This window comes from Diceros bicornis, chromosome X, assembly GCF_020826845.1.
Source record: "Diceros bicornis minor isolate mBicDic1 chromosome X, mDicBic1.mat.cur, whole genome shotgun sequence".
NCBI lineage: Eukaryota > Metazoa > Chordata > Mammalia > Perissodactyla > Rhinocerotidae > Diceros > Diceros bicornis.
In genome coordinates this window covers 110,987,056-111,059,144 of record NC_080781.1, presented here as the reverse complement: position 1 = coordinate 111,059,144, position 72,089 = coordinate 110,987,056, and the positions used below count along the sequence as shown (strand labels likewise).

The 72,089-nt window shown below is 37.1% G+C and overlaps 2 protein-coding genes across 2 annotated transcripts; one reads left to right on the top strand and one right to left on the bottom strand.

The window, feature by feature from the left end:
* The first annotated feature begins 12,904 nt into the window (after positions 1-12,904).
* CUL4B (cullin 4B) lies at positions 12,905-44,337 on the top strand. Its single transcript, XM_058536631.1, has 21 exons — positions 12,905-12,947; positions 13,702-14,226; positions 16,324-16,439; positions 24,967-25,070; positions 25,584-25,653; positions 26,467-26,540; positions 27,340-27,502; positions 27,644-27,733; positions 28,032-28,114; positions 28,749-28,816; positions 29,767-29,885; positions 30,504-30,696; positions 31,710-31,814; positions 32,308-32,418; positions 32,879-32,964; positions 34,085-34,192; positions 35,597-35,710; positions 36,429-36,534; positions 37,878-38,050; positions 39,587-39,739; positions 41,894-44,337. The coding sequence occupies exons 1-21, from the start codon at positions 12,920-12,922 to the stop codon at positions 41,987-41,989; spliced, it is 2,685 nt and encodes an 894-aa protein (XP_058392614.1). The 5' UTR covers positions 12,905-12,919; the 3' UTR covers positions 41,990-44,337.
* A 15,500-nt stretch (positions 44,338-59,837) lies between these two features.
* Positions 59,838-60,743, bottom strand: LOC131401393 (ferritin light chain-like). The gene has a single exon (XM_058536629.1). It carries the CDS (start codon positions 60,535-60,537, stop codon positions 60,010-60,012), a length of 528 nt encoding a protein of 175 aa, XP_058392612.1. The 5' UTR covers positions 60,538-60,743; the 3' UTR covers positions 59,838-60,009.
* Between the last annotated feature and the right edge of the window lie 11,346 nt (positions 60,744-72,089).

The window sequence follows — 72,089 nt, the reverse complement described above, 5'->3', positions numbered from 1 at the left end:
TCTTCCCTGCTTCTGGTAATAGCACTCTCCTTCCTTTGGAGATCTGCTCCTTCTTCACTGTCCTTTCAATATAGTCCTGGTAGGACAGGCCATGACAGTACCTTGCCCCATTCCCCCTCCACACACACTGCTGGGCACTTAAACTAGGATGGTGAATTATAATATCAAACCCTGCTGGACACAGTGGCAGCTCCAAGGGGTAGGCATGTGACCCAGGCCAGAGATATAACACCTTCCTTGGCATATTCCAAATCAGAGGTAAGGAAGTAGCTTTCTCTTTTCTCTGGATCTTGGACTGTAAGGATGTGATCCCAGAGTAGTTGGTAGCCATGTCACGACCATGTGAAAGAGTCTTAGAGAATGAGGCAATACAGAGAAGTGAGAAGCTGAGAACAGAGATGAAGAGACGAGTGAAAGCCTAGATACATTTGAGTCTCTGGATCCAGGTGTGTCTGTGATCTGCCTCATCCTTCCCAGTTATATAAACCAATAAACTCCATTTTCCTCTTAAGCTTATTCAAGTTGGGTTTCTGCCACTTGCAAACAAGAGCCCTAACTAATACAAGCTGGATATCAGATAAATGTACAGAATCCCATAGCTTTCACTTTTCCTTTTTTTTGAAGTATTATAAAGTTGCTCCCTTTTGTTTTATTTTTCAACATTTATTATAAAAATTTTGATAACTACCATATGATTTCACTCATATGTGGAAGATAAACACATAGATAAGGAGAATAGATTGGTGTTTGCCAGAGGGGAAAGGGATAGGAGGAGGTGGGCAAAAGTGGTAAAGGGATACGTGATGGATGGAAACTAGAGTATTGGTGGTGAGCACCATGCAGTCTATACAGAAACTGAAATATAACAATGTACACCTGAAATGTACACAATGTTATAAGCCAATATGACCTCAACAAAGTAATTAAATTTTTTTTTCAAAGATAGAAAAGTTAAAAGAATTCACAGTGAACATCAATATACCCACCACATAGATTTTACAATTAACATTGTATTATTCTATTCCAATAGCTTTCTTTTATTCTAGCAATAATAGAAATAGAAACAGGAAAAAAAAAGTATTCCATTCACAATAGTGGAAAAAGATACGTGTGAAACACCAACCAGCACAGACAAATAAAGCCCCCACAAAATTCTGCTCTATCTAGACGAAGGACCAGGAAAGGAGCGACCTGGCAAGACAGAAAATTATAGATAACTGATTTACTCTAGCCAAACACCACAAAAAAACTGCGGCGCCACTCTCACCCACGCCAGGAATGGTGGAGTGGGGCGCCTAGACTTCTGCCCTTGGCGGGCTACAAGGAGGCTCCCATTCCCACCCCTATCTCCTGGTACCCCACTCCTCCCCCTCAGTGGAGACCACGTGGGGAGCCTGACGCACCCCCCCCCAGTGGTGTCAGCGTAGGAACTGTGCCAGTCTTGGTATAGAACAACCTTGGCCGACCTGCCGATGTCCCATAGGTGGTATTATTAAAGACAGAATAACCCAGACTTTGGGAAATGTATCGATATCAGATCGTTTTGAGTTTTCGGTTTTTTTTTTTTCGCTTTTGGCGCCAACCAGGCCCCTGTTAGTCGAGTGGGGTTTCCCCTGAAGGGATTGGTCAGATCCACTCTCAATCATCCTTGAAAGCTATTAAATGCACAGGGACTCCGGCTTCCGTGAGCCGGCGCTAGCTTGAAGAAAGGGCGCACGTTGCTAGCGTGTTAACGAAAGGTCGTCTTCTGAGCCCTCGGGTCTCGAGATCAAACTAGATAGAACAGCAACAACAACAAATCCTGTTGGTCCTCCTGAGACAGTGAGTTAAACTCCTTCCAGATTGTGAAATGTGGAGGGTATCCTTTAGGATCTTACTGAACGTGCGCCTGCTTTCGGGCCAAGAGATCCTAAGAGCAAAACCGCATCTTCAGGCAATTTTAAGGTATTCTCCACGTTGTACTTCCTTTCGTAATTCCCAAATGTTTAGAAGAGGTATGTTAGAAGTTACTGCCTTTACTCTTACCTATGGTGTGGAGAATTTAGGGAAAAGCGTGTTAGAGCTGTAGTTACCTGTTGAGAAAACTCTGCTCAGCAAAGTGGTGATCACAGGAGGACCCTGAACAACCAAATCCCTGTAGCTGATGAAAAAGCCAAAATAGAAGGTAGAGACCTGGTTCAGATCACATGTGAGATCATACTTTGGCGAACCCTCCGAAATAGCTGTAGGACACTTTGAGGGGAGTCTGTTTCTTGGCATTCAAGCCAACGGAGGCTCAAGCCATAGTAATTTAAAAGAGGATTTAAAAGGGCATGTCAGACTTCCAGTTTAAAATATTAGTCTGAACAAATGTGTTTTTCTCCCCAAATTAGCTTTAATTGAAAGAAGAAAAATAAATTAAAAAACAGAGCCATAACCACACAGGATAACAGGGAAGGGTATGATTAGCAGGCCAAAATTGTGAGGATTTTCTTGAAGATCTGAAAGAAATAGGGCAAAATTGGTTGGGAGACCAGAGTCAACGAATCTGTAACACTATACAGATATGGGAGAGGCTGCTGTAAAAGTGAATTCCCTATTTTCTAACATAGCCCCCAAAAGATAGCCCATGTCACAGTCATCGGGATCAGGGGATGGGAGTGATGATGAGGCCATCTCAGAAGACAATGGTGAGTAAGTGAACTTGGAAAACTTAGATTTAAGTCCAAATAATTGTTAGGAATGTGTCTAGGGGCCTGCCTGGTGGCGCAAGCCGTTAAGTGCGTGCGCTCCGCTGTGGCGGCCCGGGGTTCACAGATTCGGATCCCGGACGCACACTGACACACCGCTTGACAAGCCATGTTGTGGCAGGCGTCCCATATAAAGTGGAGGAAGATGGGCACGGATGTTAGCCCAGGGCCAATCTTCCTCAGCAAAAAGAGGAGGATTGGCAGATGTTAGCTCAGGGCCAATCCTCCTGACAAAACAAAAAAAAAAACAAGAAAAAAAAAGAATGTGTCTAGGAAGCTTGAGTAAATTATTAAGAAATTATTCCTAAAAAGATTAAGCATAATGAAACCATTAATAAAAAATTAATAGCAAGATGGAAATAAATTTCTGGAGGGAGGATTGGTATTAGGGGATGGTGGTAAAGACAGCACTTCTGCTTTTGCTTTGTTGTGGTTGTTTTACAGTGAGAATGAATTAATGTGATATTTTGGCAAAAACTTTAAAGTTTGATAATATCTAGTGTTGCTAATGGTGCGGGCGTTCAGCGGTCATTCTGAAGGTGGGAGTGTATGCACAATATTTATGAGGAGAAATATAGCAATCTATCACAATTTTAAATATACCTTCTCCTTGACCCAATTCTACTTCTTCAAATATACCCTCAGAAATACTTTGACACATGCACAAAGATTTATGTTACAGGATGTTCATTGCTGCATGTCTGTAGTATCAAAAAACTGGAAATAACCAAATATCCAAAAATAGAGGAGTGGTTAAATAAAATGTGATATGTCTTTACTATGAAATCGTATGTAGCCCTTAAAAAGAATATGTACTGTCATGGAAAGATCTCCAAAGTATATTAAGTTTAAAAAGCAAATTGTAGAGCTCTATGTACAGTAATGATACCATTAAAAAAATACCAAAGCTTCCTATTTGTATATAAACAAATATATATGTACATAAATGTTGAGGAAGGATATGCACCAAACTTAACAGTGAAAGGGACACTTCCACTTTTTGTGCTATATTCTTCTATACTGTTTATTTTTTACAAGAAGAATGTGTTTGTATGTCATTGGTATAAGTAAACAAAACTGAAAGATAACCATTAATAGAATGTAAATAGTGTATAGAACTTCCCAACCACTAATAGTTGGAAAAAAGGAAAAAAGGAAATTCAGTAAGTCCAGCAATAGTAGGGAATGGGGAAAAAGAAACAGTAATAAAGTGTGATAATTAGAATTTTTTAAAAAGTGACAGGAATGTGTAGTACATCCATATACAGTATACTATGCTGCCCTTAAAAATGGTGAGGTAGATCTATGTATACTGAAAAGAAAAGATGTCCATGATATAATATTAAGCAAAAAAAATTAAAGTTACAGAACAATTCATATAGTATGATCCATTTATTTTAAAAGCAAAAACTGTATATTGCTAAATGTATAGAAAAAGATATTTAATTAGCAAATTGTTGACTGAAGTTACCTTTGGGAAACAGGTTTTGTTGGGGAGCAGGGAGGGGTGATGTCACCTTATTTTGTAGTCAAAGGTTTTTGAGACCTGGACATCTCTAAATGTACAGCTGATCATATTACTCCCTACCCTGCTTGAAGCCCTTCAGTGGGTACCCATGACCTACTGGATTGAATGCAAACTCTGGAGCATGGCATACAATGTTCGCCATGATCTGAACTCTGCCTGCCTCTCTGTCTTCATCTCCCACCATACCCACCGCTGGCCTGCTGAACGTCAGTCACACAGCATAGTAATACTTGCGTTTGCTTAAATGGGCCATGATTTTTCTCATGCCTCCATGTTTTTGTACACACTGTTCTCTTTTTCAAGTAACCTGTAGGTCTGCAGATCTCACCATCCTGATACTATAAATTATGTTCAGATTTGTATAATTAATAATACAAATTACAACAACTCTAAGCCCCCATCTTGTGGAACATGGAAAGTTTATTCTTCCACCAGGTTGGAAGGTGCTTCTCCCTAGCCCCCAAGTAATTTCAGGGAATCCATAAGAAAGGCTTAAATGTTCCAAAAATCAGTCCTAGTTGTCATTTGCCATCTCTGCCAGCTATTCTTTCTCCAAACTGCTATGCTCTCGTGTTCAACAGGTCACCACTTGCTGTCTTTACATTTTTAAAAACTTTTTATTGTATTATTAAAAAAAACTTTATATTTTAATACATACAAAAGAGTATGTGTGATGTAATTTATGAAGCATTATAATAAAACAAACATCCATGAATCCATCATCAGCTTAAGAACTAGAACATTACCACCAAAGCTTTTGAATCTACCTAAATTCTACCCCTTTGCTTGCCCAAGAGCAATCCCCTATCCTGGATTTTGTGTTTATTATTTCCCTTCTATATTTTAATAGTTTTACCACATTACATATCCATAAGTTTTCCTTTTTTTTTTTGGTGAGGAATATTGGCCCTGAGCTAAGATCTGTTGCCAATCTTCCTCTTTTTGCTTGAGGAAGATTGTCCCTGAGCTAACATCTGTGCCAGTCTTCCTCTATTTTGTATATGGGACACTGCCACAGCATGGCTTGATGAGCAATGTGTAAGTCAGCGCCCAGGATCTGAACCCGCGAACCCCAGGCTGCTGATGCGGAGCACATCAACTTAACCACTATGCCACCGGGCCGGCTCCAAGTTTTCCTTATTTTTGAGTTTTACATAAAAATTATCAAATAGTATGTATTCTCCTGTGATTTGCATTTCTCATGTAATATTATTTCTGCAATTCATGCACGTAAGCTGTAATTCATTTTTCAATGCTGTGTAGTATTTCGTCGTGTGAATATACCACAATTTATTTAGCTGCTCTATTGAAGAATATTCTTTTGCCATTCTAGGAAGTCTGTATCAAAGGTGATGAAGACTAGGAAGAGAAAATCTATAACATGTTTTGAATCACTTCCTCCACTGTGCTACCACTTAACATTCTCCATATCTCTATTTTTATTTATTTTCTTTCTTTTATTTTTGTGAGGAAGATCAGCCCTGAGCTAACATCCATGCCAATCTTCCTCTTTTTGCTGAGGAAGACTGGCCCTTAGCTAACATCCATTGCTAATCCTCCTTTCCCCTCCCCCCTTTTTTCTCCCCAAAGCCCCAGTAGATGGTTGTATGTCATGGTTGCACATCCTTCTAGTTTCTGTATGTGGGACGCGGCCTCAGCCTGGCCAGACAAGCAGTGCATCGGTGCACGCCCAGGATCCAAACCCCGGCCGCCAGCATCGGAGCACGTGCACTTAACCACTAAGCCACGGGGCCGGCCCCTATATCTCTATTTTTAGCACTTAGTGTAGTCAAGGGCAAGGATTAGCAATTTTTTTCCTGTAAAGGACTAGATAGGAAATATTTTAGGCTGTGTGGGCCATATGGTCTGAGGCAACTACTGAACTCTGTTGTTTTAGCACAAAAGCAGCCACAGAAAGTATGTAGATGAATGAGTATGGCAGTGTTCCAATAAAACTTTCTTTATAAAAACAGACAGCTGGCTGGGTTTGGTCCACTGGCTGTCATTTCCCAAACCCTGCTGTAGTTCATCTGAATTCCTGTAGCATTGTCCAGTATTGTGGTCATACATCCATCTATATTATCTCATTTCTTTCTTATTATCTTATTTCCCACTCCTCACCCCCCCAGACCCTCTTTGATTCAGAGTTCCTATATCTAAGGATGAGCCCAACCTATAAGTCCAATTCCTGAACCAGCGTGGCTCAAAGCAAGACTTATCCTCAGTATTACCAGCATCAATTATTATCAGCCCCAGCTCCAACAGCAAGTAGGGTATAGGAGTAAGGCCTGGTGCTGAGGGGCCTAGGAATTGCTGCACCAGATTTGAGACTGGGATGCTGCCTTGATTTCCCTCCTTAGCACTCCAGGGTTTCTGGTTAGGACTGAAACTATTCCCTGAGAACTAGCCTCCTTGCAATTTCCTGAATATGCCTTATTTTCTCTCACCTTCAGGATTTTGTGCCCCCTGCTCCCTCCCACTCCTCTTGCCTGCAATTCCCACTTACCCTCAGGGATTTATTTTATTTTTTTGTTTTTGTGAGGAAGATCAGCCCTGAGCTAACATCCATGCCAATCCTCCTCATTTTTGCTGAGGAAGATTGGCTCTGGGCTAACATCTGTGCCCATCTTCCTCTACTTTATATGGGACGCTGCCACAGCATGGCCTGACAAGCAGTGCGTCGGTGCGCGCCCGGGATCCAAACCCAGGCCACCAGCAGGGGAGCGCGAGCACTTAACCGCTATGCCACGGGGCCAGCCCACCTCCAGGGATTTAAATCGAATTACTTTCTCTGGAAGCTATTCTTAACTCACCACCCTCACCCTTTCTCCAACCCACCCCACTGGACCCTGCCTTTCTAGGCTTTGCAGGTGTCTGTCCTCTGCGTTCCAATAGCAGCCTTTATCTCTCTGTCCTATAATTGTCGGCCTCACCCACTAGGCCAATTGAGAACTGTTTGAGGGCAAGGGTTGTCTTTGTACACTCAGTGACTGGATCATAACGGGTCCTCTGGCAATGTTTGTTCAGTGTTTGCCTGGATTTGGCTAGGAGAAGGACCTGGTTTCTACTTCTGGTGAAGATCAGCCTGGCTGAGGGTCCAGCCAGGGAATGGACTAATTCTCTAGAACCAAACTGCCACTTGGATGTGCACTGCTTGCTGCTGTGTCCTGCCTGCCCGATGATCGCTTGAACTGAATCCAAGCTTGGTCTCCTTTTGGGCCCTGTGATTTGGCTCATCTCAATATTTTATTATTCCTCATTTTTTTCTCCTGGTGAGTGGGGCTCTGAACGTTTTTTCCTAACTTGTCTATTACTTGAGAATTTTATAGCATATCTCCTTACTAAACTGTAAACTATGGGAAGTACTATATTTGGAGTTAGAGCAAAAGTAGGTTTGGTTTAAGTCTGTGTGCTTTGTGACTTTGGCAAGTCATTTTAACCTCCTTGCCTGAGCCTGTTTCTCATCTGTAAAATGGGGATTCACCTGACCTATCTCACAGTCTGGTTATGAGGATAAAATAAGATAGCGTGTGAAAGTGCTTTGAGAAACTGTAAAATCAACTGCAAATGGAATTTTGTATTAGTTCTGTATTCCCTTATGACATCTAGCACCATGCCTTGCCCAGAGTAGTTGCTCAATACATTTTTGTTGAATGACCAAATGAATTGGCAAGAGAAATAATGCTATTGGTGGGAATAAAGGACATTTAATAGAATCAGGAACAACAGATCACTTGGCAATAGAAACATCCATATGGTGAGTGATAATTCAGAAGTTGGGCATTTATGGATAGCTCCAAATCTACATTCCCAATGTCTGCTCTCTGTTTTGCTTATAAAAAATATTTAAAATTCCTTTTAACATGATTTTGGCAGTAGGGATAAGCTGTCAAACTTGACTAGATCTTAAATACGTAGTCATCGCAAAGCAGGATTGGCCCCAGGCAATATTGTGAGGTCAACAAAATGTACTTTCTCCCCTTCCATTGCAATACCTACTCCTAGTTCTGTTTACCTCCAGGCACTTAGGACTTTTGTATTATCCTTTGTTCCCAGGAAGCATTCACCTTAAAGGGTCAGGAACTAAGTCTCTCTGGCTAATTTTCATGTGAAAAAAAGGATTCCTAGAGAAGGAGGCTATTTTATCGAAGGGAATGAATAAATTGTGAAATTTCAGGCATTAAAGGGAGTACAAAGGCTTATCAGCCCCATTCAAATCACAGAGGTACTTACTTCACTACAGCTGTGGTCTCAACCCTGGAGGTATGTAGAATCACCCTGTGAGATTCTTAAAAATCCTGATAATTGAGGCCTTACTCCAGAGATCTAATTCAGCTGGATGAGGTTCAGACCTGGGCAAAGAGGTTTTTTAAAAAAACTCCCCAGGCAATTCTGTCATACAGTCTGTTGTACAGTCAGAGTTGGGAACTGCTGATTTAAACCTAAGTTGGCCCTACTCTTGAGAAAAAGAAAAGCTGAATGCCATTGGAAGATCAAACCTTAAAGCAGGGTGGGGGTGGAGGGACTGTGGGGGTCATTGATAGAGTGAACAGAAGGTTAAAAATAGGCCCAGCAACTCCATAATAAGCAGGTGCTTGGCAGTACCAAAGGAAGAAGTAACCTGTGGCTGATCCGGTCCCCCATTCCCAAACCCCTAGGGAAAATGGCCTGGCCCTAACAGTTAAGGCCTTAAATCTGCTTTCCAGATGGTTCACTGGTATGACAGTAGATAAAAATCTCTGAGCTAAGGTGCTAAGTCCTCAAATGGCTGATGTACCTGAGTCAGTAAGTCTCCAGTTGATGAGATAATTTTACATAGAAGATAAACGATTTTGTTAAAAATATGAGATCTGTGTTATTTATTTACATTTTACTGAGCACCATAGGTTCAGCATTTGTTATTAAGTTCCTTTTGCTTTATAAAGCAACTCCAGGATGGGCAAAGGGTGAATTCACATAGTGTAGTGGGGTCATGTTTGCTTAAGTTTGGCCTCCCCAGTCCCCCATAGCTGCCCCCTGCTGTTGCTCGCATCACAAAGCCCTTATTATGATATAATGGTTAATATCTCACCACCGCTTGGTTTGCCCTCTCAGTGTTGCCCTGCTTCAAAGATGGTCCTTCAGAAGAGTGGATAGAGAACCATGGACCACCATTTGCTCAGCAGTTGTCTTTTCTGGACACATTCTTAAATAGTGCTTGCTGCAGAATCATCTTTGGTATTCTCCTGAGCAAGCAGTATCTCCTATTTTTAAGGAAATTCCCACACATGAATAACAAGGCTTCCAAGAGTGTCTGTCCATCAACAAGCTCCTGCTCTGAGATGTCTGGAGAAGACCCAAACACAAGCCCGCCGGGGAGTCCCCGTGATCAAAGCGAAACAGGTTATACTTTTTAGACAGAGACCTACAGAAATAGGGGAATGGACATTAGAAAAACTAGTCCTCTGTCTTTGTATTTCTTCTTTTATGTGTATATATTTACCTTTATAAATAGCTACAGATTGATTTATTTACTTGATTAAAACAAGGCCAATAATAACTATACCTCATCTGGTAGCACTGTAAAATTTAATTAATGTTTCTAAGGTATGAGTTGAACTCACAAGATGAAAGATTCTATATATGTAATATATGTTAAGTGTCCAATCTGGTTTAGTCTGATAATGGCCATAATTTATGTGCATGCCTTGATTATTGTGGTTTCAGTGAGTCTAACCTTGAAAAATGTATTTTAATGTTGAGAATGTGTTTAATGTTGGTTGGCAAATGTTTGGGTGTATAGAACATATGCTTATGTTTTAGCTAGCCCCAATTAGTTGATTCTTGATGTAAAAGATGTTTTACAAAGCAACATGGGAGGTTTTTCGTCTTTTTAAATTGGTCTGAGTGTCCAAGAAGACACTAAGTTGGTCTGTGCCACAAAATGTAAATGTTAAATGTTTAAAATTATTTATTAAAATTAATTATTAAATTATATATCCATATTAAGATGTGCTAAATATGTGACGATTCACCTGGCACAAAATAAAATGAGGTTTTAAAATGTCAAAAGGAAGATTATTAATCACTAAGAAAAAAAAAAGAAAAAATATTTTTTCCACAAAATTCACTTAAGGATATTTCATGGAAAACTTAAATAGTAGATTAGGCCCCTGGGTCATTTAAAGTGAGCTAGAGCTCAAGAGCCAAGGGTCTGTGCTTTTAGAACTAACATTTACCTGGGAAGACTGAAGGGCTTAGATAATCATGTCAGATTGGGAGCTATTATTACTAGAATGTAGTTGAATATTAACAGGACTCAGCTATCCTTTACGTTAGTATAAAAGTTTATCTTTGTATGGCAAAAGCAGTTTTCTTTTTATCTTTATGCCCATTCCCTTTCAGTTGCACTAATATTTATAATTTTTAAAATAGCTAGCACTCCATACACCTTTCTAAGGAATATAATTACATGAATTAGAACAAGGCCCACTTTTTTTTTTTGTCTTGAAAAGTCCTCAGCGGGTCCATCCATACACCCTTCTAAGGAATATAACTATATGAATTAGAACAACTTTGTTCATTAAATCCTGAAAATTAGCCAGTTAATCCTCCCTTATAAAGGCACAGCATTATTTTATTCTCATTCAATGAAATATTCAATTCAATAAGTATTTACTCTGCATTTACACAGTTGATCAGCATCGTGTGAAATGTGAGACACAATAAAGGAGGGTTTAATGTTTTAGGACACCTTCCCTGGCCTTAAGAGTTTACAGTCTCATTTCAGGCAGCAAGAACAATAGGGTACATTGAAAACAGATAGGAGTCAATCTTCTCCCTTTCAGGCCTCTATCTCCATTCTCTGTAGCCTAGGGTCCTAAGTGCCATTAGAGCCTTTCTCTCTGCCTGTTGTCATCAAACAGCACAAAGCTGATAGTGGCCCAAGGTGGTACCTTTTCTAGGAGGATCTGCATTTTAACTAGTCTAGGAGGACATTTTTAAAGTCTAGGAGGACTTTTCAAGACAAACAACAAAAAAGTGGGTCTGTGTAAACAAAGTTAGAATATTGACTTATTCTTACCGTTCTGATTTGTCTATCTCAAGCTATACAATACAAACTGCTTTTACTCCACCCACAATCTTGTCACGCCCCTGCTTTTAAAAGCCCAGCTTGCTGGCTCATCTCCATGCTGCCTACCCTAGCCTACAGGGTAGACTCCAAAATTTTTGGCTTTGTGTGCCAGGCACTCTTAAGCCTCATCTTCCTTCCTTCCAACCAGACATCCTACTTTCCAGCACTTTCCATATGTCCACAAACAGGCCAGGCACTTTCACAACTCCCTGCCTTGCCCGTGTTTCCACTTCCCAGAATGCCTTTCATGCTCTCCCCTCTTGTCTTTTTGGCAATTCCTACTTTGAGACCCAGCATAAATATAAATTCCTCTGTGAAACTCTGACTATTCCAAAATTCCCCCAAATTTCTTGTTTCACCTGTTCCCATAGCACTTTGTACATTTGTTATAGTACTGTTATGGAAATTAGTTTTGAAACTATCTTCCCCCACTGCCTTCTCAATGGCAGGCATCTAGTATAGTGTCTGGCATACAAAGTCGTTCAATACCTGCTTGTTGAATGTTTCTGCAGTTACAATGATCAACAGGTTGGCAAATTTAGTTTTATTTGACATTGTGTTCTCCCACCCCTCCCAAATGCCTTTGAATTAAATAAAAACTCCCAACAGGGAATTTACAAGGTTTATTGTTGCCAATTTACAGGTTTGTTCTCGTGAGTAATCTATTTTAAAATTTGGGCTCATGGAATACATTGGTAGAAAACATTGACTTTTGCCAATATTGTATTGCCAATATTATACACTTTGTCTCAAAGAAGTGTATAAACTGAGATTTGGTAAAAGAAGTGGCTTTGTTTAGTCTGTAAATTACTAGGTTAATGACTGATGGGGGTCGGGGTTGGGGTTGGTCCTGGGGGTTGTGTCGTGTGGGGTGGGGGTCGTGTTAGTTACCTTCCTGTTTCTTGGCCTTAAAATGCACGTTTAACTCTGGCCAGCTATCTTAGAAAATGCTCCTGGTAGGAAGGGAAAAGGATTTGCAGCTATATTACTGAGAAAGGTATCAAAATTCAGGCCCTATTCAGTATTGGGTCAGTGGTGTCCTTGACATAAAAGAGAAACAACTTATAGATCAACTGAATCAAAAACTCCCTTTCTTTCCATCTAAGCTCTTTTTCTTTTCCTATCTTAACATGACATTCCTCCTTAGTTGGAGGCATAATGGCATCATTATATTTTCTTCCATTTCGGGTTACTCCCCTCGCCTTGCAACTCCTCCTTATTCCTTTATCTCTTTCAAAGTTTCCATTCTCCGTTCCCTTACTTTTTACTCCCTCCCTTCCTCTCTCCCTCCTCCTCTTTTTTCCCAGCTAGCTCACCCCGCCCCTCACCGTCACCACCGCCCCTCCCCTTCAGCCTCCTTCCCGCTCCTTCTCCCGCCACCCCCCCTTCACCCGCCCGCCTCACGTCCAGAAAGCTCCAATCAGGAGCTCCGAGGGTGCCCGGAGGCCCGCCCCCTCCTCCCTTTCCACTTCTCTTCCCCCCCTTTTCTCCCTCCCCCACCCCCCCGCTCAAGTCCTGCGGACCTGGGGGCTTCGGGATCTGGGCGCTATGAAAAGTGTCTGCCCAGTCACTTCCGGTAAGGGCGTTGCGGCGCGAAGCTTCCCGCGGGACCGTTAAGGAGGGGTGGGAGTTACCGGCGGGCCGGGTGAGGAGAGTGCTGCCAGGGACGGGGAGCGGGTGAGGAAGGGGGAGGGAGAGCCAGAGCGAACGAAGGAGCACGAGCGTCTCGGGCGCCTTAGCCGCCCCTTGCCCATCGCCTCCCCGCGAGCCAGCTCCCCCGCCCCCCGGCGCCTGCAGTGCTTCTCTCCACCCCCCACTCCCGGGGACAGACGCCGCCCCTCCCTCGCGGCCGCGTGACCGGAAGTGGCGCCATCTTTAGCCTCTTGTGCTATTGACAATAACAAGCCCCGGTCCTCTCCCCCTTCCCCCTCCCCCCAGCCCCGGCATCTCCCCTCCCAGAGAGAGGGAGAAAAGGAGGAGGAGCTGCCGCCTCACAGACTCACTGAGTCGCTCCTGCAGAAAGGGGGGAGAGAGACCGAAAAGCAGGGGAGGGGGACGGCACGGCCGTTTACCTGTCTGCCTCCTCATTCGTTCTCCCCCCTCGTTCTGCTCACTCCTGGTGTCAGCCTATCCGCCTTCCCAAACCCTCCCATTCCCCCGGTGTAGCCCCCCCTTCACTTTCCTTCTCGTCCTCTGTGTTTCTCCTCTCTTCTTTCTTCCCTTCCCCCTCTAGCACTGCCACCTTCTCTCCTACACGCACGCAGGCATATAAACCTAGGTTTTTGATGCTCCTCTGCCTGTTGACCCCGCTATTTTCATGTTTCCAACAGGTTTTTCTTCCCCCAATCCCTCAGCTGCTGCTGCTGCTCAGGAGGTCAGATCTGCCACTGATGGTAATACCAGCACCACTCCGCCCACCTCTGCTAAGAAGAGAAAGTTAAACAGCAGTAGCAGCAGTAACAGTAGTAACGAGAGAGAAGACTTTGATTCCGCCTCTTCCTCTCCTCCTTTACAACCCAGGGATTCGGCATCCCCTTCAACCTCGTCCTTCTGCCTGGGGGTTTCAGTGGCTGCTTCCAGCCACGTACCGGTACAGAAGAAGCTGCGTTTTGACGACAACCTGGAGTTTGTAGGGTTTGATGCGAAGATGGCTGAGGAATCCTCCTCCTCCTCCTCCTCCTCTTCACCAACTGCTGCAACATCTCAGCAGCAGCAACTTAAAAATAAGAGTATATTAATCTCTTCTGTGGCTTCGGTGCATCACGCAAACGGCCTAGCCAAATCTACCACCGCCTCTAGCTTTGCTAACAGCAAGCCTGGCTCTGCTAAGAAGTTAGTGATCAAGAACTTTAAAGGTAACCAAGGCCAAAATCCATAATCACCTACTAAGGATTTGACACTTGAGTGGTCACGTGCTCTATGTTAATATATTAAACAGCATAGAGGTGGCCTAATGTTTTATGCATAATCAGTGAGGCAGAGGGAGGTCCTTTTTTGGGGGGGTGGTTTGTATCCTTGTGCTGAAGTATGCACTGGGTGTTTGTGTGTAGTATTTTGAGGTCTGTCTCAGCCTATTGTATCTAATCTGTCATTCCTGATAACATTGACCATCGGTATGATTGATCCGGATTTTACAGGTGAGAAATTTGTATTCTAAAGAGGTTTATTTATTTCAGGTGCATAGTGAGCCTTGGCACTGCTGGGATTTTTATTTTTATGCTTCAGTAGGCCACATTCTCCAGTCCCTAGAAATGCAGGTAGAAATGGTGACATTTTCATGCTCAAATAAGATTTATAGTTAGATTTATAATGTTGAATACTGTATTCTTGACACTCATTATGGAAGCAGTATTTGGAGAAAAATGTTTATGATCTCTGCATTTCTTCCCAAAGGTAGGGTTTGGCAGTGAAAAATAATGTGTATACACAGAAGTAGTAACTGTGTACCACTAGTCTAAAGATAGGATCAAGTACTGTATCTATTTTTTTATCACTAAGATGGGTTTTAAAGTACTAACCTGCAGCTTTTAGGAAAATTTGTTCCTTTTGTGTTTCAGATATGTGATTGAGAGTATTATGAAGGCATCGATACAAATATAAAATCAGCAATTTAAAAAAATGTAATTGAGCTGAATTACTTTTTATCCGTTGACTGTGTTTCTGTTTTTCTGACTAACTTTTTCAACACCCTTAACTGGCAGGTATTAGATGCTAAAATGTTTATTAAGTGGAGAAGTAAATGAATGAACTAAAGTAATATTTACCAGATAAGTGCCTTGTGGCTAGATGTTAGTATTGAGAAAATTAGATTTTCCATGCTTGTGTTTTCAACATTAGTGTGGAAATCAGGAATGTGCTCTATTTTGTCTCAAGCAGGGGGTTATAGTGTTATTTTTAACCATTTTTTTTCTATCACTCCTCTCCCATCCCCAGGATCTCAAGAGTGTTGTAATATTTCTGATTTAATAGTAGACTTTTCTGAAGTAAATATGAATTCTGATTGACTAATGTATTCACTGTTTCACTTAAAATATATCGATTTAATAGCCAAGGAGTTTTAAAGAGATGAGCTGTGATCCTAATTGCATTTGCATACTGGTTTCAGAGATTTTGTTTGTTTGGGTTTTTTCTCTCCCTCCTAAAATAAAAACACATTATTAAGGCATTTGGATGTTTTCATTTAAAAAAAGTACTCATTGCTGGTCAATGAATTTTAAACTAAAGCCTGGATTAAGATGTTCCTTTTCATTCTGAAAATGCTACATAGGTTCTGGAGTCATTTGGATGTTTTAATTTTTTAAAATTTTACTCTGCTCAGAAATGCAGTTTAAGTCAAAACCTGAGTTAAGATGTTTCTCTCCATTTCTGTAGATGCTGCATAAATGTGGGGGGTCAAACAGACCTGGATTAGAATCCCAGCTTTGCCATTGACTAGCTATGGTGACCTTGGGCAAGCCTTACTAAATGAATCTTCCAGCCTCAGTTTCCACAGTTGCAAAATAGGCGTAATAATACCTTCCTCAGGGCATTATTAGGAAGGTTCGGATATTTATAAGGTACCTTGTACATAATAGGCATTCAGTATTTTAAATCTCAGGTACAAAATTCATGTTGACTGACTTAGGTTTTACACATGATGGAATAAGATCAGGATTGTTATTTTTTATCTGTCATTCTTGAATTTTTGTTTTTTGAAGCAATACAGTCAATAGGAGATAAAAACCTCACCCTCAGTTTTAATAGGTGAGTCAAAATGACTTAAACAGTATTCTGGCATTTCAAATTTTGTTCTTTATGTGAAGCCTAAATACAGTGGTTACTTGACTATTTAGGTGTAATAAAGATCACAATTTACCCTTAAAAAGCAGTCATACTATTATTGTATTTTATGGATCCTTCCGTTACTATGTCCTACATACCATTCTGATATCAACCTTTTATATATCATCTAGATAAGCCTAAATTACCAGAAAACTACACAGATGAAACATGGCAGAAACTGAAAGAAGCAGTGGAAGCTATCCAGAATAGTACTTCGATTAAGTACAATTTAGAAGAACTCTATCAGGTATGTATTAATGTGAATAACCAGCTTTCGTTAGCATAAATTGAAGTGGATTTTATTTTCTGAAATGGGTCCTTATGTAGACTTTTGATTCCCTTCTAATTACAGTTTCTCAGTTGGTTTATGCACTGTTTTATAATCAGACCACATATTCTGACATAAACTATGGGTACAGTCATATTGGTATAAATTGGGCTTTTCTTGGAACCTTCTGATTAGGATTTATAGTTAGGAGTACCTTGGTATAATAGAGGTTTTACCTATAAAGGAATCCTATAGCCTGGATCCCAAAGATATTTCTGGTGACATGTCATTTTATTGTGATTCTTCTTGCTAAGTGGTGTTACCTATAGGAAATGCCTCAAGAAATGCAGATATTCTCCATATACTTTATTCTCCCTCCTTCCTATTAGTAGCCTTTGGCCATTTCTTTTTCTTGCTCTGTATGTTGTCTTATCTCCTGGGCTACCGGACACACCTTAGCCAAAAAATGAGCAGCGGGTTGTATTCCAGTGATGGTCAGAGGTTCAGGTTTATTTCTTTTGCTTAACAAGTGGGTCTGTACTTGAAGTCTTTAATTTAAATATACTGGTGAAGGCAATTACTGATTTAGACTTCTTGCTACCAAGATATTTTGCCCTACCTATATTTTTGATACAACCAATTCAAGAAGTTTCTTTCTTTTTTTTTTTTTTTAAAGATTTTATTTATTTATTTATTTTTCCCCCAAAGCCCCAGTAGATAGTTGTATGTCATAGCTGTACATCCTTCTAGTTGCTGTATGTGGGACGCGGCCTCAGCACGGCCGGAGAAGCAGTGCCTCGGTGCGCACCCGGGATCCGAACCCGGGCTGCCAGCAGTGGAGCGCGCGCACTTAACCGCTAAGCCACCGGGCCGGCCCAAGAAGTTTCTTTCCATTATAGCATCAGCAGTTTTGTATAAAAAAATACTTTAGACTCTAATAGCTTGGGTTTTTGTATTGATGAGTACCTTGTAAGAAATTATGTTGGGTCAGTTGATCAGAATTTGTAGTTTTTGTCTGTTCATTTTAGTTGCAGAGGTAGTATGGTGATGGACAAACCCTGGATTAGGAGTCAGAAGACAGTTTTGGGATCTAGTTTTGGCTGCTGTTATCCTTATGATCTTGGTCAAGGAACTAAACCTCTCTCAGCTTCAGTTTCCTCCTCTGTAAAATAGGGGAAAGAGTACTTGGCCTATTTACCTCAGGAGGTTGCTCAGAAGAATCAAATAAGATGTTTGTGAAATCATCTACTGTGATACAGAAATATAAGATGATATTATCACTAGTCAAACTTCTTCATAAGCCACAGTGTGGCTTTTTCACTTGTAATATGTCAATTGAGATCACCAGTTTCTGTTGCTGTGAAAGTTAAATGAGTCAGTGCATGCAAAACACTCAGAATGATGCCCAACATATAGTAATAATGCTGTGTAATATTATAAGCATTATAATGCTATGTAAGTGTCAGGTAGTAATAGTAGTACTACGCTATTACTTACAGATAAGCCCACCTCATTTGGCTATGTTGGTATATTACATACATGGCTCCTAAGTTGTACAATAATAAAAGTAGCATTATGGAGTTAGAGTTGGAAAGGCCTTAAGAAAGATCATGTGGTCCAATATCTTTTCTTCGTACACGTGACAGCCTGCAAAGCAGGTTCATCGTTTATTATCTCATTTAAGCATTTAGAAACCCTCTGTGAAGTAGATAAGGTAGTAGTTATTATCCCACTCTATTGATAAGGAAACTGAGTCTTAGGGAAGTTAAATAACATCCCCAGAGTCATATATTGGCAGGGCAGGGGACTCAAACTGAGGTGCCCAAGTTTCTTGTCTGGTGCACTTTGACTACCACGCTGCCTCACTAATACACCACAGCACTTCGAATGCCTTTGTAGTGCAGTGTTTGAAGCAAATAGTTTTACTGTAGGAAAAAAACTCTTTGTCATCAAAGAAGATAATTTTTTTCGTTCATGCACGTATATGGTGTTTATTTGGATATGCTGGTGTTCAGCATCTTTAATTTCAATAACGTTACCATATTTCATATAACCTTGATTGTGGTTGTTGATAAACCCTATTTACTTTACTTTAAATATTTTTCTGTAGCTTTTGGTTCAAAAATATTTTTCCTGATAAATTGATTCTCTTAAATCCCTTTATGTTTCAAGAGCTCATAGCTTACATTTTTTGTGTTTTTCCTTTTTTATACTTAAGAATTATTACCTGCTATTGTTCAGTTGCATTTCTTCAGCCTAAAATCAGTGTTATAACTTTTCATTATTTGCATTTTTCATAATTCTTTACTACTTCTGCTCTAAGTTCAAAAGCATTTGTTTCTAGCTCTTTTGTTGTTTTTGACCTTAATTTTACAAATGCTCCTTTCGATTGTTCTCAGAAAGATTATTTTGAGATGTTCAAGTTCAAAAAAGAGGATAAAAGAATAAAGGGAGTAAAATTATTTCATACCATCTGTATTTCAGGTGCTTGTTTGATTTTGACTGGTTGAAATGTAATTTAAAATTACTCTCCTAAAATTGAAACAATATGAAAGTATGTAGTATACCAAACAAAAGTTCTCCAAACTTTTCATTACCCCATCCCACACTCTGTCCCTGAAGTAAACACATATAAATTTGGCATATACTTATGCAGAACTTTTTTCTGTGCCTACAAAACCATTTTGCTTTAAAGCTTAAGTGTGGAAGTCCCTAGTGTGGATTGCGTGTACTGCCTCCTAAGTTTTTAATTTCTTGTCCAGAACATGCTGTTGAGTGCCTTGGCAGTAAGCAAACATTGTCTTTGAAAAGTGATTTTAAATGAGATTTGTACCTGAGTTTAAAAATTATCTTTCTTTGACAACCTTGAAATCCTGTAAGTGTGAAGCGATGGTTAATGTTGTTTTGGTTTGGTCTTTTTTGTTTGTTTGCTTGTTTTTGATTAACAACAGATAGGAGTATGGTTAAATGCACTGACTGAGTTGATCAGCCTGCCTTAGATTAGAGATCTGCCACTCATGATAACTTTGAGTGAGTTACTTCTCTAAGCCTTGGTTTTCCTCATTTGCAAAATAGGGAGACTGACACTACCTATATGGCAGGGTTGTTTAGTTGTAAATAAAATACTGCAAACAGGTACTTACTACAGTTCCTGCTATATCTGGATGTCATCAATGACGATGATGATGATAAATATTTGAGTCTTTAAAATGATATCTTTAAGATAACATTTTAGTATACAGCTCTAAAGTCACACATGTTTTTAGATTCTAAATCCACACTGGGCCAGAACAGCTGGCTGATAAATAGATTACATTCCAAATATGTGTCAGTAGACACCATTAGCCAAATTGAAAAAATAATAGAAAAAGAGAGGAACTCTCTAGGAACAGTGTCCCTCTGCACTTCTCAAGAATGTGTCTTGTTTTTACATGTGGTATCTTAATAGTTGGAATTTTGGTTTTGGCATGTGATTTTTTTACTAAGTAATATTTTAAATAATGGGATTATTTTCTTCATGTTCTCAGCCTTTGTATGAGTTGCTGTGTAGTGTTTTTAAATCAGTTACCTTTTTTGGAGCTGGCTGGTTGTTTATATGTGAAAGTATAACATTTATTCTTAATATAAATGTCTAGCTATTATTTTTGGAGGCAAGCCTAGTCCATACTTCAATTCTGATGAAAATAATTTTATCTATCATTAATAACAGGAACTCTTATTTGGTTAGCTTTTTGTGAAATACATCTTAAATAATGAACCTTTCTATTAATTATTCATTTATCAAGTAGATGACCACAACACTGGAAGCAAATAGTGCATTCGTCTCAGTATAGGTTATTATCCATTGTAAAATCTGGTTGCGTAAGCAGTCAATGGTTATAGGCGAGCAGTTAGATTCTTAGCAAAGATGACTAGTTATTGTATTCTATGTAAGTTTGTTTAACAGTTGTCACTCTGTTGATATTTTTTTGTATGATTTTTATTTATTTATTTTTCCCCCAAAGCCCCAGTAGATAGTTAGTTGTATGTCATAGCTGCACATCCTTCTAGTTGCTGTATGTGGGACGCGGCCTCAGCATGGCCAGAGAAGCGGTGGGTCGGTGCGTGCCCGGAATCCGAACCTGGGCCGCCAGCAGCAGAGAGCGTGCACTTAACCGCTAAGCCACGGGGCCGGCCCTCTGTTGATATTTTTAAACTTAGTCTGTCAGGTTATGTATCGCTCCTCTTTTTAGTGAATTGTTAATACTATCCCAGCTATTTAAAAAAATATGCAACTACAAATTCTTAGTCCTTGATAATTTCAGTTTTATTTAAGCCCTTTTGACTAGATGTAAAAAGGAAAATAATTTAGCTTTCATTGTCTGTCTTCCTTTCTGCAAATTCTTAGTTTTTGATATATTTTGAGTATCTTATTGTAGCCATTTGTACTAGATATAAAAAGAAAGATAATTTAGATTTTGTTGCTGTATCAGCTGTTGCAAAGTTTTGTGGTGTGCTCTTTCCTTTCTTTCTTTAAACATATGGTTTGAAAAATAAGACCCACTCCATTAGGTTAGTGACCAGATTTCAGCACCCTAATGGGAATTTAATATCTTTCTTAGTGTCTGTTGTTCGTTAAATCAGAAAAATTTCTAGATTTCCTCCTTTACCATGTTTAATTATTTTGCACTCTTTGTATTTTTATCCTTATTTTAATCCTCTTCATTTTTTATTCTAGTTTTCTCACCCTCGTTTCTACTCCTTCCCTTGTCCCAAATGCAAATCTTGTGCACCTTTGCTGTTTCTTAAATCCTATATTCCCCAAAGCATCAAATTTCACAAACTATAGTTTTTCATTTCATTTGCTACACGTTTATATTTTTTTTTGGAGTGTGTTTTTTCCCCCAGACAAACACGTTTTTGATGTGACATATATGGATTTTGGGGGGGAGGGGCTGGGATTTGGAGATAGAATGTTTTTATTTTATACCTGACTACCTTCAAAAAGGATTTAAGGCAGCATATTTACCAGTAATGATTGGGAGCTCAAGTAAAAAGCTAGTTCTGTTTAAGAGACTTGTAAAACTATCTAGAATCTGTTTAATACAAATAGTTGCCTGTGAAGTGAGGTTATTTTAGTAATAATTATACTAGATAAAACTTTCAGGGATTTCCAAAGTTTTTAGTGAAAGTAAAATAATACATTTCTAAAAGTGCATTTCAAAGATCTGGAATAAAATAGAGCTTATCTCAAACTCCTAAGTAGTGATTTAACCCTTTCTTATTCATGTTTCTGTCCCAGCACCTAACAGGATACAGAGTACTTAGTGAGTACTCAGTCATTGTTGAATCAGTGACTGCTTACTCTTTGCAAAGCTGGACAGACACCATGGGCATGTAGAGATCACTTAGTCCTTTCCCCCAAGGTGTTTATATTCTAGTAGGTTCATGAAATTAGTAGTTTATGACCAGCATTTTTTTAAAGAAATAAAGCAGAAAATATCAGAGTACATCACATGTAGTAATGGTTTCATGAAGATTTTGTTTCGGTTACATAAATTTATTTTATGTACAATAGATTGTGACGTAAAATGTGTTACTTACTGTGCCTTGTCAAAAATTTTTGGAAGCCACTATTTTAGGCACACATGACTGCTCCAAACAAACCTTGCTTAAAAGTGAGGAAAGCAGAGTGTTTAGATCAGAGAGTGTGTGGAAGATTATAAACAGACATGAGACTAAAATAGTTAAGACTGAGCCTTGAATGCCATGCTGCAAGTGTGGTGGTTGGGGAGATAGAAAGAGTTTTATTGGGTAAGGCAAGTATTTAAGTTTTTTGAATACTTAATATATTCATCTGGTTCAGAGCCCAAAAAGTATTACAGAGCATGTAGTGAAAAGTTTCACTTCCACCTCATCCTCCAGTCCCCCAAGCTAGTTCCCCTCTCCACAAACGTTATTAGTTTTGGGGGTATCTTTCCAGAGATGTTTTATGTATGTAAAAACACAACTGTATGTTTTTATTCATTTTCTCTTTTTTACATTAATAGTAGTAGACCATGCACCACACCACACTGTTCAATCCTTTGTATTTTTTTATACTTATTATGGGATTTCTCCAGAACAGTACATGAAGAGTTTGATGGGAGGTTGTCGAGGAAGGGAAATTACTAGATCTGGTCTATATGTTAAGAAGCAGTCAAGGCTAAATTAGAAAAGCAGAGTGTTCTCTTCCAACTTGACCTTCAAAACTCGGCTTGGATGATCCTGTCTTGCCTGCTTTTCTTGCCTCTAGTGTCCTAAACCACCCTTCAGCTAAACACAGGTGAGGCTGTGTGCGTATAAAGCCCGGCTTAATTCTCTATTTCTCACTATTCCCACTAGCTCTTTTTTTTTTTTTTGGTGAGGAAGATCAGCCCTGAGCTAACATCCATGCTAATCCTCCTCTTTTTGCTGAGGAAGACCGGTTCTGAGCTAATATCTATTGCCAATCCTCCTCCTTTTTTTCCCCGAAGCCCCAGTAGATAGTTGTATGTCATAGTTGCACATCCTTCTAGTTGCTGTATGTGGGACGCGGCCTCAGCATGGCAGGAGAAGTGGTGCATTGGTGCGCGCCCGGGATCTGAACCCGGGCCATCAGTAGCGGAGCGCGTGCACTTAACCGCTAAGCCACGCGGCCGGCCCTCTTACTAGCTCTTTATCCATTTCCCTCTGGGTCTTTGGGACTCCAGCTCTTTATCTCACTCACCTCTATGCTTATCCCAATCATAGCACCTAGCACAGGGTATTGTAATTATGTTTTCTGGCCAGTTTTTTCCTTACACTATAAGCCCCTTCTTTGTACAGGACACATTGCTAGTTGTAGATACATTGGTTTTTTGAATATTTACTATATTCACCTGGTTCAAAGCCCAACAAGTATTAAAGAACATACAGATACATGAGCACATGGTCTCTCTGTCTTTAAGGAAAGATGGGGGACAAGATGTACACATAAAAAGATGTGGTATTGACTCAGTGACAAGTCAGTGTGGTATGATTGGTGATAGTGCCAGGTGAGTCACTGGTAGCTGAGGCAGTTAAGGAAAGCTTACTGGAAGAAGTGGGACCTAGCTGAGTGGGAAGGGAATATGGTATCTTGTATGAGAAAATAAGTAGCTGCATTGAGAACTACTGTATGGGAGAAAGGAACACAGCAGAAGGGAATGGAGTAAGTACTGGAAGTGGAAAATGTGGAGAAGATGAAATACAAAAGCAGAATCTAGGCAGCGAAATGAGAAATGCTGAGAAAATGAGTCACTCAAAAGGACCACCGAGATACAATGAGAAGACTACTGAAGGAGGAAGGGGGAGAATCCATAGAGAACCAACGTGAACAGAGAGGCACATGAAATAAATATAAACACACCCTCCAGGCATTTGTGGCCTAACCCAAGGCCCCATGGAAGGTGGCCAGTGGAGACTCGGCCTTCTTATTTCTCTGAAGCTGCTGGATCTAATTGGCTTACTGTTTCCTGGTGAGGTGTGGTGCCTTACCTCTAGTGGTATAAGTGATTTTCTTTAAGCTTTCTTTTCATTTGCTTATTTATTTACTGGACATGCATACTGGGAATATGACTTGCAACTACACATTTGTAAAATTCCACTCCAACCAAGAGAACTTGGATGCTCCCTTAGAATCAGTTTTAATTGAATTTTTGCCTTCTGTTGTGGTGAGAAAGGAATCCCGATGTTATACTTAAGTCATTACTATTTGGAATAGTAGCTTGTATCAGAGTTCATCCTAAGAGTTTTACCAGGCCTGTTGTTTTAAATTTGAAAGTCTTTTGATACGCATAACAAAAACTCACTGAAATATGAAGTTTGTCCTTTTGGGATCTGAGTATAAAAGAAGACCAATTCAACTATTAGAATGAAGTAAAAATACAGTCATTTCTTTTGTAATTATTGTTTATTCAGTTGTACAAGTTTTAAAACGTGAATATTTAAATATTCTTAAACTGAAATGTTGGATAAAAATACTTAGTGTTTAATTATATCATACTCATTATAATCCTGTTACCAATAATTTCTGCACTGTTCTGTGCAGGAAAACCAAAGAAAGTATAAATACATTTTAATTTAGTGGTAATTGGACCGCCCAACCCATCTGATAAACAATTGGTGAGATTATTTTTTTAAACTCAGAATGGAATTCTGCTTATTAAAACAACATTTTTAAGAGCAAGACAGCATTTATATGTAGCAGTTTTAAATTGGATGTCTTCACAGGGGAGAACTTGGCTTGAACCCCTCCATCCTTTACCTGTACAGCCATAATAAAAATATTAATTTTTTTTGGTACAGTACATTGGTTAAGAAAAAGTTCACTACCTACATTGATATTTTGTTGTTTTACCTTGTTTTTTAAATGGATGAATAACTTATTAATAAGCTGACATGGTAGAAATATCAAAATAATAAGAATTTTATGTAAATCATTGAAACCCCCCCCTTTTTCTCCTTAAGTATGTGTTTAATCTTGCAGGCTGTAGAAAACCTCTGTTCTTACAAGATTTCTGCAAACTTGTACAAACAGCTGAGACAGATTTGTGAAGATCACATCAAAGCACAAATTCATCAGTTCAGAGAATATCCTTTTAAAAACAAAAACTCTTGTATTTTCATCTTCTCCTCCCTCCCTATCCCTCACTATTTAACCCAGCTTGAAATGGAATGCCTGTGTTTTGTAGGTTTGTTATTTTTGTTCATTTTGCTTCTAGAGAAAGAAGAAACAAATTTTTGACTTTTCAGCTTTAATTAGGGTCCAAATCTACATTGTGGTGTTAGTGTGAATAAGATGTCCTTATGTCTTTACCCTTTTTGTCCTAATGAATTTCCGTTTGAGAAAAGATAATCTTCTAAGGGAAATCATAAACTGAAGACACAATGCTCAATTATGTCTAAGACTTGTTTTTAAAGGTATTTTTTAGTGAGAGCTAAATTTTTTTTTTACGGTTTAAAACATAGCATTTTGTTCTGTGATTAAGTGCTATTTAGTTTCATTTAGTATGTAGAGTATTCCATATTTAAGGCAAACGTACTCTTACATCGCATGTATTGCTTGTACTAAGCGCTTTAAAATTTCCTTAACATATGTCTCATGGATTCATTGGATAGTGTTCTTTTTCTAAAGAAGATCGATAGATGCTGGCAAAACCATTGCAGACAAATGGTAAGCTGGAAAAAGTATTATATTTCAGCTAAATATTGTAGTTAAAAAATAAATTTCTTTAAATACAGGACTATTAGTTTTAAAAGCTTTGCAATAGGTGGACTGCCTCTATATCTGCTCTTGTTCTGAATTGGAAACTAATTTTGGTTGAGTTTTCTATTTTAAAACTGCAAGTTATGGGTAAACCAGCATTTTAGAATGACTTGCACCTTAGGATCATTTTAATTTTTGTCACACGTAACCAAAAAGTATTTATCTCATTAAAAAAGTTTCATTTTGTCTGTCTTGATGGATATGTCCCGCCCACTGTTTGATTACCTATGAAGGTGCCTGATGGTCCTGTATTTTAGCTTATTCAGATCACAAGCTTTTCCTTTTTCTGTAATCTGGTATAAAATAATACCAGATATTCTGCAAATTAAAAATCTTAAAATCCGTCCCTCCCCACCCAAAACCCCACACGTACACTTAAGGTAGCTTCACCCTGAACACTGTTACTGAGGAAGAATGGTATGCATGTCCCCTTGATTGCCTGTTTTTATTTTCAGTTACTTGTTAAGTTGCCAAGGAGTAATAGGACCTTTTTAAGTGTCCCTTTTCTGGAAACTACAGCAAGGATTAAGACAATAGTATAGGTTAGTAAACATGGTATGGGTGCGTTCTCAGGTAAATATGTTTATCTATATGTTTGATCCTAGTAGTCTAGTATGTATATGAGCAAACCCTGAAATTTTATTCTTATTTTATCAAGAACAAGTATTTCAGCTTCACAAAGTATAAAAATTGTTTAATTTATTTTTTTTTCATTGGCAGATCATGATCAGGAGCATTTTTTTGTTTCTGGATAGAACTTATGTTCTTCAGAATTCAATGCTACCATCTATATGGTAAGGATGCCAGAAAAAAAATTATGAAAAGATTTGTTAGAAATCATAGTCAAATCTTAATTACACTAATGGAAGAGAGTAAGTGATACTGTGAATATTCTTCTAAAAACTCACATTTGGCTTCTAGACTTGTATTTATAGCAATTTTACCTTCTTAATTCTGTTTTGCCTATGCTAATATTGGAGATAACTAACATTCCCTGAGCATATAATAATTTATGAAGATTTTTTGTTAGTCAGGAGGATTAAAGTTTGCTCTGGACTAGCTGAGTGTACATCATTTTGTTGCTGATCAAGAGTTCCCTCGTTATCTTTTAACATTATTACGGAAAATTCCATGTACACACAAAAATAGAATAGTATAATAAGCTCTTTCCCCACCATGTGCCTAGCATCTACCTACAGCGGTTGTCAGGGAGTTTACTGATTTTTGAGTACTGAAGCCAGGTGACAAATGACCAGTTACGCACTTCTTTACCAGTACAGTGAAGACCATTTTATATCTTTGAACTACTTTTGTCTCTTGATTTGTCCAAGGAAGAAATCCACCAAAGGAAATAATACAACAAAACTTGGAAGACAGGAATTTAACTTCAGTTCTCATTAAAGACAAAATGAGTTTCCTGTGTACTTTAATCTAATAATACCATTTAGAATTAAATGTGTGGATTTTATCCTTTAACAATTGCTGCTTCAAAGCCTGGAGCCCTAATTAGCATGTGGTGAGCAATTAAGCAAGCCTCTCCAGAAGTGGTATTGTTGTCAATTATTTTAGATTATATATTTTCTTTTATTTTAGGGACATGGGACTGGAGTTGTTTAGGGCTCATATTATAAGTGACCAGAAAGTCCAGAATAAGACAATTGATGGCATTCTTCTCTTGATTGAGAGAGAAAGGAATGGTGAAGCTATTGACAGAAGTTTACTCCGAAGCCTTTTAAGCATGCTCTCTGATTTGCAAGTAAGTTAACTACTCACTTACTACAGAGCTGCCTGCTATCCCTAGTTTGATGTTTAAAAATCATAGTGCTGTTCACATAGAGGACGTTCAGTAAATACTTAGTGAAAAAATGAACTCCTTTATTTTGTTTCCCCCTCCCAGATTTATCAGGATTCTTTTGAACAACGATTTTTGGAAGAAACTAACCGGCTCTATGCAGCCGAAGGCCAAAAATTAATGCAGGAAAGAGAGGTATTTAAAGATCATGATTAATAAATTCACTGTCTCACAATAGACCTTACTTTATAGAACATAAACTGCCCTTTACATTTATCTTCCCAGCATTGTGGTGCTTTTCTTTCACTTAGGTGCTCCTTTCTTTTCTCTCTTCTTAAAGGCCAGAATTCTGGATCATATACTCTACCTATAATTTTACATATGATTCAACCCTGTCACATTTGACAGGGCTGCTCCCAGGATCTTTTGGACTTGACATTTTCTGAATGATTTATGGGGAGAAAAACAATAATATAAAAAACTATCTTTGTAGGTTCCTGAATATCTTCATCATGTTAACAAACGTCTAGAAGAAGAAGCAGACAGACTTATTACTTACTTAGATCAGACCACCCAGTAAGTATTACATGTTCAGCCTAATAGCCTTAACCTGTGTTGTTGAATCACTTAAGGCACTTTAGGCATCCCCAAACATGTTAGTTACTATTTTCAGTTGTGACTTGAGATTTAAGAATTGTTTTCATAATGCAAACTTCAAGTTGTTATTTTCCCAAGTTAAATAGATTTAACCAAGGATTTGATTATTGGTTGTGTGTATGTGTTTAGGACATAATTAAAAAATAGTGTTAGAAGCTGATGTGATCTTTGAAATCTTCAGGCCGATTGAAATTCAGTGGGTGTTTATCAGAGAAACTGTGCTTCCCTAAGTATTACCAACCAAGGAGTTCCTGTAAGCAGCATAGATAACTTCTTTACCTTCCTAATAAAAGCAGAGAAACTTGGAAAAAGCCAACCACAGCATGACCATGGAAATACTTATTTCACGATGTAGATCAAATTCTGAAATATGCAGTGTTTTCCTTTTTCTAGGCCTAAAGTAGAGTAACTCTGAGCACCAATAAATTTATATGTAGAATAGGAATATTGAAATTAATACAAATGAGGTATTTGACTTTTCCCCCCCAGGAGAGGCTTTTTAAATTTTCAGCAAAGTCAAATGTCAGTCATTCTAAACTTTTTTTCCTTGTAGGAAGTCATTAATTGCTACTGTAGAAAAACAACTTCTAGGTGAACACTTAACAGCAATTCTTCAAAAAGGTAATTGGCAATTTATAAATAAGAAATTACTTTTAAATGGTAGCAGCAAACAAGTAGAGCGAATTTTTAAAGATTTCCCTTTTAAAAAACTTAATAGCATGTGACTGCATTTCTGAGGATGGATACGATCCCTTTTCCCTGTTTATTACAGTAAACTTTCAGGAGGTGCCGCTTTTCCTTAGCTTAAAGATACAGGCACTGAGATGAGAGGGGTCCACTAACACCAGTAAAGAAACAGTAGGAATTTGGGAATTCTTGACTTAATTTGTAAGACTACAGTAAGGAAAGGCATTCCTTTTCACACAGATGTTTTTGTTCATAGCATATGAAACCAGGTACTTCTACTAATCCTAAGTGATCTTTGGAGTATACCCTGAATTTTACTTTGACAATGCCACAAATAGGCCAGAGTCTTATCTTTCTCTCCAGCCATCTTTTCTTTTGTATGAAATGGATATATTTTAGAACTTTAATGCAGTTACACCATTATTTCATTCTAAAAATCAAATATGTTAGAACCTCATTTAAACTTGGCCTATTAATGTATGGTTTTTTTATATACCACAGGCCATATCCAATACTTTGATATATAGCTATGTACACTAATTAAAGCCAGATATAATATGGCTACTGCATATATGAGGTATTTATAATGTGTATTTGTGTAAAGCAGTTTTTGTAAATTGGTTTATACATCTGATCTACACACATGCTAAGTGGCACAAACTGTTACACAATTATTTTTATTTAGACTAAAGTTCCCTATATTTAGTTTTCACTTGGAAAGGTGATTGTCTATTTGGGTTTAATTCAAAGCAAATCTCTATATTAAACTTCACAGACTAGTCATAGTTCAGACCAGTATCACAATAATAATTTAAGTTAATTTGCATTAAAATATCTGACATTTTTGTTGACCATTTTTTAACATCAAAATGTTTGAAATTCAGGTTTAAATAACCTCCTTGATGAAAACCGAATTCAAGATTTATCTCTCCTGTATCAGCTCTTCAGTAGAGTTCGAGGTGGTGTTCAGGTTCTATTGCAACAGTGGATCGAATACATTAAGGTATTAACAATTAACCTGCCATTTAACCTGCTATTTTTTTTCTCTAATAGCTTATAGTCTATATACTCAGAGTACATATCAGCAAGCATTTCTTACTTGTTACATGCAATATTTTTTTAAGTAATGAGAGTTTTGAGGGCAACCAACCTGAGAATGATAGCTGTGTGGAAAATCAGCAATAAAACAGTTACCTTCTTGATGTCTGACATGATTTCTAGCTCCAATACTTATAGCAGTGAATGTGGAAAAAGAAGGAGGACGTTTTTGAGATCCAAAATTCCTTTCATTTCTTCAATCTTACACTGAAGCCAGATTGCCATTTAAAAAAAATTCAGAGCTGACTTCTTTAAAAGTAGGGAGAAGAGCGTAGAGACTTACAATAATACCCCATTATGATATTGTATACCCAACGGTCATTTTTTATTTTATGATTATAGATGAATGGTATCCGTCTAGATGTTTTATCACTTTACTTTTTGTTTTTCTGACTTCAGAAACAGCTTTATTTTAATTTTTTGAGATTTTAAAATAGATGTACCTACTTAAAATATGATTTTGGGATTGTTTTCATTGTAGATAATTCAGTTCTAGTAAAAAATGGTAATTTTTGTTTTTTAGGCATTTGGCAGCACTATTGTAATTAATCCTGAAAAAGATAAAACTATGGTTCAAGAATTGCTGGATTTTAAAGATAAGGTTGACCATATAATTGATATCTGTTTTCTGAAGAATGAAAAATTTATCAACGCCATGAAAGAAGCATTTGAAACCTTCATTAACAAAAGACCAAACAAACCTGCTGAACTTATAGGTATTTTTCCAGTCCTTTTTTCTGGTTATTTTATGTTCTTTTATTCAAAAAACTTCAGTTAACCTGAAGTTTTGACAGGGTTGTTTGTATATTAACACCTTATTTATTTGATGTTGCTTAGCTGATAGTTTCTAAGAACCTGGATATAAGGAAAAAGTCCTTCAAGCTAAGAACATCTCAAAGCCCACATGTCAAGAATGATATTTTCTTTGTAAGACAGTACATTGGACCCTATTTACTTTTATTTATAATAAGCTTGTTATCTGTTTTCCAAGCCTACAGCAATTTAGAGGCGGGGCAGGGGGCTATTTCCAGAGGCCCACACTTAGGGCTACAAGACATGATAGCTCGAAATTACAGTTGCCAGTGAAAAAGGAAAAACGTCCAGGACGAAAATAAACTTAATAATCTGGGCCCATTTGGTGTAAGGGTATGGTATACTGCAGTGCATCTCAGGTTTTCTCACCTAAGTACCCCTTAATGTCAGAGGAGGAAGTACCCTGAGAAGGTCTAGGGTCCTCTGCCAAAAGGATGAAATTTCGTTGGTTTATTACTTATCCTTAAAATTTTTGCAGTATTTTGCCTTCTACTCTGTAACGTATCTGGTTTGTTTTAATACAAAAGTGTTTAAGGCTACTTACCGTCCGTGTAAAAGGGACACTCCAGAAGATGTGCCATGTCTTTCAATGGCTTTGATGATCCCAGCACAGGGCTATGTACACCACCCTCTCCTGCGTACCCATACTCCATTTTAATAAGCATCAGTATAGTGGAAAGTACATTAGATCTTATGCCAGAAGACTTGGGTTTGAGTTCAGGCTCTGTTCTTTATTAGCTCTGTTACATTGAATAAGTAACTTGATCTCCTTGACTTTGGAGACTTTAAAAAATGCATGTATACCTCTGAAGCATTGAAAAACTCAGTATATCATACTCCTGTTTGGGTGTGTATAGTGCCCAGTACCTCATGAATACCCACTATCACTAAACAACAAACATTTCCCCCATTTTAGCTAAGTATGTAGATTCGAAGCTCCGCGCAGGCAACAAAGAAGCAACAGATGAAGAACTTGAAAAAATGTTAGATAAAATTATGATCATATTTAGATTTATCTATGGTAAGTGTTTATTTTTGATTTAATATTTTTCTTTTAAAACAAAGCACTCAACAGAGAAACTAGCAAATATAATCAACCTGGAGGGAGTATTTATTTGGGACTTAGAGATTTAAAATTCTATTATATTTCTTGCATTTAATTCATTGGAGTACTTGAGGAATGTTACTTAATTGCTTTGTGCTTTGACTTTTCCACTATTAAGAGCCTTGATTTTTGCTACTTGTTTTAATCTCTAGAGTATTGACGCTAAAGCTACCAGTCAACTAAAGCTTTTCTAAAGAAAAGTTAATGCAGTCTTAATTCTTTACAGCAAATAACTTTTGAAATGTCTGGCACAGAAATCTACCACTAATGTTTCTTGCATTTAACAAACTTGGATAAAATGTATAAGTTTAAATAACTTGGAGTAATGGTGTGATTTATTAGGCACTTTGAAGCAGTTCTGTCAGAACTTTTTATTGAAAAATTACGAGTTGTGTTTTATTTAACATAGGTAAGGATGTTTTTGAGGCCTTCTATAAGAAAGATTTAGCCAAGCGCCTGTTAGTTGGGAAGAGTGCATCTGTAGATGCTGAAAAATCAATGCTGTCCAAACTTAAACATGGTATGTTTGTCATTCTTTCTGTTCCTTTTCTTCTTTGATTTCTGAAGGAAAGAGTTAGCTTAATTTTTACTTTTTTCAGTTGATTGCCTCTTTCATCAATCATTGTTTGTTTGTATGATGAAAATGGAAATTAAGTAAGCTCAGGAGGTTTCCAATCTATTGTACATATCCAGAGCTGTTGCGTTTTTTTAAAAAATAAACCATTGTTCTTGTTTTAATTATTTGTATAAAAATTTCCCATTTATCTTATGCCTAAATAGTAGATAAGGTTACTACAGGATTAAAGAGTTTCATTCTGAATTAGTGGGGCATACACTTTGGGGTAAGGATTTCTTTATTCTTATGAATAGTTACAGATCATATTTCATGCTAAAGTAAGTTTTGCATTTCATGTTTTCAATTTTAAATTCTTTGTTTTTACCACTTTAAAATATTATGAATGTGTAAACATCTTTAATAGAATGTGGAGCTGCTTTCACCAGCAAACTTGAAGGAATGTTTAAAGACATGGAACTTTCTAAAGACATCATGATTCAGTTCAAACAGGTAAAAGTGAGTTAAACTCTTACTTAATTCCTCAAACTTAAATATATTTAGTTATCTCCTTGCTGTGGTTGTACTGAAGAGGATAAATAGAAACATGTATTTGATGTACATACTTCATAGCAACTTAGATGGTATTCACAGTAGAGAGAAAAATCCCCAATGAAATGTAAGTATATTTGACCTACTTCAGAATTTATTCTCAATATACACCCAAGATAACACAAAAATAGAAATAAAATGTATTGAACTGAAGTCAGGACAAGAAAAGCTGTAGCTGGATAGTGAGAACAGGGCTTTCTCCAGCATCTAATCACTGTTGGCGATTTGCATGTTCAAAGCTGGCAATGGGGAGGGAGGGGAGGTGATAGAGTGGTTGTATAAGGCCTTTGAGGACATTGGGAGTGAAAAGCTAGAACCACAGCTTTGCAGATGTTGGTAGAAGGTGATTTTGAAATATTTAAGAGCATAGGTAATAGTGATAGCAAATTAGATTTTCCTCTCCTAGGGTTTTAGTAATGACTTCTTTACCGCTGTGTTGCTACAGTGGGAAATGAGAGTGGAAGACTCAAGAGAAAGATCAGAGTCAGTAGGATCATGGGTCCTATAGTAGCTACAGAATAGAGTTTTTCTGCTTTGCCCTTTCCCCTTCTTCTTCCTTCCCCACTTCAGGTCACCCCCTGCAAACAGGCAGTGGAGCAAGTGAAAAACCGGAGACTTGGGCTGGCTGGTGGGGTGAGGAATGGGGGTTGCTGCAAGGTGTTCCAATCCACATAGGGGTCTCCAAAGGTGGGGACTGTAGGTGGTGTGGGGGAAAGAATGGAGAAGAGATCCTATAATAGCCCAGCCATATGTGAGAAATTGTTTAAGTTGATAATGCCTCTAATGAGGTCACGTGATCCTTGTATGCCATTATACCAAAATGTTAACCAATGCACTTTTCTAGTGCATTTAATATAGGCTTCATTTATAGTCCTTTTAATAGTTGCCTTTTATTTTAAAGATGGTCAGTATTTGCATGTAATTTTATCATGGGGAACTTCTTTAATGGGTCATTATTATGACATGAAATGTATGCACTTTTACTTTTAAGATCTCAGTGTGTCTTTTGATCTTATTGTAGTATATGCAGAACCAGAATGTACCTGGGAATATTGAATTAACTGTGAATATCCTGACGATGGGTTATTGGCCAACATACGTGCCTATGGAAGTCCATTTACCACCAGAGGTAAGAGTTGCTGTTTAGGACTTCGAGTTATAAGCATAGAAATGCATGACACTTCTATTTTACTTGTCATCGAAAAATAGATAGTTTTTAAAAGTTTGTGTCAATAAGCACACCAGCACCATGCCAACTGTTTTAATATTTTACTCTTCTATTTATATTACTCTCGAATTTATATCATTAGAGCGTAGCTAATGATGCCAAGTTTCTGGGTTCAGGGCCAATTTCCCTGACTCCTTCTTTCAGTTCCCCAGATTGTACCCATCACTCTGCCCAGCTCTCAAAAATTCTTGCCCATATGTCACCTGGGGGTTGGATTGCTGAGTGATGGGTGCTTGAGTAAATCCATCCTAACTCCTGGGGAAAAGTCTAACTCAGGACTGAAGCTTAGAAAACGGGTTAAGGGGGCCGGCCCGGTGGCGTAGTGGTTAAGTTTGGACACTCTGCTTCAGCGGCTCAGGGTTTGCAGGTTCGGATCCTGGGCATGGACCTATGCACCGCTTATCAAAGCCATGCTATGGCGGCGTCCCATATAAAGTAGAGGAAGATGGGCACGGATGTTAGCCCATGGCCAATCTTCCTCAGCAAAAAAAAAAGGAGGATTGGCAATAGATGTTAGCTCAAGGCTAATCTTCCTCAAAAAAAAAAAAAAAAAGAAAAGGGGTTAAGGCCTAGAGAGAGAGATATTGAGTATCCTCCATGGAGATGATCATGAAAGCCCAGGAAGTAGATCTCTCTCCTTAAGGAGAATGTAGGGGCTGGCCCGGTGGTGCAAGCCGTTAAGTGCACACGCTCTGCTGCAGCGGCCTGGGGTTCGCTGGTTCGGATCCCGGGCACACACCGACGCACCTCTTGTCAAGCCATGCTGTGGCGGCGTCCCATATAAAGTGGAGAAAGATGGGCATGGATGTTAGCCCAGGGCCAGTCTTCCTCAGCAAAAAGAGAAGGATTGGCAGATGTTAGCTCAGGGCCGGTCTTCCTCACAAAAAAAAAAAAAAGGAGAATGTAAAAATAGGAAGAAAATGGCTGAGGCAGAACTTTGGAAAAGGCTCACATTTGGCACGTGGTAGCAAGAGGAGCCTGTGAAGGAAACCAGTGAAGAAGCACCAGTGAGAATAAGGAAGCAGCATGGTGCAGAGGCACAAAAGCCACTGGAGGTGAATGTTTCAAAAGGGAGAATGATTAAATGTTGCAGAGAGATCAAAGAGTGTAAAGACTGGTAAATGCCATTAGATTTGGTAGTTGGGAGATCATTACCTTACATCAAAGTGGTCGGTGCACCTACTGGGTATAGTCTGAAAATTTCCAGAAATTATTACACATGAGGTGTAAAATAAACAAGATAAAGAGTAGTGAACGTGATATTGGATACAGAACTTAAATGAAACTTTATTTTATTTACTGTAGATGGTAAAACTTCAGGAAATTTTCAAGACATTTTACCTAGGCAAACATAGTGGCAGGAAACTTCAGTGGCAGTCGACTCTAGGACACTGTGTACTAAAGGCAGAATTTAAAGAGGTAAGTGGATATTCCCAAAACTTAGTTTTCACCTTCATCTTTGTTATTGAGGTCATCCTTCTTAACTTGAAGGTTTAGGCTACTTTATAAATTTATCTTAAATATCTGCGTAGCACAGTGATAACTTGTCACAGCTTTGTGTACATTATAAGAATGTGGTCTTTTCCACAGTTGATTGGTCCTGCTGCAAAACCAAAACCAGCAACCCTTTTCTCCTATCCTTTCCCCACCTGTGGATGCAGAATTCACACTGCTGCTTTTTGATAGGAAACTTCTTGTTGCTGGGAGCTAGAGAATGGAGTGAGCGTTAAGGGGAACAGTTCCCATACCTAATTTCAAAAATTTCCCGCAGCTTTTCATAACTAATCTGAATCAAACAAGTCAGAAATACGTTTGAAATGGCGATTTCTTGCTGCTCGTGATAAATATCTGTAATGACACATAAGGCTGAGTTATTAATTTTCATTACTTTGTTGTTCTGTTTTAATTATAAGGCTTAAAAAAAAGACCTGTAGAAAGGTCACCCAGTCCTTCCTCTTATTTTAGGTAGGAGCACACCTAAATCCTACACTGAACATACTGGCTTTTCTGGATGTTAATCCATGTTTCTAAATCCGCTAATTGAAAAATGCTTTTCCTGTAAGAGATTAGTTATTTGATTAATTTTTCATGTGTTTTAAAAAAAAATGATGGCTAAATACTGCTGTTTCTCCAACAGGGTAAAAAAGAACTCCAGGTCTCTCTCTTTCAAACACTGGTGCTGCTAATGTTTAATGAGGGAGAGGAGTTCAGTTTAGAAGAGATCAAGCAGGCTACCGGAATAGGTTGGTGTTGAATCAGTTGATTAGCAAGCATTATTCAGTGTCCACTACGTGCACTCCACTAGTTAAGAGCTCTGGGGGGATACAAAGGAATAATCCCTCTCCTCAACACACGTAATATAACCATGGGGAAAGGGGGAAATGACACTGGAAATAATTTCACAACCAATAAGTACCGATCTGTGGTGCTGACTAGGAGTGTGTTAGGAGTTCAGTGAAGCAAGAGATTACTGTGGACTGGCACAGTTGGGAAAGCCTTCATGAAGGAGGTGGGACTTGAGCTGGGCCTTCAAGTTTTAGTTAGGGAGAAGGCATATGCTGCAAAGGGAAATACTGTGAGAAAAGGCTTGGAGATAGGAATGAGCACAGTGTGGGCAGGAGTCATGAAGAGTTTAACTGCAGCATAGAGTACAGTCGTGCGTCACTTAACAATGGGGATGCGTTCTGAGAAATGTGTCCTTAGGCAATTTTGTCGTTGTGCGAATATCATAGAGTGTACTTACACAAGCCTAGATGGTATAGCCTACTACACACCCAGGCCATGTGGTACTAATCTTATGGGACCTCTGTCGTATATGCGCTCCATTGTTGACTGAAACATTGTTATGTGGCGCGGGACTGTCGTGAGATACAAAGTTAGATAGATAAAATGGGTAGAGCCTGATCATGGAAAGCCTTATGAATCTAGCAGATAAAACCTACATTATAGGGTCTCAAGTGTGTAACATAATGAAAGTGACTTATTTGGACATCTCATCTGGAATCAATAGACAATATGGCAGCTTAGAGGATGAAGAGATTCCAGTCCAGAAGCTAGTGGGGTAATTCAGGCATAAAGTGATGAGGGGCTTAGACTAGAATGAGGCCAATGAGAATGGAGAAGAGACATCTCTAAGGAAGCAACTACTAGGTATGTGGAGGATGAAGGAGAAGGAAGAGTTAAAAGATGATTCCAAGGTTTCTCACCAGATTAGGTTGGTAGCTTCACAGGTAACAATGGGAAAGAGCACAGTTTTATGGGGAAGATGATGAATAAAATTTTGGACATAACCGGAGTTGGTGATAATAAAACAGCTAGGTGGAGGTGTCCTTTAAATGTGGGACTGGAAAGAAGTGAGATGTCATTTCTGAAGATTTCGTAGTTATCCACATAGAATGATAATTGAAGCCTTTAGAGGATGACCAGGAAAAAAGCCATTGTATAGGACAAAGAGGAAGTTGTTGATGACCTTGGGGGGAAAAGGAAGCAATTTTAATAGAGGGATGGATGGAAGCTAGATTGAGGCTGAATGCAGCTGTTCATGTTGATCTAGTAACAAATAACTAAGCGAGCGTTTCTTCTTCAGAGGATGGAGAATTACGGAGAACACTGCAGTCGTTGGCCTGTGGCAAAGCTAGAGTTCTGGCGAAAAATCCAAAGGGCAAAGATATCGAAGATGGTGACAAATTCATTTGTAATGATGATTTCAAACACAAACTTTTCAGGATAAAGATCAATCAAATTCAGATGAAAGAAACGGTATTTCTTTTGCATTCTCCTCATCCTAATGCACTGGAATTATGTGTGTTCATAATAGAAAATTTTATGCTTATAATACTAACATTAACATTTTTTGTACCCATATGTAGCTGAGTATATTTCATTATTTGATTTTTAAGTTTTTTTGGAGGGAGGTACACACAGTTGGGCCTGATACTCAACATAGTTTTATATCCTGCTTTTTCTGTTTAACATTAAATCTTTAGAATTTTTCCGTGGCATTAAATTTTTTCATAAAATGACAGGTGGCCACACAATATTCTTTTTCATGACTATTATAATTTATTCAACCAACATCCACCATTGGGCAATTAAATTCATAACTTTTTAGTATTGTAAATAAAACTGCAAGAAACATCTTTGTACCTAAATCTTAATCTCTTTTGAGCTTTCCTTTATGATGTTTTCATGGAAGTAGATTTTTTGGGTAAAAGAATGTGAACATTTTAAGAGTCTTAATATGTAATGCCATATTGTGTTCCAGAAAGGCTGCACCGATTTACACTGTCTAGCAGCATGAGTGCCTCTCTTAATGATGCCCTCGCTAGCGCTAAAGATGATATATTTTTTAAATCTTTGCCAACTTGCTTGGTGAAAAATCTGAATAATTTAGTATTTCTTTGATTAAAAGTGAATATTTTGTTTGTTTTTGCCATTTGAATTTGTAAGAGACTTTTACTAAGAGAACCATCAACTGCAGCATTTGAAACCAGTTGGTTTCCATTCAGTAAGGTTTAATGCAGTACTTGAGGAAATGTTTTAATGTGGGGCAGAGGTCAGTATCTCAAACAAGTTCCTGTCTTATTCACCTTCACATCAAAGATGTGATAATCCCTTAGAAGATTATTGTGTCCTTTTAAAACATTCATGCTGTATCAGAAACTGACTACAGAAAGCCCAAACTGTAGTTTTAATTAGGTGCTAAAGATGAACATCTTTTCTTTAGCATTAAAATTGTTAAACTGACTCCTAAACACCTAAATTGCTGTTAGTCTTGAATGAATATAAGCACTACTTGTGCGTTTCTGATTTGCATATTATAAAATAAAAATTAATTTTTAAAAAATGTTGGACTCTACTTAGCTTAGCTAGTTATCAGTACCATGCTTTGAGTCACGGGTCAGAGTCAGTCACTGTCACAGATAAGCTAATGTCATATGGAAATCTTGTCAGTCACCCCTTGTGACACATTTAGAAGATTTTGAGGACAGAGTAAAAGAAAATGATAAATTCTGCATTAGCCACATCTACTTCTAGAAAAGCAACTGAAAGATGGTATTTTTCTCTTAACTAATATTGGCATTACTTCATTGGTGCAGGGCAATATAATTAGGACAGAAAGGAGTTATGTGTGTAGGGTTTTTTTCTGTCATTGTCGGTATTTATAAGATTCCTTTGGATAATTCAGTATATTTAAAGCATTAACAGTGTGTCATATACACAAAATGTACAGTTTGTGTAAGTAATCAAGTTTCACTTCAGGTACAATTCCTAAGTTTAAAACTTTTTTGTTAGGTTGAGGAACAAGCAAGCACTACAGAAAGAGTATTTCAAGACAGACAGTATCAAATTGATGCTGCAATTGTTCGAATTATGAAGATGAGAAAGACACTTAGCCACAATCTCCTTGTTTCAGAAGTGTACAACCAGTTGAAATTTCCAGTAAAGGTGGGTACTTCTGTATTTTCATATTGAGCTTGTTACATATAAAAGAGAATATGTTAGATTTGCAGATACGAATCTTACAAACATAGATTAAAGCCTCAAGATCATTTGGAGGGACAAAAGTTTTAATTTCTCATGCTCATATATATGATTCCAAAAAAACCTTTGTTGGCATGTGTGGGCAGCTGTGACAAAAGGGGAAAACAATTTATAAAAGCCCTTATACTTGAAAGTTTAGCTGCTGAATGAGTCTTTGAAATTTTCAAGATCGTTTACTATATTTCTTTTGAGCTGCTTTTTTTTTTCCTCCTTGAAATACATTGGTATTTGACAGATTTGGTTATTTTAAATGAAGTTAAATCACCTGTTAGCTTATATAAGTGTCCATTAAAAACTATACAGATAACTAACCATCATTAGGGATCTTTTTGAAAAGTTTAGCGATAATTCTGGCAAACTAAAATTGATCATTAAATGGACACATTCCAATGTAAATGCCCAATAATAAAGAGGCTTAGACAGTGTGGTGTTGTACTGGACTGTTGAACAAGGTTTAGAAGATTCCGAAATCCTTATGATGATAAACTATTAAATGAGTTTGGATAGACTCTTGGCTGTTAGGGTTCTCATGAGCTTTGGGCTTAGGCAAATCACTTCACCTTGTTGAGCTTGTTTCCTTGTTTGTAAAATGGGCTTCATAATAGTACTTACCTCATAAGATTATTGTGAGGCTTAAATGAGATAATGTAGGTGAAAAATTTAACACTGGGCCTGGCACATAGTAAGTGCTCACTAGCTGTTAATTCTGATAAAGTCGTCTTTCTGTCCTCTCCAAACATGATACTGCCTTGTCATTACCACACTCTTAACCCTCATGCTCTGCCTAGTAACCATTTCACTTCCAGCCAGAGAGATCACCGAGGCTAGGCAAGTTAGAGGATAACTATAATAAATATTGTGCTGATATTCTAGGTCTCTCACCATAATTAAGAGAAAGTCATTTTGATTTTCAGACCTTGGAATTACTGGGTAAAATTACTGGCTGAAATTTTGGCTGCCCTATCAGACTATTTTCCCTCTACCCCTCTTGATTAAGTGGCTATTTTACGTAATCTGGAAAACTGTCTATTAGCAAGCAAGATTATAGTCTTTTTATAGGCTAAATACAAAAGACAGTGGAATTTTGTCATCTAAGAGCTAAGAATGCAATCATGAGGACAAGCTATAACCTTTCTCGATGATTTTTAAACCACAAGTAGGATTTAGAAATCCAAATCGTTTATAGTACGTAACAGTTAATTCTTACGTTAAAGCTGAAATACTAAGATCTGAATTATGAGATGATACTTCACTTATCAAACCATTTGTTGTAGTATTCTTGTAAATAGTGATTTCACTAGTAAATTTTTTATTTAATTTATAAAAATGCAACCTAACTTTGAAAACTATCTTTAGCCCATAGTAAAGGTCTACTTATCTTCTCAAACTGTTTTGGCAAAACTAAATAGCGTTCTGTTTCCCTAAATTATAATGTGTTCCTCATGTGAAATTAGGATAAGTTAGTCTTTTGTATTTAGCTGTGCAGAGAATAGCTGGTTCTTAGAAGACCTTGTTTTTTTAATTTTTTTTTTGAGGAAGATTGGCCCTGAGCTAACATTTGTTGCCAGTCTTCCTCCTTTTTTCCTTTTCCCCAAAGCCCCAGTAGGTACTTATATGTCATAGTTGTACACCCTTCTAGCTGCTCTATGTGGGACACCACCTCAGGATGGCTTGATGAGCGGTGCGTAGGTCTGAGTGCAGGATCAGAACCGGCGAACCCTGGGCCGCAAAGCAGATCGTGTGAACTTAACTGCTATACCACTGGGCCAGCACCCCTAGAAGACCTTTTTAAAATAGAAAAATAATAGAAAGTATCGTATAGCAATACGGCAAGGTGTGACAGTATATGTGTAATATAAAAACATTTCTTAACCTGGTTTATTTTCATTACTTTTATCTTTAAAAATTTAAGATTTAAAAAAATAAAAATTAAAAAAATTAAGGAGAACACATTAAATCAGTGAGCCAAAACTGTTCTTTTTTTTTGATGGGGTGTTGGTAAATGGGCTTGAGCCAATGGTTATGAGCTTTGAACTGAAAATTTGCCTTCTCTTACAGCCTGCTGACCTTAAGAAGAGAATAGAATCGTTAATTGACCGGGACTACATGGAAAGAGATAAAGAAAATCCCAACCAGTACAACTACATTGCGTAAAATGTTGGCCTTGGAGCATTGATGTAATAAGCAGTAGCCAGTGGATAAACTAACCTGTTGATCCTCTATTGTCTGACTTCTTTTATACTACCGATGACCAAATGAAGCAGTGTAATGGAAATAGTTGAGTGGACTTTTCCAGTGGTTAACATGCCCATTTAAAGAGTAATACTTACCTTTAAGAAGAATGTTGTTGAACTCTTTGCATGTTATTTAGTATGATGTGCAGAAAACTCTTAAGAAAGTACCTGGTCTTCATGATTCCTCGTTGGAACTGGGGAAGAGGTCCCTATGGCTATTAAAAAAGGAGGGGGGATTCTTATACACCATTAATTATGAAGCAAAAGGTTTATTTGCTTAAAATGTCATTTAAAGATACTTAAACTGCATGCAAACTTTATTTACTGTACAGAGTTCTGGATGTATTTATCAAATAGAAAAACCACCCTGGACTTGGTTGTTCACTTGTTTTGTGATTTCCCTTGAAAAGAAAAATAAGTTGTGATAGCTATTGATATTTTACTAAGTAATGTTCTGTTACACTGAAAGGGATCTTTTAAAAAAACTTATTTGGAAACAAGTTTTCAAGTAGAGGGACAGTTGCTTACATAATCTCTTATATATACACATCCTAAAATTTTCCATTTATGACTCTGGGATGTGTATATGGCTTAGCCCTGAGTTTACCGTGCTGATTAACAGGTACTTATAAAAATAGCTGAAATAGAAAATTGCTGATCAGTTGTACTAGAAGAACATGGTAGGAGAGAAAAATCCAACTTTCTTCATATTAAAAATGAATACAATACGAACATCGCAAAAGAGACCAAAACCGACGTTTTGTAAATTTTTACAGGAACAAAAGTTCATCAATTAGTTTTCAACTTCCTTTAATGTTGTTTGCACAGTTTTGTCTTTAACTTGGACCAATTGTAGATTGTTACAGGCGTCCTAGGATTTAGCATTCCTATTTTCTCTACCAAAGTTTATTTTGGAAGCACCCCAACTCTTTTTGTTGGTGAATGAGCCTTTCCTGTTGAGATGTAAAAGTCCTTCCTGGTTTTCCCCACACACCCCCTAGCTGGGAATTTTGAATTCTGTTTCATGCTGATCTCATTCCTTTCAAAATTGCTTGAAGACAAGAGTTCTCATAGCCACTGGACACCTGCTTTTTAGGGGAGTGTCCTAGAATTGTTCATACATAGAAAATAGCAAAAGTTTTTTTCTTCAAATTGATAATGTGAGTAAAAGGATTCTCTTTACCATCACTGGTTTTTTAGTTTTGTGTGGCTTTTTGTTTTTTGAGGGTTTTTTTTGCTTCCTTGTTTGTTTTTCTTTGAAGCTCTGAAGGGAATTGATCTAGGAGGAGAAGCAGAAAATTTTGTTTTGATTTTGTTAAAAATAAGAACAGCTTTAAGGTTTATTTTTTTCCCCAAAGCCCCAGTAGATAGTTGTATGTCACAGTTGCACATCCTTCTAGTTGCTGTATGTGGGATGCGGCTTCAGCATGGCCGGAGAAGCAGTGTGTCGGTGCGCGCCGGGCATCTGAAGCTGGGCCGCCAGCAGCAGAGCGCGCGCACCTAACCGCCAAGCCATGGGGCCAGCAGAACAGCTTTAATACTTTTTGCAACAGTATATTTCTTTGACTATTTGGAGCCATTAGAAAGAATACTTAAGTCCTAACCGTCAGCTGAGGAGACTTTGGCTCTTGTGTCTGCTGTCAGTTGTTTTCTTGAATTCTCAAAGACCTGTGACCAGTTATTAAAACAAGTTGCCTGTTTCTCTCTTAATTGCATCAACTTGCACACTGTTGTTTAACAATATGTGGTATTTAGAATGCCTTCCTAATTCTTTTTGAGCAGCCGTTGCCTATATTTTCTCAACTCCTCCCTGGTTTCCTTACATGAGCTCATCTGACAAGAAAATGCAGCTATCGTTTGCTGTCTCTCTGTACTGGACCATTGACTTCAATGTTCTAACTCATCCCTGATGGTCTCTGAGATACGTAGACTGTTCTATAAGGCTTGATAGTTACACTCAAGGAATTTTTAGGTAGAATCGGTCCTGTTATGAGGAGACTCTTGGTGTTACCTTTGTTATCTTGAAAGCTGGTCCCTTCCCTGAGGCTCTTAATTTTTTGAAAACTTGATGCTGTTTCAGCTGAAGAATTGGCAAGACTATTAAAAGAAGTTGAGGGGAGCTGTTTAAGAAATTGACAAGTCATTGCAAACAACATTGGATAATTGTGATTTTTAGTTCTTGTTCTGTATCAGTTGAATTTTTGTGCTCTTTTCCCTGTGTACGTGGTGGTTCTATTTTTCTCCAATAAAACTTTTATTTAAAAAAAGTTTGTGGAGAAGATCTTTAAAATTCAAATATTTTAAGAAAGTTAAACCATAGAACTTAAAATCTTCCTAATTTCTTTTAATGAATTCACATTTGTCAGTTTTGATATTTTTTAAATTTCTCTTTTTATTTTTGTGGTGGTGTGGTGATAATGCTATAGGAATGTGGAGAAGGGTATGGTAAAGGATGAGTAAAATTCCCAGGAATCCTCAAGGTGGGTATTTATTCTTAAATGTCATATTTTAGAAAAATCAAGTACAAGTATAAACATTGTTTCATTCAAATCCTCAAAGTCAAATAGTTTCATAAAGTCACTATGAAACTAGTCCAGATTTAAGTTGAGGGGAGAATGAAAGATTAAATATACTCTTGTTTTAGTCATGGCACTTGATCTGCCTTTTCTGTTAATATGAATTCTGGGCCATATACTCTCACAGTAAGATGCTCCTCAAGAACCTTACCAAAGCAGAGATCAAGAAGATTTTTTGAACCCAGTTCCTGAGTCTGTTGAACGGTCTTAACATGATGTTTAGCCATACTCTTGAAATTCTTATCTTACACGTATGTGTACAGTTCAGGAAATCAGTTTATTCTGTTAGACATCTGTGTCTCAAGATTTTCAGAAGTTGGTTTTTTAATCTTAGTATCCATAGATCTTTTTTATATTAGCTGTTTTTTGTTTGTTTTAATGACCATGCTGTTTAATGCTGTGAATGACAGGAGTGTTATAAACATGTTCTGTTCTCTCATCTACATAAAATTGCCAAACCAAATTGTTCATTAAAAAGAAAAGAGCAGTACTAGTAGGAATTTGCATAATTATGCTTTATATGGTATCCTTGCTAATGCTTCATTAATCAAGAATTTTCAGTTTCCAACAAAAAATTTGCTTTACATTTGAATAGTGAAGAGATTTGTTCACCTGAAAACACTTGGTTCAAATTTAATGCTTTGTTCAATTTTTTTCCTTTTTCCTTGCTATTAAAGAGTATTTCTTTTTTTGAACAGGCACATAATATACTTCTGTAATTAATCATCCTTAGAATTTATGTCTAGCATAGTAAAAAAAAATCTAACCTTTCTTTTGTAGAACCTTTTATGTTTGATGTAGAATATAAGAATGTGCTACAGAGACACATGGGAACTTAATAGTTTTGCAAGCTATAAAAACAGATCTTCCTCATATCCTCAAATTCTTATAATAAAGTCTTTAATTATAAGAATTTAATTATAATTAATTATAATTTTAATTATAAGACTACTTCTTTAATTAAAAATTTTTATTGTAAAATACACATAACATAAAATTTATCATTTTAACCATTTTAAAGTGTACAATTGAGTGACATTTAGTACATTTACTGTTTTGTGCAACCATCACCATTCTTTAGTTCCAGAACATTTTCATCATCCCAAAAGGAAACCCTGTACTCATTAAGCAGTCATGCCCCATTCCCCTCCACGCAGCCCCTGGAAAACACTAATCTGCTGTCTCTCTCTGGATTTGGCTAGTCTGGATATTTCATATCAGTGGAATCATATAATATGTGACCTTTTATGTCTGGTTTCTTTTGCTTAGCATGATATTTTCAAGTTTCATCCATGATATAGCATGTATCAGTACTTAATTCCATTTTATGGCTGAATAATAGTACATATATACCACATTTTGTTTATTCATTCATCAGTTGATGGATATTTGGGTTGTTTCCTCATTTTGGCAGTTGGTAATAGTGCTGCTATGAAGATTTGTGTACAAATAGCTGAGTTCCTGTTTTCAAATCTTTGGAGTATATACTCAGGAGTGGAATTGCTGGGTTATATGGTAATTCTATGCTTAACTTATTGAGGAACCGCCAAACTTATTCCATAGCAGCTGCGTGATTTTACATTCTCGCCAGCAGTTTACCTGGGTTCCAATTTCTCCACACCCTCATCAACACTTATTTTCTGTTTTATTTAATAGCCATCCTAGTGGGTGTGAAGTGGTGGTTTTTGAATTGCATTTCCTTAATGACTAATGATGAGCATCTTTTCATGAGCTTGTTGGCCATTTGAATATTTTTTTTGGATAAACGTCTGTTCAAGTCCTTTGGCCATTTTTTAAATGGATTGTCTTTTTGTTGTTGAGTTGCAAGAGTTCTTTATGTATTAGAGATACTAGACCCGTATCAGATATAATGGTTTGCTAGTATTTTCTCCTATTCTGTGGGTTGTCTTTTCACTCGCTTGATAGTGTCTTTTGATGCATGAAAGTTTTTAATTTTAATGAAGTCCAATTAATCTATTTTTTCTTTTGTTGCTTTTGCTTTTGGTGTCACAGCAAAGAAACCACTGCCAAATCCAAGCTAATGATGATCTACTCCTGTGTTTTTTTGTAAGAGTTTTATCATTTTATTCCTTACATTTAGATCTTTGATCTCATTTGGGTTAAATTTTGTACATGATATCAGGTAAAGGTCCAACTTCATTCTTTTGTATGTGGATATCCAATTGTCCCAGCACCATTTGTTGAAGAGTCTGCTTTTCCCCATTGAATAGTGGTGTCACCCTTGTTGAAAATCAATCAACCTTAGCTCTATGGATTTATTTCTGGACTCTCAATTCTGTTCCATTGATCTATATATCAATTATATCAGTACTACACTGTTTTGATTACTATAGCTTTTTAGTAAGTTTTGAAATTGAGAAGTGTGAATCCTCCACTTCTTTTTTAAGACTGTTTTAGCTATTCAGGTCCCTTGCTATTCTGTATGAATTTTAGGATCAGCTTTTCTATTTCCGCCAAAAAGGCCACAAAATTGAGATTTTGATAGGGATTGCATTAAATATATAGGTCACTTTAGGACTATTACCATCTTAACAATATTAAGTCTTCTAGTCCATGAACACATGATGTCTTTCCTTTTTTAAAAAACCATTTGTTTTAGGTCTCTTATAAATTTCTTTCAGTAATACAGTCATGCATCGCTTAACGATGGAGATACGTTCTGAGAAATGCATTGTTAGGCGGTTTCTTCGATGTGCAAACACCGTAGAGTACACTTACATAAGCCTAGATATAGCCTAATATACACGTGGGTACTAATGGTACTAATCTTATGGGACCACCACTGAACGTATATATGGTCCATAGTTGACTGAAACGTCATTATTCGGCGCATGACTGTATTTTGTACTTTTCACTGTACAAGACTTGCATCTCCCTGGTTAAATATATTCCTATGTATTTTTGTTCTTTTTGATGCTGTTGTAAATGGAATTTTCTTAATTTACTTTTCAGATTGTTCATTGCAAGTGTATACAATTTTTGAGTGTTGATCTTGTACCCTGCAACTTTGCTGAATTTGTTTATTAGCTTTAATATATTTTTGTAGATTTTTAAGGATTTTCTATATATAACACCTTTGTTGTCTACAAATATAGTTTTACTTTTTCCTTTCCAATTTGAGTGTGTTTTATTTCTTTTTCTTGCCTAATTTCTCTGGCTGGAGCTTCCAATATAATGTTGAGTATAAGTGGCTAAAGTGGACATCCTTGTCTTGTTCCTCATCTTAGGGGGAAAGCTTTCGGTCTTTAACCATTGAGTATGTTGGCTGTGGGTGTTTCATAAATAGCCTTTATCATGTTGAAGAAGTTCCCTTCTATTTGTAGTTTCCTGAGTGTTTCTGTCATTTAAAAATGTTGAATTTTGTCAACAGCTTTTTCTGTCAATTGAGATAATGGTGGGTTTTTTCCTTCATAAATTGGTGTAGTCCATTGATTGGTTTTCATGTGTTGAACCATTCTTGCATTCCTGCCATAAACCCCACTTGATCATGATGTATAATCCTTTTGATGTGCTTTCGGATTTGGTTTGCTAGTATTTTGTTGAGGATTTTTGCATCTATATTCATAAGAGATATTGGTCTGTAGTATTTTTGTGGTGTCTTGTTTAAGCTTTGGTATCAGGGTAATGTTGGCCTAATAGAATGAGTTATGAAATGCTTCTTCCTCTTCTATTTTTTGGAAGACTTTGAGAAAGATTGATATTTGAGAAAGATTTGAGAAATATTCTTAAAGAAGAAAGATTCTTCTTTAAATATTTAATGGAATTTACTAGTGAGGCCATCTGGTCCTGGACTTTTCTTTATGGGAAAGTTTTTTTGTTTTTTTTTTTTTTACTGATGTCATAATAGTTTATAACATTGTAAAATTTTAGTTGTGCATTATTGTTTGTCAGTCATCATATAAATGCATCCCTTCGCCCCTTGTGCCCAACCCCCTAACCCCCTTACCCCTGGTAACCACCAACTACTCTCTGTCTGTGTGTTAGTTTATCTTCCACATACAAGTGAAATCATGCAGTGTTTGTCTTTCTCTGTCTGGCTTATTTTGCTGAACATAATACCCTCCAGGTCCAACCATGTTATGCAAATGGGACGATTTTGTCCTTTTTTATGGCTGAGTAGTATTCCATTGTGTATATATATACCACATCTTCTTTATCCAATCATCAGTCAAGGGACGCTTGGGTTGCTTCTACTTCTTGGCTATAGTGAATAATGCTGCAGTGAACATAGGGTGCATAAACCTCTTTGGATTATTGATTTCAGGTTATTTTGATAAATACCCAGTAGTGGGATGGCTGGGTCATAAGGTATTTCTATTTTTGATTTTCTGAGGAATCTCCATACTGTTTTCCATAGAGGCTGCACCAGTTTGCATTCTCTCCAGCAGTGAATTAGGGTTCCCATTTCTCCACAACCTCTCCAACATTTGTTATTTTTTGTCTTGGTGATTATAGCCATTCTAAACAGGTGTAAGGTGATATCTTAGTGTGGTGTTGACTTGCATTTCCCTGATGATTAGTGATGTTGAACATCTTTTCATATGCCTATTGGCCATCTGTATATCTTCCTTGGAAAAATGTCTGTTCATATCCTCTGCCCATTTTTTGATCGGGTTGTTTGTTTTTTTGTTGTTCAGTTGTGTGAGTTCTTTATATATTATGGAGATTAACCCCTTGTTGGATATATGATTTGCAAATATTTTCTCCCAGCTGGTGGGTTGTCTTTTCATTTTGATGTTGGTTTCATTTGCCTTGCAGGAGCTCTTTAGTCTGATGAAGTCCCACTTGTTTATTTTTTCTTTTGCTTCTCTTGTCCAGGTAGACATGGAATTTGAAAAGATCCCTCTAAGACTGACGTCAAAGAGTGTACTGCCTATATTTCCTTCCAGGATCTTTATAGTTTCAGGTCTTACCTTCAAGTCTTTGATCCATTTTGAGTTAGTTTTTGTGTATGGCAAAAGAAGATGGTCTACTTTCATTCTTTTGCATGTGGCTGTCCAGTTTTCCCAGCACCATTTATTGAAGAGGCTTTCCTTTCTCCATGGTACGTTCTTAGCTTCTTTGACGAAGATGAGCTGTCCGTAGATGTGTGGTTTTATTTCTGGGCTTTCAATTCTGTTCCATTGATCTGTGTGTCTGTTTTTGTACCAGTACCATGCTGTTTTAATTATTATAGCTTTGTAGTATATTTTGAAGTCAGAGATTATGATATCTCCAGCTTTGTTCTTTTTTCTCAGGATTGCTTTGGCTGTTCGGGGTCTTTTGTTGCCCCATATGAATTTTAGTATTCTTTGTTCTATTTCTGTGAAGAATGTCATTGGGATTCTGATTGGGATTGCATTGAATCTGTAGATTGCTTTAGGTAGTATGGGCATTTTAACTAGGTTTATTCTTCCAATCCATGTACGTGGGATGTCTTTCCATTTCTTTATGTTGTCATCAATTTCTTTCAATAATGTCTTATAGTTTTCATTGTATAGGTCTTTCACCTCCTTGGTTAAGTTTATTCTTAGATATTTTATGCTTTTTGTTGTGATTGTAAATAGGATTGTCTTCTTGAGTTCTCTTTCTGTTAGTTCATTGTTAGAGTATATAAATGCAACTGATTTCTGTAAGTTAATTTTGTACCCTGAAACTTTGCTGTAGTTGTGATTATTTCTAATAGTTTTCCATTAGATTCTTTAGGGTTTTCTATATATAAAATCATGTCATCTGCAAACAGTGAGAGTTTCACTTCTTCATTGCCTATTTGGATTCCCTTTATTCATATTTCTTGCCTAATTGCTCTGGCCAAAACCTCCAGTACTGTGTTGAATAAGAGTGGTGAGAGTGGGCACTCTTGTCTTGTTCCTGTTCTCAGAGGCATGGCTTTCAGTTTTTCCCCGTTGAGTATGATGTTGGCTGTGGGTTGGTCATATATGGCCTTTATCATGTTGAGGTACTTTCCTTCTATACCCATTTTATTGAGAGATTTTATCATAAATGGATGTTGGATCCTGTCAAATGCTTTCTGTGCATCTATTGAGATGATCATATGGCTTTTATTCCTCGTTTTGTTAATGTGGTGTATCACATTGATTGATTTGTGGATGTTGAACCATCCCTCTGTCCCTGGTGTAAATCCCACTTGATCTTGGTGTATGATCTTTTTAATGTATTGCTGTATTCGGTTTGCCAATATTTTGTTGAGGATTTTTGCATGTATCTTCATCAGCAATATTGGCCTGTAATTTTCTTGCATTGTATTGTCCTTGTCTGGCTTTGGTATCAAGGTGATGTTGGCCTTGCAGAATGTATTAGGAAGTGTTCCATCTTCCTCTATTTTGTGGAATAGTTTGAGAAGGATAGGTATTAAATCTTCTTTGAATGTTTGGTAAAATTCTCCAGAGAAGCCATCTGGTCCTGGACTTTTATTTTTGGGGAGGTTTCTGATTACTGTTGCAATCTTTTTACCTGTGATTAGTCTATTCAGATTCTCTATTTCTTCCTGATTCAATTTTGGAAGGTTGTATTAGTCTAAGAATTTATCCATTTATTCTAGATTGTCCAATTTGTTGGCACATAGTTTTTCATAGTATTCTTTTATAATCCTTTGTGTTTTCTGTGGTGTCTGTTGTAATTTCTCTTCTTTCACTACAAATTTTATTTATTTGAGCCTTCTCTCTTCTTTTCTTTGTGAGTCTGGCTAAGGGTTTCTCAAGTTTGTTTATTTTCTCAAAGAACCAGCTCTTTGTTTCATTGGTCCTTTCTACTGTTTGTTGTTGTTGTTGTTTCAGTTTCATTTATCTCTGCTCTAATTTTTATTAGTTCCCTCCTTCTGCTGACTTGGGGCTTTGTTCTTCTTTTTCTAATTATTTTAGGTGTATTTTAAGGTTGCTTATTTGGGATTTTTCTTGTTTGTTAAGGTCGGCCTGTATTGCTATTAGTTTCCCTCTCAGGACCACTTTTGCTGCATCCCATATGAGTTGGTATGGTGTATTTTCATTGTCATTTGTCTCCAGATATTTTTTTTTAATTTTTCCTTTAATTTCTTCAATGATCCATTGGTTGTTCCCTAGCATGTTGTTTAGTCTCCACATCTTTGTCACTTTCCCAGTTTTTTTCTTGTACTTGATTTCTATTTTCATAGCATTATGGTTGGAAAAGATGCTTGTTACGATTTCAATATTCTTAAGTTTATAGAGGCTTGCCTTGTTTCCCAACACATGGTCTACCCTTGAGAGTTTTCCATGTGTGCTTGAGAAGAATGTGTAATCTGCTTTGTTTGGATAGAGTGTTATCTATATATGTATTAAGTCCATCTCATCACTATTTGCTTATTGACTCTGTCTGGATGATCTATTCATTGATGTAAGTGGGGTGTTAAGATTCTCTACTATTATTGTGTTAATGTTAATATCTCCTTTTAGGTTTGTTAATAGTTGCTTTATGTACTTTGGTGCTCCTGTGTCAGGTGCATATATATTTATAAGTGATATGTCTTCTTTGTAGAGTGTCCCTTTTATCATTACATATTGCCCCTCTTTGTCTCTCATCACCTTTCTTATTTTGAAGTCTACTTCGTCTGATATAAGTATGGCAACACCTGCTTTCTTTTGTTTGCCATTAGCTTGGAGTATTGTCTTCCATCCTTTCACTCTGAGCCTGAGCTTGTGTTTAAAGCTGAGATGTGTTTCCTGGAGGCAGCATATTGTTGAATCTTGTTCTTTAATCTGTCCCTCCACTCTGTGTCTTTTGATTGGAGAATTCGATCCATTTACATTTAGAGAGATTATTGATATATGAGGGCTTAATGTTGCTGTTTTATCACTCATTTTCTGGTTCTTTTGCATTTGCTTTGTTTCTCATCCCATGTGTTTTGGACTACCAGTTCAGTTTGGTAGTTCTGTATGATGGTTTTCTTAGTTTTCTCTTTATTTATTGTTATGTGTCTCTGTTCTGATTATTTGTTTAGTGGTTACCATGAGGTTTGTATAAAAAATCTTGTAGATGAGATAGTCCATTTTCTGATGGCCTCTTATTTCTTTAGACTGAGTTGATTCCATCCCTTTCTTCTTCCCCTTCTAAGTTATTATTGTCACAATTTATTCCATTTTTTGTTGTGAGTTTGTATTTAAAGTGATGAGGTTGTATTTATTTTCGGTGTTTTCCTTAATGTTTGATGTTATAACTTAAGTGTTTGCTAGCAGATTCTGATAGAGAGCTGCAAATTTTCTGATTTTGTTTATGTATTTTTCTCCTTGCTCAAAGCTTTGTATCCCCTTGCTCTTTTGTTTTTTTCAGGCATGAGTGCCTTCTTGAGGATTTCTTGTAGTGGGGGTCTTGTGGCAATTAACTCCCTTAGCTTTTGTTTATCTGGGATAGTTATTATTTCTCTATCATATCTGAGGGATATTTTCACAGGATAGAGTATTTTTGGCTGGAAGTTTTTCTCTTTCAGAATTTTGAATATATCTTTCCACTCTCTCCTAGGCTTTAAAGTTTCTGCCAAGAAAACGGCTGATAACCTGATAGGAATTCCTTTGTACATTTTTTTTTTGTCTTGCTGCCCTTAATTTTTTTTTGTCATTGACTTTTGCCAGCTTTACTACTATATTCCTTGGAGGGGGTCTTTTTATGTTGATATATTTAGAAGATCTGTTGACTTCATTCACTTGTATTTCCAGCTCCTTCCCCAGGTTTGAGAAGTTATCAGCTATTATTTCTTTGAACAAGTTCTCTGCTCCTTTTTCCCTCTCTTCTCCCTCTGGAACACCTATAATACTTATGTTGCATTTCCTAATTGAGTTGGATATTTCTCAGAGAATTTCTTCATTTCTTTTTAGTCTTAGTTCTCTCCTCTTCCATCTGGAGCATTTCTGCGTTTCTATCCTCAATAATGTTAATTCTTTCCTCTATATTTTCAGCTGTGTTCTTTAAAGATTCCAGATTTTTCTTTATCTCCTCCATTGTGTTTTTCGTCTCCAACATTTCTGATTGGTTTTTCTTTATAGTTTCAATCTCTTTTGTGAAAAAGTTCCTGATTTCATTGAATTGTCTCTCTGTATTTTCTTGTAATTCATTGAGCTTTATGATAGCTATTTTGAATTTTCTGTTGTTTAGGTTATAAATTTCTGTGCCTTCAGGATTGATTTCTGGGTGCTTGTCATTTTCCTTCTGGTCTGGAGATGTAATATGTTTTTGCATACTGCTTGAAGGTGTGGTCTTATTTTTCCTCGTGCTGGAAATATCTGGTTGCAGCTTCCACCTGCGCAGGTGTGTGGGGGTGAAGAGCTGTGTATTCTGAGTCTCCCGTGACTTGCGGGTACTCTCACCTACTGCTTGTGCTGGAGTGCTGGGCGGGGGGAGGGGCTCTTTCTTTCACCTGCCTGATCCCAGGGTTTTCTCACTCTTCACTTGCTATCTGATCTCCTGGGGTGCTGGCTTGATGAAGATACCCCTGCAACAGGTCAGGCCCCTCCATGGGGGAATTTCCCACAGGCTGTGAGAGAACTTGGAGAGTGACGGTTTTCCTGTGGAGGACCGCCCCTCCCCCCTCTCTCTCTGAGAACCACTTGGTCCTGGTCTCAGGGTTGCTGTTGTTGGGAAAAGAGGAGTTCTTAGCTCCTTCCACTTCCTCTGGGGGTTCCAGCACCTCCACCTTCAGATGTAAGGCTGTGTGGGTCTCTCAGATGTCTTTTGTGTTGTGTGAATGTCCCCTGTTGGTATATAAATGTCCTTTTTGTTGTATCTTAGTGGGGAGTGTCTTAGGGGGAACGCTCACTTGGCCATGATGCTGACGTCACCTCTATGGGAAAGTTTTTGATTATTGATTCTATCTCTTTACTTAGAGATATGTTCATATTTTCTATTTCTTCTTGATTCAGTTTTAGTGTTTTGTTTGTTTCTAGGAATTTGCCAATTTCATCTTGGTTATCTAATTGGTTGGTGTACAATTTGTTTATAGCATTCTTTTATAATCCTTTTTATTTCTGTAGCATTGGTTAGTAATGTCCTACTTTCATTTCTGATTCTGGTAATTTGTCTACTTTATTTTCTTAGTCTAGCTAAAGGTTTGTCAATTTTGTTGATCTTTCTAACGAACCAACTTTTGAATTTGATGCTGTTCTTTGTTTCATTTATTTCCACTCTAATCTTTATTATTTACTTCCCTCTGCTGGCTCTGGGTTTAGTTTGCTCTTCTTTTTCTAGTTCCTTAAGGGGTAAAGTTAACTTATGGATTTGAAATCTTTCTTTTTTAGTGTAGGAGTTTACAGCTATAAATTTCCCTCTGGGCACTGCTTTCGCTCCATCTCATAAGTTTTCGTATGTTATTTTTGTTTTCATTCATCTCAAAGCATTTTCTGATTTCCATTGTGATTTCTTCTTTGACCCATGGGTTGTTTAAGAATGTGTTGTTAAATTTCCACATATTTTGAAATTTTTAGTTTTCCTTCTTTTATTGATTTCTAATGATTTATAATTTCATCCCATTGTGGTTAGAGAAGATACTGTGCATGATTTCAGTCTTTTTTAATTTACTGAGACTTATTTTGTAGCCTTACATGTGATTTATCCTGAAGAATGTTCCATGTGGACTTAAGAAAAATGTGTATTCTGTTGTTTTGGGTGGAGTGTTCTATATGTTTTCTAAGACAAGTAGGTTTACAGGGTTGTTCAAGTCCTCTGTTTCCTTATTGGTCTTCTGTCGTGTTGTTTTATCCAGTGTTGAAAGTGGGGTATTGAAGTCTCCAACTATTATGTGGAACTGTATTTCTCCCTTCAATTCTGTCAATTTTTGCTTCATATATTTTGGAACTGTCTTAGGTGTGTATATGTATATGCTTGTTATATCTTCTTGGTGGATTGACCCTTAATGTATATTGTTGTTCTTTGTCTCTTGTAATAATACAGTTTTTTACTTAAAGTCTATTCTGTATGATATTAGTAGAGCCACCCTAGCTCTCTTTTGGTTACTATTTGCATGCAGTATCTTTTTCCATTCTTTCTCTCTCAACCTATTTGTGTTTTGGGATCTAAAGTGAGTCTCTTGTAGACAACCTATAGTTAATGTTTTCCTTTAATCCATTCTTCCAATCTGTTTTTAAATTGGAGAGTTTAATCCACTTATATTTAAAATTATTACTGATAAAGAAGAACTTCTGCCATTTTGAATTTGTTTACTATATATCGTATATCTGTTTTTGTTTCTCAACACCTTTATACTGCCTTCTTTTGTGTTGGATTTTTTTGTAGTATACCATGTTGATTCCTATCTTGTTCCTTTTCTGTATATCTTTTAGTTATTTTCTTAGTGGTTACCCTGGGGATTACAATTGACATCTTAAATTTATAACAAACTATTATGAATTAAAACCAGTTTAGCTTCGGTAGTATACAAAACCTCTTCCCTTGTACACCTCCTTTATGTAGTTATTGTCCCTAATGATATCTTTATAAATTGTGTGCCCATTAACATAGAGGTAAAATCTTCATGTTCCTTAATCAGTCTTAAATTGCCAGTGAGGCATTAAGTTGAAAATAATTATCAAAGAGTAAGTTGTTTTTAGGTATTCAACTGTTTTGTGTTGATTAAAAGTCCCTGCGATGCATAAAAGTATTTTCTTCTTGTTCATTACTGTATGTCAGAAGTTAGCTTTTAAATATTTTTCAGACAGTAAGAAAGTTTTTAAGTACAAAAACATCTGTTTCTTGTTTGTTGATTTTTTTAAGTCATTCGTGTATTAATATATTGTGAAAACATTTTTAAAAGATAATTAGTTGTCTGAAAATTCTTCATAGTGATTAACATTATACCTAAAAGGGCAGTATGAAATTTGCTAGATTTTTAAAAGACACAAAAAAAGGTAAATTTTCTTAGAATCAGATCTACATGATGAATGATGCTTCTGACCTAAAACTACTTGCAGTACAGGCTGTGGAGTTGGCATCTTTCAAAGATTTGTTTCTAATTATTCTGAGTTAATGAGCTCTGATTATAAGGCAGAAAGGTACTGCACAAACCTTTACCCCTTTCATCTAAATTTCAAAAATATTAAATTCTTAATATACTTTATAAAATGTTTAGAAATATCAAGTGTCCTGCTTAATCTACATAGTTTTGCTTATTTTAAGAGGAAATTAGATGTAAAGAAGTCAAATGTTTTACCCAAAGACAAGAGTAGCATAAAACCCTCAAGGCTCTTTAAGTGCATGGAGCCTATATTAGCCTTTTCACCCTACTCTTAGATAGGCAGTAATAAACAGAGGGTCATTTCCCCCACAATTGAAGTGGATTAGAAAAGTTGATTGTTCCAGACCAGTATGTATAATTCCTACATAAACAGATCATTAGGTTCTATCATCAAAGAATGTGTATTTTGGGGATATCAGGTTCTATTACAATACTTGAACATTCTGTTCACTTAATTTGTAACATCATTCCAAAGCAGACCATTAAAATGTGCTTTTTAGAAGAAAGGAGTGGGATGCAAGAAGCAATTGTGACTGAAGTAATTGTTGAAATGTTCATATATCTAAATAAGCAATGACTAAAAGTAAAAATGACTAGTTTTGTTTGGGAAGATAAAAATAAGATAGGCACTAAAATACTAAACAAGCTAACATGAAGTTGGGAAAAGAGAGTTTGGAACTTAAAAGTATTAAGGTGTTTGTTCAGAAGAAAGATAAGGATTAACTTTGGATTCTAAGCATGTATATTAAAATTTAAAGATACCTAGAAATCCCACTCCTGATTTACCCAAGAGGAATGAAAACTTATGTTCACACAAAAGCCTGAATGTAAATGTTTGTAGTAGTTTTATTTATAGTTGCCAAAAAATTGAAACAACCAAACTGTCCTTCAACTGGTGAATGGATAAACAGTGGTTGGTACATCTCTGCAGTGGAATACTACTACTCTGCAATATAAAGGAACAAACTATTGATACATTCAACAACATGAATATATCTTTAATGCATTATGCTAAGTGAAGGAAGCCAGAATCAAAAGGCTGCATATGGTATAATTCCATTTACATTACAATATGCAAAAGGCAAAACTAAGAGTGGAAAACAGATTAATGAGTAGCATGGGTTGGTGTAGGGGGAGAGGCTGACTACAAAGGGATAATAAGAGGGAATTTTGGGGGCTGATGATATGTTGTATCTTAATTGTGGTGGTTATACTATGCATTTGTCAAAACTTGGAAGTGTACACCAAATAATGAATTTCACTGTATGTAAGTTAAAATTTTAGAAAATATTTTAAGGGTGACCCTAAAAGAATAGAAATAGAATGTATAACAGCCAAACCAGTAGAGGGGGAAAATGTGATCAATCGAATAGAGTCAAGGAAAAGGTGGGTGGGAAAAGATAGCTTAGAAAAAGCAAAGTTAACACAAAGCACAAAATAATATGGTAGAGATAATTCCAATGTAACCAAAAGGCCCCATAAGAAAATCAGAAAGACAATCCACAGACTGAGAGAAGATAGTCATAGTATGTATAATCAACACAAGATTAGTATTCAGAAAATATATGTAAGTTGTACAAGTCAATAAGAAAAACAGGCAACTCAAAAATGAGCAAGGAGTAGGCAATTCACAGAAGAGGAAACCCAAATGGCCGATAAATTTATAAGAGCAACCTCTGTAATCAGGGTAGTGCAAAATAAAACAGTGCGGTGCTATTTCACATGCATCAGGTTGGCAAAAATGGAAAAGGCTCACAGCACTAGATGATGGTGATGAAAAGCCATGTGAACTCATCCGTGGTAGGGATATGAATTGGCACAACTACTTTGAAAAGCAATATGGTGATATTTTGTAAAGTCAAAGGTGCCCACATCTTATGACTGAGCAATTCTAATCTTGTATATCCTAGAGAAATTCTCATACAAAGAGAAATACACAAGAATGTTTACTTCTATATCATCTGTAATTAGTAAAAAAAATTGAAACAGACTGTGTGTTCAACAGCACAATGGATAAATTTTGATATGTTAAAAAATATGTAACAGTTTATATTTAAACTTCAAATTTATAAAACAAAGTATAAAAAATTATAAAATATATTTATAAATGTATCTTGTATAGCAGTTTAAATGAGTGAATTAGTACTATATCAATACAGATAAATCTCTAAAACAATGGTGAAAATGCAAGGTGCAGGAAAATACACATCCAGTATGATACCATATATATAAATTTTTAATTATTAAAAGTAAATATTTAAAAATTTAAAATATAAATACTTTATAATGTTTAAGGGCACATGTACACAGGTACACCTTTGAAATAGTAAATTTTAAACATTGCCTTAGAATGATAAACACCACATCTGGGATAGTGGTAATCTCGGGGGGAGGAGGGAGGAGAATAAGGTCAAGAGAGGGGGGTACATGGAACTTGAACTCTATCTGTAATGTTTTATGAAAATGTGCAAACCCTCTGATCAAGCAATTCCACCCCCACGCTGGAGAAGCTCTTGCTCCATGTGCAGAAGAAGACTTGTACATGAATATTCATAGCAGCAATTTTTAATCAAGTTTGTCAACCAGGTTCTTTGAATATTCTATATTGTTACTAATTTTTTATCTGTTTAATTTTAACCTGTCAATAATTGAGAAAGGTGCATTACAATCTCCCACCTTTTATCATTATGTAGTAACTCTCTCAATCCCTAAAAATGCATTTTAAGTTCTATTCAGTCTTATATCAATATAATTACCCTGGCTTTTGGCTAGTATTTGCTTGGTATATCTCTTCATTGCTTAACTGTCAACCTTTCTGCGTTCTGATATTTTAGGTGGGTTTCTTCCATATTAGCTGGATTTTCCCCTTTTTTCCCTGATCTGACAATCTCTGTCTTTTAAATGGCAAGTTACATCCATTTGTATTTATTGTGTTCACATTCATTGTGTTTGTTTTTAACATATTACTAGTTGCTCTCTTATCTGTTCTAATTTTCTTTGCTTTTCCTTTCTCAGCTTAAAAATAATTATTGAGTTTTGTTTTCTTATTCCATTTTCCCCACTACTTAATTGGAAATTATATATTCTATTTCTATTATTTTACTGATTATCCTTGATATGTTAGCATGTATGCTTAACAAAGTCTAAAGTCAATATTTAAATTCTCCTCCCAAATAATATATGCATGTTAGAACACTTTATTTTTTATTTTATTTATTTATTTTTTTGCTGCAAAAAGCTTTATTGTTTCTATTTGGTCCACAGCTTGGGAGAGGGCTCCAGGGTGGTTAAAAAGCTACCTAGTGGCTGCAGGGAGAGGCTCAGGCAGAAGCTCTGACACCAAGGGGCTGCCAGAAGAGCCCCTCAAAGGCTGCTGGACTGCGGAGGCTCCTAGTCATGCTTGAGGGTGAGCCTTTCGAAGAGATACTCGCCCAGCCCAGCCTGGGGGCCAGCGAGCCTGTGAATGTTGGTCAGGTGGTCGCCCATCTTCTTGATGAGTTTCACTTCCTCCTCTAGGAAGTGGTTCTCCAGGAAGTCACAAAGATGGGGGTCTGAGTGGGCAGAACCCAGAGCATGCAGATCCAAGAGGGCCTTGTTCAGATTCTTCTCTAGGGCCATGGCAGCTTCCATAGCCTGCAGGGTGTTGCCCCACTCATCCTGGGACGGCTTCTGCAAGTCCTGGAAGAGGGCGCGGCCGCCGCGCTGGTTTTGCATCTTCAAGAGAGGCTCCGCGCCCTCGCGCTTCTCCTCCGCCAACTCGCGGAAGAAGTGGCACACGCCCTCCAGAGCCACAACGTCGCGGTCGAAATAGGAGCCCAGAGAGAGGTAGGTGTACGAGGCCCGCAGATACATGTTGACCAGGCGGTTGACCGCGGCCTCCACTTCGGCAGAATAATTCTGACGAATCTGGGAGCTCATGGTTGATGGCAGTAAGGAGCTGAGCTCAAAAAATCGTTGTTGGTTAGTCCCGCCGGAGGTAGAGGATGGCTGAGCTGGTCCGAAGGCTACAACTGGAAGAGAGGTTGGAAGGTGGTCGGAGGCTGGAAGAAGGGGGGCGTCCCTGGGTCTGTTCCGTCCAAACACTGTTGAAGCAAGAGACAGATCCGGGAGACGCCGAGCGCGCTGCCTAGAACACTTTAATACTGATCATCTCTCTCCCAACTTACACAGTACTGATGTCCAGTATTTTAGTTTTGTCCTCTTTTTAAAATAAAAACCACAAATTAAAACATTAGTCTTTGCTCAAACACTACCTTCTCAATGAGGCTTATAATAGCCACTCTATTTCAAGTATCAACTTGCCCACGAATCCCACGACACACACACTCTTGATTCCTCACTCTGCTCTTCTTTTTCTCTTTTTACATATCACTTGTAACCTTTTAGCATACTATGCAATTTACTTGTTACTATGCTTATGGTGTATTGTCTCTTTACTCTGCTAGAGTAGAGTTTAAGCTCCATTAGGGCACAGACCTTTGTTTTGTTCATTGATGTATCTCAAACACTTAGAGCAGTTTCTAGCCATAGTAGTTACATTCATTTCCCGTGGCTGCTGTAACAAATTACCACAAATGTAATGGCTTAAAACAACAGAAATTAATTCTTTCTCAGTTCTGGAGGCCAGAAATTGGAAATCAGCTTCACTGGGCTGAAATCAAGGTGTTGGCAGGGCCACACTCCCTCTAGAAGTTCTAGGGGAGAATTAGTTTCCTTGTCTTTTCCAATAATTAAAGCTGCGTTCCTTGGCTCATGTTCCCTTCCTCCATCTTCAAAGGCAGTAACATAGCCATCTTCTCTCTCTGACTCTGCTTCCATCACATGGATTTCTTCTCTTCTGTCTGTGTCATCTCCCTTTGCCCCTCTCCTGTAAGGACACTTGTGATAGCATTTTGGGCCCATCCAGATAATCCCAAAATAATCTCATCTCAAAATCCTTAATCACATCTACAAAACCCGTTTTTCCAAATAAGGTGACATTTTACAGTTTCCAGAGATTAAGACCTGATATCTTTGGGTGGACATTATTCAGCCTACTACAGTAGGTGATAAATACATGCTGAATAAATGAACAATTTATTTTATACCTGGTATAGATTAATTTACATATTTGCCAATTTTTTTCCTCACCATTCCTTCTGACATCTCAGAGCTTCTTTCTCAGTTAATTTTCTTTCCTTCTGAAGTATGTCTTTGAGAAATTTATTTGGTATAAATTTGTTTTTCCTTAATTGAGGATGTTTTGTTTCAACTCTGTCTTGAAATATTATTTTTTAGGCCACACAATTCTTGGTTGCCTGTTATTTTTTCTCAGCACTTGGAAGATATCATTGCACTGTCTTACAGCTTCAATTATGCTCTAAAGAATCTGCTGTTAGCCTCATTTTTATTCCTTTACAGATGATCTAACTTATCACTTGATTATGTTTAAGATTGCCTCTTTGTGGCAGGTGTTCTGCAATCAATATGAAGAAGTGTGGATTTGTTTTTGTTTATCCTTTTTGGTATATAATAGTGCTTCATTTGCATGTGGATTCGCGTCTTTCATTAGTTCTGAAAAATTCTCAACTGTTCTTTTGTTTTTCAAATATTGCCTCTTCTCCATTCTTTCTTTTCTCTCCCCCCAGAACTAAATTAGACATGTTAGAGCTTCTCATTGTATCTTCTCTGTCTGTCTCTCTTTCATATTTTCCATCTCTAAGGCTGCATTCTGGGTGACTTCTTTAGATCTGTTTTCCAATAAACTATTTTTGTCTTCAGTGCCCAATCTTCTGTTTAATTCATCTATTGAACTTTTTTTTTTTTTGGTGAGGAAGATTAGCTCTGAGATCACATCCAATGCCAATCCTCCTCTTTTTGCTGAGGAAGATTGGCCCTGGGCTAACATCTGTGTCCATCTTCCTCTATTTTATATGGGACGCCGCCACAGCATGGCTTGACAAGCGGTGCATCAGTGTGTGCCCAGCATCCTAACCTGCGAACCCCGGGCCGCTGCAGTGGAGCAAGCACACTTAACAGCTGCACCACAGGGCCGGCCCCCATCTATTGAACTTTTAATTTCAATAATTTATATTTTTTATTTCTAGAAGTCCTATTTGCTTCTTATATAAATCTACCTGGTCATTTTGATAGTCTGCTGTTGCTTGCTCATTTTTGTGGTTCTTTCTTTTAATTAAATATTTTTCTTATATTATTAACTTTATATCTTGTATCAGATAATTCCAATATCTGAAGGTCTTGGGGGATATAAATTTTTTGTTTATTATTTCTGTTGACTCATTCATGGTGTTTTGTTTCCTTGTATGTTAATTTTTGTCATCCTCATTGTGATTTTAATTTCTATTTCCTTGATTACTAGTAAGATTGAGCATCTTTTTCGTATGTTAATTTGGCCATTTGGATTTCCTTTTTTGTGGTGTTCCTGTTCAAATCTTTTATTTATCTTATGGGTAGTCTTTCTTTTTTATTATTGTTTTATAGGAGTTCTTTATATATTTTAGATCAGTGCTGGCCAATAGTAGTATAATATGAGCCATATGTGTGATTTTAAATTTTCTAATAGCCATTTTAAAAAAGCCAAAAATAAGTGAAATTAATTTTAATGTTTTATTTAACCTAATATATTAGGGTTCCAATAAAATATATATATAATATATATTTACATATATATATGAGAGAGAGAGAGAGATTTATTATAAGGAATTGGCTCACATAATAATGGAGGCTGAGAAGTCCCAAGATCTGCAGTCAGCAAACTGGAGACCCAGAAGAGCTGATGGTGTTGTTTCAGTCTATAAAACCAGCAGACTCAAGAACCAAGAAGAGCTGATGTTTCAGTTAGAGTCTAAAGGCAGGAAAAGACTGATGTTCCACCCCAGCAGTCAGGCAGGACGAAATTCCCACTCACTCTTGGGAGGGTCAGCCTTTTTGTTCTGTTGAGGCCTTCAACTGATTGGATGAGGCCCATCCACATTGGGGAGGGCAATCTGCTTGTCTCAGTCTATGGATTCCAATGTTAATCTCATCTAAAAACAGCCTCACAGACGCACCCAGAATAATATTTGACCAAATATCTGGGAACCCATTACCAAGTTGAGGCAAAATTAACCATCACACCCAATATATCTAAAATATTTTCATTTTAACATATAATCAATATAAAAAAGTTATTAATGAGATATTTTACATTTTTATACTAAATTCTCAAACCCCAAGTGTATTTTACACATACAGCCCATCTCCATTTGGATTAGTCACATTTCTTTTGCTCAGTAAGCACATATGGCTAGTGTTTATTGTATTATACACTGCAGCTTGCCTTTTCACAGTCGTAGGGGTGTCTTTTGATGAACAGAGTTTTTAATTTACTTTAGTTCAATTTATCAATCTTCCTTGATGGTTAGTACTTTTTTGTATATTAAGAAATATTTCTCTACCTCAAGGTCTTAAGGATATTTTTTTCCCAGAAACTTTACTGTTTTAACTTTCACATTTAGATCTGTAATCCACTTGGAATATACTTTTTGGGTAGGGAGCAAGGTTAGGGTCAGGTTTCATTTTTTTCCACATGGAAACCCAATTGAGCACTATTTATTTTAAAAAAACTGTGTTTTCCCCCTCCCCCCGATCTACAGGGCCACCTTGGTCATATTTCAAGTGTCCATATACATGTGGGTCTGTTTTCTAGATGCTCAATCTGTTCCACTGATATATTTGCTATCTATGAACCAATACTATCTTAATTACTATAGCTTTATGGTAAATCTTGATATTGGGTAAAGCAGATCTTCTCACTTTATTCTTTTTCTGTAGAAGTGGTTCTCAAAGTATGGCATTAATATCAACTGGAAATTTATTAGAAATGCAAATTTCAGTCTCCATTTCAGACCTAATAAATTTGAACGGCTGAGGGTGGACCTAAGAAATTTGTGTTTTAACAACGCTCTAGATGATTGTTATGCACTATAAAGTTTGAAAGCCACTGTTCTAGAACAGGGATCAACAAGATATGACCTGCAGGTCAAATATGGCCAGCCATATGTTTTTGTATTTCAAGCTAAGACCTTCTTTAATGACTTTTAATAAAGTTTTATGATATTTTCCATGAAGATCTTACGTATCTTTTATTAGATTTAATTTTAAATACTTGATATTATGCTATTGTAAAAGGGATTTGTATGTCATTTTTCTGTTTGTGGTTAGCATATAGAAATACAATTGATTTTTTATATTGATTTTGCATATAGTTACCTCGCCAAACTTTATTTAAAAGTTTATCTTTTGATTTTTTAGATGTTCTAGTCACACAATCATATTATTTGTGAAAAATGAGTTTTGTTTCTTCCTTTCCAAGCCTTATGGATTTTATATCTTTTTCCTATCTCACACTGCTGGCTAGGATTTGCAGTACAATGTGGAATAGAAGTAGTGATAATGGGAATCCTTGTCTTTTACTTGATCTCAAAAGGAAGGTTTGTTGTTTCGATCATTCCTATACGGAATGATGCTTCTGTAATTCCTATACTTGTCATTATACAAAGTCCTAGACTACAGTTATTATGATATAAACTGTCTGTATATAAAATCCTTTATATTTTGGCATTCTCTAGGACTCCTGTTACTTTTCACAGACTCATGGAACAATTATATTTATTCTTAAGTCTTCAAATAACATCAAGATGGTGTAGATTAATCTCTCCATATTCCTCCCTACTAAATAAAATTATAAACCCTGAAACTAACACAAGAGGCTACCAAAGGAGAACTCTTAAAGGTAGTAAGAAGGTGAACTAGTTTGGGACCCCAGGTATGGAGGAACAAACATCAGCAGAGCATCTTATGACCCCCCACTCTCCAACAGAGGAAGGTGATCCAGGCCTAATCTTTCCTGACCATTACCCTGGCAACAGAAGGTGGCCCAGGTAGGCTCATTCCTCCCCTGGATCGAATGGAAGCCCCATTGAAACCACCAGGCAAGCCCAGGAGAACCAGCAAGGGAGATGGTCAGAAGCCCCACTGATGATAAGCAGCCAGTAGAAGCCCTTTTCTTCCCTGCGAGGCCTCAAACTCAGCTCCTCCACTCAGAGAAATTGCATTTTGGGCAATAACTAGGCGATCCCACTGAAACAAGCAGAACCTGCCTGAGAAGCACTCTTCTTCCCCACTGGGCCTGAAACCCCTTTCCCACCTAGAGATACCATGTGGCAAGGAAACATTGGCAAGCGGGATACTGCTATGCTACAACAAGCACCCAGCCTGGCAAGCCACTTCATCCTGTGGGCCTGAGATACACCTTATCCACCCACTGGCAAGAAAGCTCTTACAATAAACACCCATCCCAGGAGGTGTTCTTCATCCTTACAAGTTGGAAAAATCCCTTCCCTTACCTAGAGGCACCAACAAGCCCAGCCAGGGGAGGCTCTTTTAATCTGTTTAAGCAACACCACTATAGACTAGTGGGAGCTTTAGCAACATGAGATAAAGCAAGCAGACAAGAGTAGCACTGCAAAGCCTCTGAAAACTAGATTGTCATTGGAACCAAAGCTCACAAATGTAGGTCAGGACCTGCATGCTAAATCTAAACAGGATGACTGCCTGCTAAAATAAAATAGGACCCAGCATCTACTAACATAATAGCCAAAATGCCCAGGATACAATAAAAAAAATTAGCCATCATCCCAAGAACCAGGAAATCACAACTTGAATGAGAAAAGAAAATGAACTGATACATTGAATCAGATGTTGGGATTACCTGACAAAGATTTTGAACTATGATAAAAATGACTCAACAAACAAGTACAAATTCCCCAGAAAATAGAATTGTTAGAAGTAACCAAATGGAAATTATAGAACTGTAAAATACAAGTATAAATAAAAAAAACTCACTGGATGGGCTAAACAGTGGATTGGAGACAGCAAAGCATAGAATTAATGAACTTCGGGACAGTTCAATAGAATTCATTCAATCTAAACAATACAAAGAAAACAGAATTTTAAAAAATGAACAGAGGGGGCAGCCTGGTGGCATAGTGGTTAAGTATGTGCACTCTGCTTTGATGGCCCAGGGTTTGTGGGTTTGGATCCCGGGCATGGACCAACGCACTGCTTATCAGGCCATGCTGTGGCAGGTGTCCCATATTAAGTAGAGGAAGATGGGCACGAATATTAGCCCAGGGCCAAGCTCCCTCAGCAAAAAGGGGACGATTGGCAACAGATGTTAGCTCAGGGCTAATCTTCCTTACACACACAAAAAAATGAACAGAGCCTCAGGGACCTGTGGGACAATTTGAAAATATCCATCATTCACACCATAAGAGGCCCAGAAAAAGAGGAGAAACAGGGGGGCTGAGAGAGTACTTGAAAAAATGATGGCTGAAAATGTCCCAAATTTGACCAAAGACACAAACCTACAGACTCTAAAGGCTGAGTAGTCACAAATAGGATAAACCCAAAAAACCTATGCCAATATGTATAATAATTATACTTCTCAAAACTAAAGACAAAGAAAAATCTTGAAAGCAGCCAGAAGGAAATGACACATTGCCTCAATGTGGTAGGCAATATGGTAGGGCCTCAATTCAAATAACAGTGGATTTCTCACCTGAGTTCATGAAGATCAGAAAGAAGTGGCACAAAATTTTTCAAATGCTGAACTGTCAATCAGGAAGTCTATATCCAGTGAAACTATCCTTCAGGAATGAAGGAGAAATAATGACATTCTCAGACTAAAGGAAAACTGAAAGAATCTTTCCCTAGCAGAACTATCCCTATATAATGGCTAAAGAAAATTATTCAAACAGAAGGGAAATGAAAAAAAGAATGAATCTTGGAGCATCAGAAAGGAAGAACAGACAATGAAAAGAGCAGAAATATAGACAAATACAATAGACAATCTTTTTCCTCATGAATTTTCTAAAGCACACATCATGATTGAAACAAAAATGATAAAACCATCTGATACTCAAGACAATGATATTTAAAACTAAGAGAGTAAAGGAACCTAAATAAAAGTAAGAGTTCCACACTGCACTCAAAGTGGTAAAATGTTGATACCAGTAGACTGTGGTAAATCACATGTATAATTTTAATACCCAGAACAACAACTTAGGAAAACTACACAAAGTAATACACTCAACAACACTACAAATAAATCAAAATGTAACTCTAAAAAATATTCAAGTAACAATGGAAGGCAGAGAAGAGAGAGGAACAAGAAACAGTGGAAGAAAGAAAACAAATAATAAAATGTCAGACTTAAGCCTTAACATATAAATAATTACCTTAATGTAAAGGATGTAAATATACCAACTTATAGGCAGAGATTATCAAGTGGATTAAAAAAAACGGACTTAACTACATGTTGTTTACAAGAAACTCACTTAAAATTCAAACAATATAAGTAGGTTGAAAATAAAAGGATGGAAAAAGATATACCACACAAACAGTAATTTACAAAAAGTAGGAGGAGGCTTTATTAATATCAGATAAAGGAGAGCGGAACAAAAAAATAATTAAAAACAAAGAACATTACATAATGATAGGACAAATTCACCAGGAAGACATATGACCCTAAATGTATACCCATTAAACAACAGAACTTCAAAATACATGAAGCAAAAATTGAGAGAGCTAAAAAGAGAAACAGAGAAATCCACAATAGTTGGGAACTTTAACCTCCCACTCTCAGCAACGAATAGACAAAATTGGCAAGGATATAGAATATCAGAACAACACAATCAACCAACAGGATCTAATTGATATCTATTGAACCCTCCACCCAATAACAGCAGAATACACTTTTTTTTTCAAGTTCCCATGGAACATTTACCAAGATAGACCATATCCTGGGCCATAAATCAAAACTCAACAAATTTAAAAGAAGTGAAATAACACAGAGTGTGTTCTCTGACCATAATTGAATCAAATTAGAAGTGTCGGGAGAGAGGGAGAATCTCCCTCTGCCCTTTTCCTTAAGGTTCTTATGACTGGCCAAATAATTAACAAGACAGGTTAGCAGGAGAAAATAATACCAAGTTTAATAACATATATACATGGGATAAACTCAGAAATGAGCAACTCCTCCCTCTGTCTAAGTTGCCCACTTAAGTATTGTAGCTAAAGGTGAGGAAGGTGTTGGGGGTGGGTAGTGGTCTGGGACTTCAGAGGGCAGGAAGACAATTCTTTTCAGGGTCATCTATAGATAATGTGGTCAGGGAGAGACAGAGTTTTTGATAAAAGGGGCTTGGTGCCTTTCCTATTGTAACCTCTATCCTACATTATCTTTACAGCCATCATGGTAATAACTCCTTCCTGAAACAGATCTTTTGTTTTAAATTCTTTAGGCAGTTTGGGAGGGGAAACTCAAATATTCTTCCTGAGTTCTCTGAGTTCTTATTGTCTTCAGCTCGAAATAATCCGCATACCAGAGTGGTGCCTCCTGGGGTAGCCTGCCCTGAGCACCATCAGAAGCAATAACAGAAAGGCAACAGGGAAACCTCTAAACACTTGGAAATTAAATGACACACTTATAAATAATCCATGAAGCAAAGAGAAAGTATCAAAGGAAAATTTTTGAAAAACATAGAACTGAATGAAAACAAAAATACAATATATCAAAATATATGAGATACAGCTCAGGCAGTATTGAGAAGGCAACTTATAACACAAAATCCATTGGAAAGGAGGAAAGATCACAAATCAATAATCTTAGTACCTACCTCAAAAATTAAAAAAAAGAAGAGCAAAATAAACCCAAAACAAGTGGAGAAAGGAAAAAGAGCAGAAATCAATGAAATTGAAAATAGGAAAACAATAGAAAATAAGTAAATGAAACAAAGCCCAGTTCTTCATAAAAAAGTTAATAAACTTCTGTCAAGACTGACAAAAATAAAAAGAGAAAAGACACAAATCAGCAATATCAGAAATGAAATAGGGGATATCACTACATATCCTACAGGCATTTAAAGAATAATAAGTGAATACTATGAGTAACTTTACACTCATAAATTCAACAACATAGAAGAAATGGACCAATTTCTCAAACTACAAACTACAAAACCATGAACCATTAAAAGTTAACTAAGATGAAACAGATATTCTGAATAGTCCTATAACCATTCAATGAATTTAATTCACAATTATAAAGCTTTCAAAAAATAAATCTCCAGGCCATTATGGTTTCACTGGAGACTTATACCAAATATTTAAAGAGTTTACACCAATTTTATACAATCTCTTTCAGAAAATAGAAGAAAACACTTTCAAACCCATTTTATGAGGCCACTAATAATGTGATACAAAAGCTAAAGACAGTACAAACAACAAAAAAGAAAACAGGCAGCCAATATCTCTCAGGAACATAGGCATAAAAAATACTCAACAAAATATTAGAAATCAAATCCAATAATTTGTAAAAACAATTATACCACAACATAGATGGACCTTGAGGGTATTATGTTAAGTGAAATAAGTCAAATGGAGAAAGACAAATACCATATGATTTCATTCATATGTAGAATCTAAAAAAACAAAACAAACAAATAAACAAAACAAAAAAACGATCTCATAGATACAGAGAATAGATTGGTGGTTCTCAGAGGGGAAGGGAGTCGAGGGGTGAGTGAAATGGATGAAGGAGGTTAGTTGTATGGTGACGGATAGTAACTAGATCTTTGGTGGTGATCACTTTGTAGTGTATACAGATGTTGAATTACAATTTTACCTCAATTAAAAACAAAAACAAAAACAAACCCAAACAATTATACACCATGACCAAGCGGGGTTTATTCCAGGTATTCAAGACTGGTTCAGCACTCAAAAATCAACCAATATGGCTCAAGAAGAAAATTCATATGATCATATTTATTGACACGGAGAAAACATTTGACAAAATCCCACACCCATTTATGATAAAAACCCTCAGCAAGTTAGCATGATAGGGAAACTACCTCAACTTGATAAAAAGTATATACAAAAAGATAACAGCTTACATCACAATTAATGGTGAAAGACTGCCTTCCTTCTAAGTCCAGGAATAAGGCACAGATGTTCACTCTCACCACTCTCATTCAACATAGTACTGGAAGTACAACACAATGAGACCAAAAAAAAAGAAAGAAAGAAAGAAAGAAAGAAAAGGAATATAGATTGAAAAGTAAGAAGCAAAACTGTTCTTATTTGAGGATGACATGCTTGTCTATACAGAATATCCCAAGTAATCTACAAAAATATCTCCTAGAACTAATAGGTGAGTTCAGAAAGGTTGCAGGATACAAGATAAACATGCAAAAATCAAATGCATTTCTACATATTAATAAGGAATATTTGGAAACCAAAATTAAAAACACAATACCACTTACAATTGCTCCAAAGAAAATAAAATACTGAAGTATAAACTTAAAAAAACCATTACAGTATCTGTATGGTAAAAATTACAAAATACTGATAAAAGACATCAAAGAAGACTTAAACAAATGGAGAGATATAGTATAGTAATGTGCCACATAATGTTTTTTTTTCTTAATTTTTTGTTTATTGCAGTAACATTGGTTTATAACATTGTATAAATTTCAGGTGTACATCATTGTACTTCTATTTCTGCATAGATTACATCATGTTCACCACCAAAATACTAATTACAACCCATCACCACACACATGTACCGAATTATCCCTTTCACCCTCCTCCCTCCCCCCTTCCCCTCTGGTAACCACCAATCCAATCTCTGTCCCTATGTGTTTGTTTATTGTTGTTATTATCTACTACTTAATGAAGGAAATCATGCGGTATTTGACCTTCTCCCTCTGACTTATTTCACCTTGCATTATACCCTCAATGTCCATCCATGATGTCACAAAGGGCTGGATTTCATCGTTTCTTATGGCTGAGTAGTATTCCATTGTGTATATATACCACAGCTTCTTTATCCATTCGTCCCTTGATGGGCACTTAGGTTGCTTCCAAGTCTTGGCTATTGTGAATAATGCTGCAATGAACACATGGGTGCATGTACCTTTACAAATTGGTGTTTTCAAGTTCTTTGGATAAATACCCAGCAGTGGGATGGCTGGATCATATGGTAGTTCTATCCTTGATTTTTTGAGGAATCTCCATACTGTTTTCCATAGTGGCTGCACCAGTTTGCACTCCCACCAGCAGTGTATGAGAGTTCCCTTCTCTCCACATCCTCTCCAACACTTGTTGTTTCCTGTCTTGTTAATTATAGCCATTCTGACAGGTGTGAGGTGATATCTCATTGTAGTTTTGATTTGCATTTCCCTGATAGTTAATGATTTTGAACATCTTTTCATGTGTCTGTTGGCCATCTGTATATCTTCTTTGGAGAAATGTCTGTTCAGGTCCTTTGCCCATTTTTTAATTGGGTTGGTAGTTTTTTTGTTGGTAAGATGCATGAGTTCTTTATATATTTTGGAGATTAAGCCCTTATCAGAAGTATGGTTTGCAAATATCTT

Coding starts and splice junctions, on each gene's coding strand:
- CUL4B (XM_058536631.1), top strand. CDS start 12,920: ATGAAAAGTGTCTGCCCAGTCACTTCCG. Junction 14,227..16,323: donor AGTGATCAAGAACTTTAAAG/GTAACCAAGGCC, acceptor TATATCATCTAG/ATAAGCCTAAATTACCAGAA. Junction 16,440..24,966: donor ATTTAGAAGAACTCTATCAG/GTATGTATTAAT, acceptor TTAATCTTGCAG/GCTGTAGAAAACCTCTGTTC.
- LOC131401393 (XM_058536629.1), bottom strand. CDS start 60,537: ATGAGCTCCCAGATTCGTCAGAATTATTCTGCCGAAGTGGAGGCCGCG.